The sequence below is a fragment of the Rosa chinensis genome, chromosome 5, assembly GCF_002994745.2.
Source record: "Rosa chinensis cultivar Old Blush chromosome 5, RchiOBHm-V2, whole genome shotgun sequence".
NCBI lineage: Eukaryota > Viridiplantae > Streptophyta > Magnoliopsida > Rosales > Rosaceae > Rosa > Rosa chinensis.
Genome location: NC_037092.1, coordinates 32,629,880 through 32,700,861, shown reverse-complemented (window position 1 = coordinate 32,700,861; position 70,982 = coordinate 32,629,880). Strand labels below are relative to the sequence as shown.

At 39.7% G+C, this 70,982-nt stretch overlaps 6 protein-coding genes and 1 non-coding gene across 10 annotated transcripts; 3 read left to right on the top strand and 4 right to left on the bottom strand.

The window, feature by feature from the left end:
* Positions 1–5,967: 5,967 nt before the first annotated feature.
* Positions 5,968–9,242, top strand: LOC112164470 ((-)-germacrene D synthase). Of its 2 annotated transcripts, none has more exons than XM_040505674.1 (7): positions 5,968–6,206; positions 6,302–6,572; positions 7,353–7,734; positions 7,862–8,032; positions 8,201–8,339; positions 8,436–8,684; positions 8,780–9,242. In XM_040505674.1, exons 1-7 carry the CDS (start codon positions 6,063–6,065, stop codon positions 9,071–9,073), a joined length of 1,650 nt encoding a protein of 549 aa, XP_040361608.1. In that variant the 5' UTR covers positions 5,968–6,062; the 3' UTR covers positions 9,074–9,242. The 2 variants fall into 2 exon arrangements, with proteins under 2 accessions (XP_040361608.1, XP_024156440.1); XM_024300672.2 differs by having other exon boundaries at positions 7,862–8,080.
* Positions 9,243–28,533: 19,291 nt separating this feature from the next.
* LOC112168563 lies at positions 28,534–28,624 on the top strand. Its single transcript, XR_002924324.1, has one exon. It is a non-coding gene; the product is annotated as a small nucleolar RNA snoR26 (small nucleolar RNA).
* Positions 28,625–31,267: 2,643 nt separating this feature from the next.
* Positions 31,268–32,128, top strand: LOC112167948 (probable serine/threonine-protein kinase WNK11). Its single transcript, XM_024305054.2, has one exon. The coding sequence runs from the start codon at positions 31,268–31,270 to the stop codon at positions 32,126–32,128; it is 861 nt and encodes a 286-aa protein (XP_024160822.1).
* Positions 32,129–32,534: 406 nt separating this feature from the next.
* LOC112167949 (protein MOS2) lies at positions 32,535–35,402 on the bottom strand. The gene is made up of 2 exons (XM_024305055.2): positions 35,328–35,402; positions 32,535–33,358 (listed from the first exon to the last, which is right to left on the bottom strand). The coding sequence occupies exon 2, from the start codon at positions 33,348–33,350 to the stop codon at positions 32,799–32,801; it is 552 nt and encodes a 183-aa protein (XP_024160823.1). The 5' UTR covers positions 33,351–33,358; positions 35,328–35,402; the 3' UTR covers positions 32,535–32,798.
* A 658-nt stretch (positions 35,403–36,060) lies between these two features.
* LOC112165906 (chloroplastic lipocalin) lies at positions 36,061–39,399 on the bottom strand. 2 transcript variants are annotated; one of them, XM_040506564.1, is made up of 5 exons: positions 39,131–39,399; positions 38,329–38,464; positions 37,448–37,687; positions 36,886–37,176; positions 36,061–36,562 (listed from the first exon to the last, which is right to left on the bottom strand). In XM_040506564.1, the coding sequence occupies exons 1-5, from the start codon at positions 39,196–39,198 to the stop codon at positions 36,284–36,286; spliced, it is 1,014 nt and encodes a 337-aa protein (XP_040362498.1). In that variant the 5' UTR covers positions 39,199–39,399; the 3' UTR covers positions 36,061–36,283. The 2 variants fall into 2 exon arrangements, with proteins under 2 accessions (XP_040362498.1, XP_024158376.1); XM_024302608.2 differs by having other exon boundaries at positions 38,329–38,452; positions 39,131–39,395.
* A 744-nt stretch (positions 39,400–40,143) lies between these two features.
* LOC112165905 lies at positions 40,144–44,529 on the bottom strand. 2 transcript variants are annotated; one of them, XM_024302607.2, is made up of 9 exons: positions 44,387–44,529; positions 44,086–44,256; positions 43,885–43,997; positions 43,634–43,712; positions 42,803–42,831; positions 42,216–42,309; positions 41,937–42,026; positions 41,642–41,819; positions 40,144–40,616 (listed from the first exon to the last, which is right to left on the bottom strand). In XM_024302607.2, exons 2-9 carry the CDS (start codon positions 44,227–44,229, stop codon positions 40,222–40,224), a joined length of 1,122 nt encoding a protein of 373 aa, XP_024158375.1. In that variant the 5' UTR covers positions 44,230–44,256; positions 44,387–44,529; the 3' UTR covers positions 40,144–40,221. The 2 variants fall into 2 exon arrangements, with proteins under 2 accessions (XP_024158375.1, XP_024158374.1); XM_024302606.2 differs by lacking the exon at positions 44,387–44,529 and having other exon boundaries at positions 44,086–44,361.
* A 24,351-nt stretch (positions 44,530–68,880) lies between these two features.
* On the bottom strand, positions 68,881–70,217 carry LOC112203652. The gene is made up of 2 exons (XM_024344581.1): positions 69,623–70,217; positions 68,881–69,485 (listed from the first exon to the last, which is right to left on the bottom strand). Exons 1-2 carry the CDS (start codon positions 70,215–70,217, stop codon positions 68,881–68,883), a joined length of 1,200 nt encoding a protein of 399 aa, XP_024200349.1.
* Between the last annotated feature and the right edge of the window lie 765 nt (positions 70,218–70,982).

The window sequence follows — 70,982 nt, the reverse complement described above, 5'->3', positions numbered from 1 at the left end:
ATAACCTCTAGGCTGCCCATTAATCAAAAAAGAATAACGAACAGTCTTAACACACTGCATGATAACATGTATCCAAGTCTCAGCAAAACCCAAGCGAAGCAACACAGCCTCTAAGAAAACCCACTCCATTCGATCATAAGCCTTACTCATATCAAGTTTAAGAGACATAACTCCATCGTTACTCGACCGATTATTATGAATAAAGTGGGATACCTCATTAGCGATAAGAGTATTATCAGTAATCAAACGTCCAGGAATGAAAGCACTCTGAAAAGGAGATATAATCTGGGACAAGATACTCTTCAATCTATTGGCAATCACCTTAGAACAGATCTTATAAATGACATTACACAGCGGAATGGGACGTAATTCTGATATACAGGTAGGATTGTTCACCTTTGGAATCAAACAGACATGAGTGTAATTAATAGAAGTAAGCAACTGACCAGAATGGAGAAAACTCTGAATTGCAGCCACTACATCAGTACCAATGGTGTCCCAATACTGTTGAAAAAATATTGGAGGCATGCCATCAGGTCCAAGTAACTTGGTAGGGTACATTTGAAAAAGAGCAGCTCTAATTTCCATAGCTGTATAAAGAGCACACAACATAGAATTCATTTCAGATGTGACCTTTGGTTGAACCAGATCCACTATTGAATGCATATGAGAAAGATCCACTTCCCCTGCACTGAACATCGAACCAAAATAATCAGTGACCACAGCCTCCAAACCCTTCTCTGTGGACTGCCAAACCCCATGATTATCAAACAACCCAGTCAACCTATTTTTGGCTCGTCGATTAGAAGCTTTCCTGTGGAAAAATTTGGTATTACGATCACCTTCAGCAAGCCAAGAAATTTTCGACCTTTTCTTCCAGTACTCATGTTCCTCAGCTAACAAAACATCCAATTTTGAGGACAACTCCATGCTTTCCTGCTGATTACCAGTCGAAACAGGTAGTGCGAGAAGAGATTGTAGTCTACCTCGAAGGAATTCAATCTCCCTACTCCTACGTCCAAAAGTGGACCTTTCCCAATCATTAATAGCAAAACGTGTATGCATTATTTTTTGGGAAACCTGAAACATAGGTTGGTTCTGATTATCACTAACCCACCCCGACTTGATCACTTCTACGCAGGCCTCATGACGCACCCAAAAGCTTTCAAACCGGAAGCGACGCTTCCGGCGTTGACCAACAGGAAGAGGAGGAGAACGATACGCGCCAAGAAGAACTGGAACATGATCACCATGAACTGGTTTCAAATTTGAAACCCTAGCTGCTGGAAAAATATCCGTCCAGGAGGCTGAACCCACCGCTCTATCCAGCCCGACACCAGGTGAAGGGCGATCCAAAATAGCCAAAGTCGAACAAGTCACAAAACGTCAACGCATCCCTAAACTGTTGCATTTGACCCTCTCTACGTACACAACCTCCTTCCTTCTCAAAAGAATGGAGAATTTCATTGAAATCTCCAATGACAGTCCAAGGTAGGGCAGACTGCTCGCAAAGCTCCCGGAGGAGCGACCATGTCCGGTGACGTTCAGAAAGGGTAGGGTGCCCGTAAACACCAGTCAACCTCCAGGCAATCCCAGAACATTCATCCTCACGTACCTCCACGTCGATGTGATGGTTCGACTTCGACTGGAACCTGACGTCGATGCCATCGCTCCAGAATAATGCCAATCCACCTTATTGTCCCCGGCTGAACACCACTTCACAGTTGAGATACCCTATCTCCAGTCGCAAATCTCTCATATAAGCAGGATCTGAGACCTTCGTCTCACTCAAGAAGATGAAAGATGGATGATGTTGATGAATCAATTTCTTCAAACCTTGCACTGCAGCATCATTGCTGATTCCACGGCAATTCCAGGCCAGAATTTCCATAACTAATAGTAGCACCGATGAACAACACCAGATGAGAAACAGGCACGACGTAAAAACGACGACCCAAATTATATCACACTCGTGGAGTGGATAAAGTGTCTCGGACAGCGAATGCCGCCAGAATAGAGACGCTGAACCAGAGTCGAAGTGACAGCCGGAGCCGCGACGTGCAAAGGGCGGAAGCCCGATCTAGGTTTCTGGAAAGAACTTTCGTGCGCGTGAGGCAGGGAATAGTTATTCATATGGAAAAAGAAAAGGAAAAGTTTATATGGAATAGGAAAAGGAAAAAAAAAAATAATAAGCTAGGCCACGGGGTCCAAGAAAAATAAGTAACTAAAAAAAAGCTGAAAGGACGAAGCTAGTTCCATTTGGCCTTTGGGCCCTCCTTAAATAACTTGATTGATTGAAGGAACTAAAAAGAGAAATGAAATTGGAACTCGATTCGATCTTTGGTGGGAAGGACGCGAACTCTCCTCATTTTCGCTACAACAACACGTCGTTTCTGGTTTATTAAAGCAAACAATATTTATATATACTATCTATATCATATAGGTAGAAACTCCAGAGGTTCCCGGGAGCCGATGGCCTGAGGTGGCTGCCTCAGGTGGCAGCCCTCAGGGCCGGCCCTGCTTAGCTGAAGATTGAGGCTTACGGGATCTCGGAATTTGAGTCGTCGATAGAGAGAGAGAGACTCAGCCATGAATTTGAGGTTGTTCATGGTGTTCTTCCCCGGCTACCATTCGTTTGGGATGGGCAGGATCACGCGGGGTTTGGCTGAGGGTTCTTCCGCAGCAGTGAATTCATGGATGTATTGTTTCGATGCATCGTCATTTAGGTTGGGGTTGGTAGTGTCTCGTCGTCTTCGAAGGAAGTGGAGGGTTTGATAGTGTTTGGCTTCGAGGAGGAGTTTAAAGGCACAGAGAGAGATTCTCATGGTGCTTTACTCTATTTGTGACTTCTACAGCTTCGACTTTCTTTCTGTTAAAAGAGTTATGTTCCAATATGGGCTTTTTCTTTGTGCTAGTAAAATACAGGCTTTGCTATACTTGCTATTTATACGTATCGATCTTGTTTAGGTGGTTAGTTGATTTCGTTTTTAGTCGTGCTCAACTGTCATTAGATTTAGAGTCAAGGGTGAAAAATAATAAGGTGTTATAATATTATTATCTATGTGGATGTCCACATAAATACTCATTACTTATGTACTTTGATGTACACTCTACCTCTATATAAAAGAGGCTAATGAGACTGAATGAGAACACTTCTACTTCCTCTCAACTATTCTTTTTTTATCTTCTCTCTACTTTATAACACGTTATCAGCACGTTTTGCTCTTCTTCTTCTTCTTTTTTTCTTAAAGACTTAATGATCTAAGACGTCTTAGTGCAACATTTGTTGATTTTGACCATGATTCATGATCTAATGAGTTTAATTTTCATAATTATAGCAGTTGATTTTGTTTAACCTATATATGTTTTGATTCACAGGTTATGTAATTATGCAAACAAATTGGTTCAATTTGCATATATTACAATGTTTTCAAATCTTGATTAAGGCACGGCTAGCTACTAACTTGCCTATCAAAATCATTTGCTTCGATTGGCTTTAGCAAGCAAATAAAAGGGGCGTTTATATATTATCAGTACATCATGATATATTTGCTTCTCCATGATTATCCATGGACCCTTTATCAGTACTTTCACTTGTCATTGTTTGGTTTATCAATTTGCTATGAAAATCGCCTTCTAAATATAGAATAATACATACACTCAGGAATACCAAATTTGGTAAGTACAATTGTGATATTGTGGGAACGCGCCAAGAGCAGTGGGTTGAAGTGATCTCGTGGGAGCCAAGAACCTTTGTATAGATATCACAATTTATTGGTAAGTTGAATTTGCTCTAATTTCTCGGTCTGATTAAAGGAATCCCTCTAATCAATATCATATTAGTTGTGTGTCATTTTGTTTCATATACATAATACGTTATTAGTTAATTTTTGAGTTATCCAAATTGATCTCTATGATTTAGACACTAGTCCATATGGTCATTGCTTCATGGGTTATACTAATTGATTTACACTCCATATTTCTAATATCAATTGGTTGTATATTGCCTTGTTTCTGTTTTCTGATCTGCAGATTTATCAAGTTGTATTAGATATAATTTTTTTCCAGTCCCTCTATTATATCATATGAACTATCAATATGCTCAATATTGTTTATTCTTTGTTCATGATATGATTAAATGTGAATATATTCACAATTGATCAAAACTTCGTGTTTCTAGATTCGATTACATGAGGACCTGAAGTTCCTCCAGAATTATACAATGAGAAATTATGACAAGGAGTTCCTCACAACTTATGCAATTAAAGAGGGCCAGAAGATCCTCAACGTTATACAAAAGTATATCAAATCACATATTTCTTGATCCCCTATTATATGAGGGCCTGCAGCCCCTCAACTTCTTCATTATGTGAATATTTGGCATGGCCAATTAGGTTTCTTCCTCCGTGTCACTACGTGAATTTGAAATTCAAACCACCCTTAGAGTCTGCAGTTCGAAGTTGGAAATTTAATCGAAGCTAGAAGCTTGTGACTACATCTCTATAGAAAGGGAATTTGAGGTTCACCACAAGATATACTTTTGTTCTTCTTGTACAATTAGAGGAGAGAAACAAGATTATGATATGAAGAACTAGACCAGAAGTTCTGTGTATATTTTTCATTCATGGAACCAGATGTTTTCATTGTTAATATATATATATATTTTTTTTTTTTCTTCCTCGCAATTTTACTATTGTGTTTTGTATTTTCATTACACTACTTTTTATTTATTTTATACGGATCAGCAGTCCGATATCACGAACCTCCAAATTTCGAGTGTAAATTTTTTTGAACTAGAAGTTCAAAGTATCATATAGTAGAACCCAAAGTTTTAACAGTAAAAACTTGAACCCGAAGCTTCGAGTACAAAATAAAAATTAGTTAAAAAGTGAAATCAAAACTTCACTTTAATTACTTCGAGCCTGAAGTTTCGAGCACCAAATTTATTTGAACTTGAAGCTGAACATATGAAATCTTAGAACCTGCAGTTCTAACACACACACACACATATATGTATTCATGTATTGGGTAATGTATTATATATTACCCAGCTCGAAAAAGCCCGTAAGGCCGGGTTTATATTAACGGCGTTCAGGGCTGGTCCTGACATTTTGGAGGCCTGAGGCGAATAATTGTAGTCTCATTTTGTTTAATCAAAATATATTTTTCATGTAGTAGTTTCTTACCTTTATATTGTTTACTCAAATTATAACGGGAATAATAAATTAAACCAATAGACAATCATAACAATGAAAAAAAAAAAAACTAAAGGTGTTACATCAAAAGAAAACAGGAAAAAAAGAAGAAGAAGAAGAAGAGGGGCAAACTGAACTAGTAAAAAATAATAATAAAAAAGGCAAAAAACATTGAACAAAAAATGACTCGAACTTGGGTGGGTGCTTCATAAAGAAGCCTACATGGATCCCCTACCACTGAACTAGGACCGTAAGTTATGCAAGTGTAACACAAAAATATATAATTGATTTAGAAATCTATATTTATATGTAAAAAGAAAATTGTCGGAGGCCCGCCGGAGATCGGTGGCCTGAGACGGCCGCCTCAGATGGCAGCCCTCAGAGCCGGCCCTGACGGCGTTGAATCTTAAAATTTATAATAAAATCCAGTCTGACCCAACCCGATATTGTGTAAAAATATTGTAAGGTCCAACTTTAAACTAAAGTAATAATAATTAATAAAACAAAACAAAACAGCAACGCTACATAAACAAAAATAAAACTAAAAAGGCAGCCACTAGTTTCGAGCATGACTGCCGATAAGGTAATCAATGATAAGTGAGTTGAAGCGGCACGTGAAAGTCATTTGGGTGGATTCCAAAATATCAAGCATGGAAGAATTTTCCACACAGGGCAGGAGTTTTCCAGAAATAAAGGAATCATCACTTATTGGGTGGATTCATTGACTTAGCTAGTGGACGAATCGGATAATGCGTGCAATGGGGAACAGAAGCATTTTTCTATAAATACCAAAGCAACAAGAGCATTTCAACTCATACTACCCAGCCACTCAATCAAACCTGCGATAAACTTAAGCCACATTGAAATATGTCTCTCAACGTGGTCAGTATAGCTTCTCAAGCCCCTCCAACCGGCCTGAATGCCTCTACTGATGCCAACAGTCGACGTTCGGCTAATTTCCATCCCAGCATTTGGGGAGATCAGTTTCTGTCGTATAACAACAGTACTATGGTATGTACATCGTCGGCAACACTACATCTGTTACATTTTATTGTCTGTCTGATCGAGCTGATCAATAGCTTTGTTTATTCTATCGGCCTGTATAGGAAACTAACATGAAAGGTGAGAAACGTGTCCAACAACTGAAGGAAGAAGTGAAGAGAATGCTACTGGATCCGCCAGTGGAAACTTGTTTGGAAAAACTGGAGTTGGTTGATGACATTCAACGCTTGGGCGCGTCTTACCATTTTGAATACGAGATTGACCAAACTATGCAGCAAATTCACGACAATTTTAATGGTTACTGTGATGATGACCTGCACACTTGTGCTCTTCGTTTTCGCTTGCTAAGGCAGCATGGTTACAATGTTTCGTGCGGTAAAGTTGCTACATATATATATATATATATATATAAGATTTTTGTTGGAAATGAAAGATCCCACATTGGAAAAGTGATAAATAAAATATAACTTATAAGTGGGTGGATCTCACCCAATTGTACCGAGGCCTTTTGTGATTAAAACCCAACACTTATCGGGTGGTTAAGTGGGGGCAATATCGGTACAATGGTGGGCCACAAGCCACGCTTGTCGCTGTTTAACATGGTATCAGAGCGGGTCGCTCTTCAATATGTCGCCATCGTGGACCCGGATATGGGTTCATTCATTAATTGATTCACCAATCTCCTCTCCAATCATGGACCTAGTTTGGGTTCCAATGCATCGGAAGTTTCCGATTGGATTATTGCCAAGTGTCCGATGTGGGCCTTGGATTGTTATGTGATTGGTCAAGTCTCTAATGTGGGACTTGTGACCCGATTTCCAATATGGAATTGAGTTTGTCAATTAATTCCATGTGCATACCTAGAGCTAGGTTGTACATGAGGAGGCGTGTTGGAGAGGAAAGATCCCACATTGGAAAAGTGATAAATAAAATATAACTTATAAGTGAGTGGATCTCACCCAATTGTACCGAGGCCTTTTGTGATTAAAACCCAACACATATCGGGTGGTTAAGTTGGGACAATATCAGTACAATGGTGGGCCACGGGCCACGCTTGTCGCTGTTTAACAATTTTCCCTACATTAATCCTATTAACTCTTTCTATTTAAAAATAGGCTAATTACCGTTTACATTGACATGTGAACAATTGAGCAGATATGTTCAACAAGTTCAAGGACGGTGATGGAAAATTGAACAAATCACTTCACTATGATGTAGTGGGACTACAAAGCTTGTATGAAGCCACACATCTTAGAGTACGAGGAGAGGATTTTCTAGAAGAAGCACTAACCTGCACCACTACACTTCTAGAGTCGGCAGCGCTAGCAAACCGTCTAAGCCCGCCGCTTTTCAAACAAGTAAGGCATGCCTTGAATCAACCACTGCGGAAGGGCTTACCGAGGCTAGAAGCGAGGCACTACATGTCTCTACACCAGGAACTACACGGATCACGCAACCAAATTTTGCTGAGTTTTGCAAAGCTGGATTTCAACCTGCTCCAACAAGTGCATCAGACAGAATTAAGTGATATTGCAAGGTGGATATTTATTAATGCTCCTTAAGTAGACACATGCAAGAAAGTAAAAAAAAAAAAAAAAAACACGTGAAAATTGTTCTAATTAATTAGATGAATGTGTGTGATAACTAATTATGTGATTCATTAGGTGGTGGAAAGAGTTGGACTTTGCTAGCAAGCTACCTTTTGCAAGAGACAGAGTAATTGAGTGCTACTTCTGGATTTTGGGAGTCTACTTTGAGCCTAAGTATTACTTTGCCAGGAGGACACTTACCAAAGTTGCTGCCATGACATCCATTATCGATGACATTTATGATGTGTATGGCACGCTTGAAGAACTAGACCTCTTTACTAGAGCAATTGAGAGGTCTGAAATTGATATATATATATATATATATATATATATATATATATATATTACCTCAATTAATTTATTCTTAGCAAAAGTTTCTCCGCATATAATGGTGGTTGTCTTGCTTATTTGCAGGTGGGATATCTCCGCCATAGATGAACTACTGGAGTATATGAAAGTCTGTTACAAGGCACTGTTAGATGTCTATGCTGAAACAGAACAAGAGCTTGCAAAATCTTCCCTCGCATATCGTATCGATTACGCAAAAGAAGCGGTAATTAATTAAGCATCAATTTACTTCAGTGTTGTAAATTCAGAAAGTTATTGAAGGTTAATTATTAATAGATGACTTGCTGCATATATGTCTTAGATGAAGAGACAAGTTAGGGCATACCATGCTGAAGCAAAATGGTTCCACAAGAACTACACGCCAACAATGGATGAATACATGGAAGTAGCCCTTGTCACTTCAGGCTACCCAATGCTAGCAACCACATCGTTTGTTCTAATGGGAGATATCGTTACAAAAGACTCCTTTGAGTGGATCTTCAGTGAAACTAAGATTGTCAAGGCTTCATCAGTAGTTTGCAGACTCATGGATGACATTGTATCCCGCAAGGTAATTGAATTTGCCGCAGTAATAACAGAAATTATATGTACTTTCTTAGAACTCTTCCTTAGACAATTTTTACCTCAATCTTCTTGGCTATATAGTTTGAGCAAAAGAGAGGACATGTTGCCTCGGCTGTGGAATGTTACATGAAACAATACGGTGCGACAGAAGAACAAACCATAATTGAATTTCGTAAACAAGTGAGTGATGCATGGAAGGACATCAATGAAGAGTGCCTCCACCCTACACCTCTTGACATGCCCCTCTTAATGCGAGTTCTGAATCTCACACGCGTGATAGATGTATTATACAAGCATGAAGATTGCTACACTCATGCTGGAACCATTCTCAAAGATTTTGTAACTTCTCTACTTATCGAACCTGTGCCTGTATAAGTAGAAATTGGGAACTTGTTTTATTTATTATAAGATGTTGGAACTTGGTTACTTTAGTTCCAGGAGTGTAATGTCAAACGCAATCCTTTAAAGTTGATTGTGGGAATCTAATAAATTTGCCTGTGACTAACAAAAGCTTAACTTTTGTTTAGTTGCAAATGAAAATAAATTCACGAGTCATCTTGTATCTCAACCTTATATTTTGTCACATGATATTTTACATGTTGTCTCAAACTCTGCTAAATTTAAAGGCATTAGAGCATTTTTAGCATACTCTCTATTTTAGCTCCCTAGCTATTTTGGAGAGCATATTTAGTTTTCTGTTTATCTTAGCAGCTGCACCGGCCAGATACCTAAATGGCTTTCAATTATAACTTTTAGCTATCTTGCTCTTAAATATAGAGAGCGAGATGAGGCTTTTTATAATTTAAAACATGCATTTTAAGTTAGTTTATGTAATTTTAATTACATTTAAACTATTTAATCTTCATCTAAAAAATAATATAAATTCAAAACTAGCTAAAATATAGAGCACTGATGTAGACGTATTTCTAAAGTGGTTAGCCAAAATGACTTTTTAGCTACTTTGGCTAAAATTTGACTCAAAAATGGCTAGCATTGCTAAAGATACTATTAGCTTATAAATGCATTTTGCCTATTAATACAGTTATATAGTCATTAAGCAGTGTAGTTTACATTGTTGTAAGATGTTTGAAATTGATGGAGAGAATTAGCGAGAAAGCAAGGAGGAAGAAACTAGACAAAATAGAGAAGTCCTTTATTACTAGTCATCATGTCTGGAGGAGCTTCTATCCTCGACGATCCATTAACTTGATATTCTATGGTTTACAGCATCTTTGTTAGGGTTGACATATTTTAATTCGGACAAATTTTTGAACTGAATGAAAGGAAACCTAAATTAAATTATGAATAGTTATGATTTTAAGTTTACAAATCTGAATAAGGGAGTTCTCACTGACAAACTCTTGGTATTATAAAATCAATTCAAGAAATTATCACAAAAAACCCTAAGGTCGTGCTCTATGCGCAGCCACCGAACCCAAAAGCTGAACGACGTCCGTCGTTCCTCCTCTTCCTACCCAATTTCTTTTACCATGTCAACCATTGATGATGTTACCTCATCCTTTGCCACCTCTCTTACACTGACTAGCAATGATGTTATTGATCTCTTAAGGACATCCGGAGGAGCCTAGAGCCGTGCAACGCAATCTTACCTGCTTGCACGTCCTTTAGTCAAGCAACCTGCAATGCTCAACGATCTGAGACGTTTTTTCCTACCAGTTTGGGTCCTTGACAAGGGTTTCAAATTCAGGAGAGAGCACTATATAGATTTGTCCTTGCTTTTGATGTGCGCAGGGATTGAAAAAAGGTTTCGAAAAGTGGACCATGGAGATTCAATCAGGCTCCGGTGGTTCTTCAAGAACATGATGGTGTCACACCTATTCATGAGATCGATCTTACCTCTCTATTTTTCTGGGTTAGTATTAGCAACATACCACCATTGTTCGAATAGCGCGCGTGACATGATCAGCAACATAGCTTTGGTGACTGGTAAGTTTCTTGAAATGGATGACAACCTTTTTGAGAATTTGGACAAAGTTAGGTTTCGGGTTTCACATAAAATTTCAAAACCCTGTTTTTCTCAACAAAACCCTAAAGCTAGCACCTAGGGTTGAAGCTGAAATCTCTTACTTCTTTGAGAATCTTGTTGGCAAATGTGATCATTGCAATCTGATATATCATGAGGGTCACCATTGTCTTTTGCTCGGCAGCCATGATGCACTGAGTTTAGCACGTGGTCTTGTTGAACAGGGAATGGAAATTGCAAGTCCTCCCCTAGGGTTTGTTACTAACAGATTTGTGGATGGTGCTTTTACATTTCAGGGTGTGCAATCGCCTATATTACCCTCTATATGCAGGTCTCTATTTCAACTGAAAGAAAGCAGTAAGGGCTGCAAACCTATTGTACAAAATTTTGGGATTAGTATGATGTCACATCTGATAAATCTTTGGTTTTAGCATTGATTGATGCACCAGCAATAGAGGCACCAGTGACTGTAGGTCTTGCTCCAAATACTAGCATGGAGCTTAAGAAAGAACAATTGGTTGAACCAGATTGCAACAACAATAGAAAAAAAGCTTATAGGGAGCAAACTGGCATGGTAAGATTGAATGGATTGTAAAAAAAAGAAAACAACAAGCGTAGTAAGCCTCCCTCTCCTGCCAAATCCCCACAGAAGCTCAAAATACTATTGCCTGAATTATTCAAGCCTTTCCTCACTGATATACCTGCAAAGAAGCAAAGGTGTCATAATTCACAAGCAGATTCTCTGCCTGGTCCTTGGGCATGATTGAGGCTCCTGGGAAACTCCTAGTTCCAAAAGAAGTATTACAGCAAAGCCCTGAACCAAAGAAGAAGAGGGGAAGACCTTTGGGATCCAAAAATAAAAATCCCCCAAAATCGAAGAAGATTGCTAAAGCACAAGAACTTCATTTAGCTTTTCTCTCTAACCTCCTAGCCCAACTGTTAAGGGTAAAGAGAAAATTTAAGTTTCTTTTATTTTTCTGAACTTGCGTAATTACTATGCTTTGTTTTCATAGTTCTTAGGCTCGCTTTTAAATAAGTGCGCACTGGTTGTCTAATTAGTAGTGCTAGCATATCACGTCGTAAACTTGCCCTAAAGTTAACAAGGGAATGTATGTATTCGAGCCATTCTAGCTTGAGATGAATGAAATTGAATACTTTGATTCAAAAAAAGGAGTTCTCACTTAAAATATATATAGAAAGAGAGATGATCAGAGGCGGACGTTTGCACTGCCCCAAAAGTGCGGACGTCAATGCTTTGCTCCGTTCAGGCAGCGACGGAGAGACGGGACATGCCGGATGGAGGTCAGGGGTCGATCTTGACCTTCTTCTTGCTAGTGGACTCGTCGGCTACCAATTTGCATTCGCTGCCCAGAACCTTGAAGTTTTAGGTGAGGTCGCTGCCCAGAACCTTGAAGTTTTAGGTGAGGTCGCTGCCCAGAACCTTCGACCTCGATCTCCTTCGACCTTGATCACTGCCCAGAAGCGTGTGGGATGCCTCTGGCCTTCGTCTTGCAAGATTCGTGTAGCCATCGGTGCTTGATTACTGCAGAAGCATCAAAGTCTGCACTTTTGGGGCAGTACGTTCGCCCAAAAAGGGGCATATATATATAATTAAAATAAAAATTCTCAAATAATGTTTTACTATTTTCCACTATTATGAAACTTAATATTACAATTTCAACTGTAGTCTTTATATTCAATGCAAGACTTGTGTGTACACAAAAATAGCTAAATACATAATTATTTGATCATTGAAAATGTGTAAATAAGTGTAACTCATCAGATAAAATTGAAACAAACATGGTCTAATCAAATTGTTAAGCGTTTTTCGATTTGACTAATATTTTGTAGAATTCATGTGTGTATATAACTAGAGAATGAGTAGCTCAAATTATTAAATTGCATGCTAAAAATATGATCGAGGATCCTCAAATTTCAAGTTTGAGGAGATCCTATTTAGAATATCCCGTGTATATATATTCCTTTGTATTTTTTATTTTTTTGAAATGTGGCTGGTGCGGTTGCCCTCAAGCCTTGATTAATGAAATTGCAAAATACAAGGGAGGACATAGAGCATGAACTACCCCAAATTACAATAAGCATCAAGAGAACAACCCGAAATAATAACAGGAGTCTCTACTAAATCTATGTATTCTACCATACACCAATTAGCAAAGAGTGTTTGACTGGCTACTCCATTTGCTTTGACATAACGGTGACATACCAGAAAGATAACTATATCCTAAAGAAGCATCATTACAAATAGAACAGCTTTCCCACTATGTTGCCATATGGAAACAAATCCGGCGATACTTCGTTTCGTCCTGCCACTAGGAGGTTACGTCAATTTGATCCAGTAAACAGCTCGCCGCCTCGTTAGGCTAGACAAGGCACATTGAGTGTGCATATGGGGACAAAGCCCACTTCACCCAACCAAAAAGAGGTAGGAACTTATTATTGGCACAAAGCCACGTCTAAATAAAACTAAAACATATATAATAAAACAAACAATAAAAATAAAATAGGTCTAGAGCCCAGCAGGCCCAAGCCCAGACCTAAAACATAGCAGGCCCAGGCCCAAGTAACAGGTTGCAGAAGCCACCGCGCCACCATCTCGCATGCGCCTCCAATGCCATCTCGCCTCCTACAGCACCATCTCCACCACCTACCTCCCGCCGGCTAGCAACACCCCTCTCCAGATTGGAACCCACGCTCACAAACAAGATCAGATCCAAAACCCCCAAGATCTGATCCAATCTTGCTAAACTAGATCGGGTCACAACCTTCCAAGCCACAATCCAAACTGCCAAATCCAGTTCGGATTCAAGTCTCCCCAGATCAGAATCAAACCTCCCAACCCAGATCGAATTCATCCACCCACCATGTCACCAATGCTCCTCTCTAAAGTAAGGCAACCCCGACCCCTTCCTATCCTCTAACCCCCACCGCCCACCACCATCAACTCTACCACGTGCCTTGGACAACAACGCCATCACCCTGCAACCTCTGCCCTGACCGGACCATCCATCACCGGACACTAGTCCCTTTTGGTCAGTCTGATGACAACACTGCGAGGGCGCGCTGTCAGACAAGGCATGGCTCTGACTTTGCATTTTCTCTCTCAGGCAGTTTAGGGTAGAAATACATGCATCATTGTATTCCCTTTTTTTTTTTTTTTTAGAGAAAGATTTTCATTCACTATTAGTTTGGGTATGCATCTTTGACTAATAACAGTTATATATGATGTAATGACTTCATCCGTAGTTTGCAAACTTGTGGATGCATGACTTGTGGCTTCACCCTCGGGTACATAATTTACCACAGTAGTAACAGCTAGTCATTGTATGGCTCATACTCTAGTTCTTTATAATACATTAATCTTCTTGGTTAAACAGTTTGAGCAAAGAGAGGACATGTTGCCTCAGGCCAGTCAGGAGTGAAATGTTAAATGCCCGAATATATGGTGCAGCAGGAGAAGAAACAATATTCATATTTTGTAAGTGAGTAATGCATTGGAAGGAAATAACCAAATAAGAGTGCATGCCTCCACCCTACTACCACAGTGCCACTCTCGTCATGCCCCTCTTATTGTGAGTACTGAATCTCACAGAAGATCTTCTGAGCCAATCACTCTATGAAATTCTAGATCTATTGAGAGAGAAACATCAACGTAGAATTTTCTCATCTTCAATGTAAATGCTAAGCTCTTGGCAAATGATTATTCTTGTACTTTTCTAGGCGACCTCCATCTATATTCTTGCGTTGTTCATCCTTGCATTCGGTGTGCCTCGAATTGAAAAATTCATGGGGATAGTGCTAATATCAAGATAAGAAGGTTGCATATACTTGAAGATTGAAAAACTTACACAAATTTAAAGTTTCCGTTTTAGACTAGGGTCTTAGGGATTGAGTTTTGGATTCTAGCTTGTCCCATTTCTATGAGCGTTTTGCTTTCATAGTAGAACCATATTTTCTGGACTTGGTCTTGCAGTATTCCGGGTTGAATATGTGGTTTGTTGATTCTTTTCTTTTCCACTTACTCATTGAATGCATTGAATATTTTGAATGTTCTTGGATATATTGAATTGCATGTTTTGGATATGAGAAAAATTCAGCAACAGTCCCCAAACTCTTGTGTTAAGGCCAATTTGATACCCATTAAACATACCAATGTGATACCCAAAATCTTATATTGACATCGACGTGATATCTCGGTCCAAAATCTGTGACGGCTCCGTCTGTTTGCTGACGTGGCAAGCATGTATCAGCCATGTGATATTTTTATCAAGAGCAGAATAGTCTTTCACTTTTAACTAACTAGACTTCAAACACACCCTATGGTGTGGATAATTACGTGGGTGTTGTAGAGAAACTGAAATTGAGAGGAAATCGCTGTGTATTCTCATTGATAATAGGGGCCTCTTTATATAGAGGATTACAATGTATAGAATCTCAATCATACAAGGAAAGTAATCGTATATTGGATAGGAATCTAGATCCTTTTAATTTAACCATATTACCATTAGGTCAAGTAACCTAGAGTTTGGGCCAAACACAAATTAGGTTTTACTTGAACACTCCCCCTTGTGTTGCCCAAATGGAGTGCTTCTCTCGTTGCCTCGTTAAAAACCTTGCTGAGTAACAAAAACCCAGTGGGACAAAAAAAACTTAGGTCGAAGGGGAAAAAGAGCACAACACATCCTTCACGTTTCGAGGTGAACATGTAGACATCTCCCCCTGATGTCTGCGTCTCCCCCTGATGACTACGATCATGGGAGTTCAGATAATTTTCGCAGGCCAATTCTTGCCACATGTTTCTCGAACGTGGATTTGGGCAATGACTTAGTAAACAAGTCTGCCACATTATCCTCAGATCAAACCTAGTTCACTTTGGTATTTGAGGAGAGTCTGTTGTTGCTGATTATGCTTGGTGTTGTCGCTTTTAATGTATCCTTGCTTCATTTGTTCAAAACGAACAACATTATCTTAAATGCTCATAGGCTCATCTTGTGGTAGACTTCAAACCACAGTTGTTCGAACATGCGTGATTATGGATCCAATCCATAAACATTCACGAACCACTTCGTGAAGAGCAATAATCTCTGCATGGTTCGAAGATATAACGACTACGGTCTGTTCTGTAGACCTCTAAGATATCATGGTCTTTTCCCATGGTGAACACTTAACCAGTTTGGGAGCGACCTTTGTGTGGGTCAAAGAGGTACCCAGCATCAGCAAAACCTTCCAAAACACTTATATCGTTTTGGGATGAGGATAGAGAACGCAGGCCAGCATTGGCGGTGTTTCTGGTGTGTGATGGGTCCGAATCCATCTTCTCTCTGTAGGGATAGAACAAGCCCATATCAATCGTACATCTCAAGTACTGAAAGATATCTTTTACACCAATCAAAATGGCGTCGTGTTGGCGCAAAGCTATACCTTAGCTAACAAATTCACTACAAACGAGATGTCCGGTCCTGTGCATTGAGCTAAGTACAATAATGCGCCTATTGTACTCAAGTAAGGCACTTCTGCCTCTAGCACATCTTCGTCATCATCCTTCAGACGAAGATGATCCTTTTCAGGATCAAGACTACGGACGATCATGGGGGTGCTTGAAGGTTTGACCTTGTCAAAATGCCTAAGCATCTATCGACACGATGCTCAAGTTCCAAACTGAGACATAATCGTGTTCTCCCATAATCCTTCATCTCAAAATCGGATTTCAAGTGTTCAGCGGTTTCCCTTAACTCTTTAAGGGCTTCTAATGAAGATAATGTCCAACATGAACAATGATCGAATCCGAAACTTGTTATGGAAACGCGTGGGCATATCTCTTCCCAATCAAGTAGTCACTTTAGTGAGCGTTTCAACCTCTTTGTAAACGCGCTCCGTGGTCTAGAGCCACTTGACTTGGGTAAATGAAGTTTACCATGAACCTTCATGTATATTCCGTATCTAGATCCCTATAGAGATACGTAGTGACCACATTTGTAAGCTGCATGTTCAGTTATTCGAAAACTACCAAACTGACAGGGTAGTGGAGTGCAATGACATCCATTACAAGAGAATATGTCTCATCGTAGTCGATTCCAGGGCGTTTTATGAGAAGCCTTGCGCCATAAGGCGAGATTACCATCTCTTTTTCTCACTACGCTTTCTAACGAAGACGCATTAGTCAACAAGTTTTATGTTAGGAGGTGTTGGCATCACTAGCTCGAAAACCTTCCTCTTCGTTAGAGAATCCATCTTAACCTGGATCGCATCTTTCCATTTAGGCCAAATTTCTCTACGTTGCCATTCATTCATCAACGGAGCGTGGTTTGATATCATCTGACTCGACAAACTCATGCGCAACGAAATGAGCAACTACATCATCAATTATGATGGAGTTTCTATCCCACGTCTTTTGTACACTAGTGTAAGTTTCATAGAGCTCTATATTCTCGAGAATAGGTTCTGACGTTAAGGCGTCCCCCAACGATAACTCTAACCTGGAAGATTCTCATGAGCCAGATTTTGAGTCTTGATGATCAAAGGATTGGAATGTGCCAAAGTGTCCTTCAAACCTACGGGCCTCCCACTCATCCTGGCTGGGGCCATGGACTGTAACGCCAGAGTGCCACTCTCTTTGGCGTTGGCGCCATGCCTACGTCCATGTAGGGTGGCGCTACGTCCTTTCGTAGGGACGTCCTTCCTTGCAGGCTTGTTTGCAGCATATTTGTGTGATCTCGTCACTTTAACAAGGATCGAGATGAGACATAGTGGGGACAGGCCATGACAATTCTTGTCGTTCCTGCTAAACATCCGTGTTCTTATCTCCCCCTAACGACTGGAAGACTGTCTCATCAAAGTGATAACCCGCAAATCTAGCTATAATGAGATCGCCTTGCAAGGGCATTAAGTGGCGGACGATTGTTGGAGTCTCAAATCCAACGTAGTTGCCCATTCGTCTGTAAGGACCCATCATAGAGCGCTGTGGTAGCGAAATTGGCACATAAATGGCTCACTCAAATATGTGTAAGTACGATACTTGTACCCAATCACTAGCTGTAACGCAGAGGTACATTGAGTGGAGGTGGGTCGTAAACGAATTAGCATAGCTGCATGCGATATTGCATCACCCCAAGCGGATATAAGGAGATTGGTGCACATTACCAATGTCCGGACTATCATCGTAGTCATTTCCGCAAGACCATTTGGGTATGTACATGGGAATATGATGTCCAACATCAATCCTATTGAAATATCCATCGAAAGTCTTTCGATGTAAACTCTCTAGCATAGTCAAATCCAATTTACTGAATAGGATAATCTGGGGAGTGAGCCCGTTGTCATATGATATGTGCTAGGAGTATAGCATAAGCAGTATTTATAGGTGGACAATGGCACAACATGTGACCAACGTGTTTACGTGTCAACCAACATCATGAAATATTTAAGCATCCGCAAGTTGGTTGAATCAATCCACAGAATCCCCATTGATTCTATGTAAGAACAGAATGAGTATGTTCATTTCCTTTGCATAGGACGTCTTAGTCCTAATTTCCCTAAGGAACGGGCTTTGTAAAACGAGCGAGAGGCTTTAGAAGCAACCAATGAGTATTTTGGTTAGGCCTGAGCGTCTGAAACGCTATTTGAAGCAAGTTGGTGATTGCAGCATCACCTGGGGCGCCATCACCATGATGGATGCTATCCATGGCATTATGGATAGGGACTGCGCCAGCCCTAGGCTGGTGGGGGACGGAGGCGGTGCCCTAGGCAGCTACGTTGGTCACACTTAGTCCAGAAATCAACTTTTGATTCATGCTTCGTTTCGCTCGAAAAAAAAATGATGTCCATGTGAAGTCTTTAGTAGACGGATCATCATATCATGACCAGGATGACCTATCATGTCGTGACAAAGCCAATATGTGTCTAAATCCAAGAGATATTCTCTCGTAACTTTATTGGATTTAATAGCTCGAATAGTGACATAAAGTCCACTAGGGAGACACATAAACTTCTCTAAGATGCGCCTTTGTTCGCAATCATTAGAGGTATTGCAAAGGAACTCATTTTCATTCTCTACATGCGTTTTCGCATGGAATCCGTTGGCTATTCATAGGTGCGATTTTCCCTAGAAGCGTAGAGAGTTTTTGTGACAGTAATCAAGGTGCCATTTGGCAATGAGAACTTGGGCTATTCCACGTCCTTGAATTAATACTTTGAATTAATACTGATGGCCTAGCCATCACAAAAGTCATATGCTCAGAATCAAAATGGAGTCATAAAGAACTCGAAATTTTATTCATAAGCCAATGGAGTTACATCATTGTCTCTTTGACTAAACAAAATCTAATCTAAAATGATAGCTAATGCAAAACAATGGTAGTCGTCTAACTTCTTTCGGTAATTCCAAAATAAATGTGACCAGGTGAGTAGAGAGATGTTGATGGAGCAAGGCTCGCTTAAGTACCACTAATCTCAGAACCTTCCTAGACATCACACTTACTTTGAGTGAGCCTACTTTGAAGAAAAACTAAACCATTGGTATTTACTACAAAAATATATGGCAATTCCCTATTACATCTCTTGGAAAAATAAAGACTTAAACAGAATTGGCGATCTATTGATCCCAGCCAGATTTGTAGTCTTCAAACCCTTAACTCCAGATCTTCTTCTTGATCTTCTTGTTCCACATAGTGAGCTTCTCTTTCTTCACAATATGCTTTGTAGGCGGTGACAAGTTCTTCACGAGCTCTACAAATGTGTGCCCAATGATCAAACACTCCACATCGAGAACATACATCTCTTTGCTCAAACTCCATTGATTGAGGTGCTTTGAAAGCGTCATTTAGATGGCTCTTAGTGTTGGTGGATCCACCAACATGGCCAGAGGCGTTGCCTCCCTCTCTCTTTCCACGTTGACCTCTTCGGTTCCGTATTCGACTATTTTGGCGATTACCTTCCCAAGTAGAGAGATTATATGGACCAGAACGTCCAAATGTATCCCTAAGATTAGGGTTTCGCTCTTGACGCCCTCTCTTTGGGGCGCGACAATAATTGGATTCTGGAATATGCTTTGTTCCCACGGATCTCAAATTATAGTTCTTCACAAGGATGTTGTTATGCTTTTCAGCGACATTCATAGCTCCAATGAGCTCATGAAACCTTGTGATTCGTCGTGCAGTAACATCGATTCGATAGTTCTTAGCAACCATCAATGCAGAGACTGGGAAAGTAGAGAGAGTCTTCTCAATCAACATCGCATTTGTGATCTCTTTACCACAGAATTCCATTAAGGATTTAATGCGAAGTGCTTCCGAGTTGTAGTCAAGAACTGACTTGAAATAACAGAAGCGGAGGCTATGCCATCTCACTTCTAGGTCAGGAAGCAGGGAGTCACGAATGTTGCCAAATCTATCTTCAAGTGATACCCACAGCCTTCTGTGGTCTTCTTCATTCATACACTCGTACTGGGGCGAATCATCCATATGACGAGTCATTAGGATGATGGCTTTCGCCTTATTTGCCTCTAAGGCTGCTCTATTTGCTTCCAAAGCTTGAGCTTGCTCAATAGTTAGCACGACCTGCCTAGGCTCGAGAATCGTATCCAAGATTTCATCGGCCTTGAGATGCTGGCGGATATCACGAACCCACCTGTGATATTCAGAGCCAGTTGTTCCTAATGGAGCAAAGTCCAATTTGTTCAGGTTACTTATCCTGAAAGAGAACAAGAAATTAGGGTTAGTTTTGGAGCGAAAAAGGCTACCACGAAAACAAATAAAATTTCTGAGCGTAGTCGCTTCCAAGAAATTAGGAATTTCCGAGCGTAGTCACTTCCAAGAAATTCGATTCCAAGAGGGGTTGGATTGGATCGAAACAATGATGTTTACGGTCGATCATTTTATCTTAACAAACTCTAAGTTTGGAGAACTCTACAAGCTCCAAGCTTGGAGTGAGCACGAACCCCCACAGTTCGGCTTAATTTGGTCTCTCCTATGATAAAAAAAAATGAATGATGACCCCCACAAGCTTGGAGTGAGCACGAACCCCCACAAGACTTAACTTACACTTCTGGAAAAAAAATGAATGATGACCCAGCGTGGACGATATCGATAGAAGAAAGGAGGTTGAAAGTCCCCGAGAAAAAGAAGAGTAAAGTAATAAAAACTTTAAAAGCGGGAACTTTTAGAAAAGTTTACCTTGAAAAATGTCAGAAATCTTGACCGGAAAAGTCGCCGGAAAAGGTTGATCGGAGTGTTGACAGCAGGTGCTGACGTGGCGGCCGGTTGCTGACGTGGCAGGCTGACGTCAGTGGGCTTCAGGATGCTAGGCTTCTGGGCTTGGTGGATATGTTTCTGCTTCTGGGCCTAGGGCTGCTTCTGGGCTTGGTTGACTGAAGCAGAGCAAGAAGGTACAGGTCGTCGGCGGTTCAGTGATGCTGATCTTCTGAAGGCCGGTTCTGGTGTCAATCGGCCGGTTCCGGGGTTCTGAGTCGAAGGATCTTCCGGTGGTGTAGTATGGCCGCAGTGGGCGGGGAGAAAAGCTTCGAACCGGCCAGAAAGTTTTCTGGGATTTCGGGGGCCTGTTCAGGTGTTTGCCGGCCGTTTCTGGGCTCCTGGAGGTGAAGACTTCAAGGTGGGCGGCGGTGGTTCCTGGGATTTGAAGGCTACGAATATATGGTTTCAGGGTTAGGGCTTCGTGCTGATAACGTGTTGTAGAGAAACTAAAATTGAGAGGAAATCGCTGTGTATTCTCATTGATAATAGGGGCCTCTTTATATAGAGTATTACAATGTATAGAATCTCAATTATACAAGGAAAGTAATCGTACATTGAATAGGAATCTAGATCCTTATAATTTAACCCTATTACCACTAGGTCAAGTTACCTAGAGTTTGGGCCAAACACAAATTAGGGTTTACTTGAACAGTGGGAAGTTATTCCACAGAATGTGAAGAAAACTGCTGCACATATTTTGTTTTTGATTTTTGATTTTTTTTTGTTAAATTTCTTTTGTTTTTCTTTTATTTGTGAATTGACCATTTTGTCTTTCTCAAATATTTCAGTTCAAATGTTTTTTAATATTTGAGGGATATTTTGGTAAAATTTTTCTGTTTTGGCTGACAAACTCTCTTCTCTTAATAATAGTATATATTAAAAAAAAATGAATAGCTCTGTCTCTCTCTCCCAACTCCCATTCTTCTTCTTCTTCCCAAACACTGCCTCCCACTGAAATAGGGTTAAAAAAAATTAATAATATGAAGAACAGAACAAAAACTATTCCACCCCATTGTTTTCCACTACCACCACCAATACCAACGTCTTGCAAATCAAACCCCATCAATCAACCCAACACCACATGAACTAATAATCCTAATTCCTAACCAACCTTTTGTGTCATCTTCAGTACATTGGGTTTTGGTGTTTTTTTGTCTAAATTCGATTGACTTTGATTTATGGTACCCTAGTTTTGTAGATTTGCTTATGGGTTTGTTTATACGGATTATATTGAAGCTAGAATTCATGATATTGGAGACGAAATGGAAGAGGAAATCAGAGGAAGAAGAAGGAAGATGAAGAAAAGGAAGAAGACGACAGGAATGAGGTCTGGATTGATGGCGGGTTGCGAGGTTGGCCAAATCACATTGGGATCGGAGCCGGAATTCATATCTTGATTTCCAGTGGTGGAATTGAATTCTGGAAATTTGAGGAAGGAAATTTGCTTATGAAGAACGTCCAATAGTGAAGTTTTTGTTCGATGCCCAGGTCATATAATTAACACCTTTATCTGTCCACCCGTTAGAGTCAACCATTTGGTAAATGGCACCAAAGCAGGTCCAAGAGCCCCTGATCCCTGCATCATCTAAGAGAATGTGCAAGAAGTTGAGGAAACATCCACGTTCGATATAGAGTTCGCAATTGATCGGATTGGCCTCATCGAGATCGATTACTAGGAACGAAGGCCACAGGGCCTCCCACTGCTTCGTGACGGTGTTCACCTGGGCCGCTAGATTGATTGGAAGGAATGAGAGGATTTTTTCGGTGACATTGTCAAGTAAGTAAGGATATTGGTGGCGGAGAAAAAGAAGAAAAAGAAATGAGAGAGAGAGAGAGAGAGAGAGAATTTATATACACATCCCTAACTACTTAATACACATCTTTATTTTTAACATTTCAAATCAAATTTCATGAGTAGATGAAATGACTAAAAGAGACATCTATATTAGAAGGTTAGGAAAAAAAATTTCAATTGAATTACGCTATCTCTTCTCTATGTATATCTTTGCATTTGTCTTCCCAACATTAACTTTGCAACACATTAACGTCACCGTCATAAACCTCCTGCTATATTTGTATATGCCTAAAGAAAATATCAACATGAAATGATTATTTTTATTCAATTCATAAAGCCACAATCATGAATTAGAGAAGTTAAATAATTTATATATTCAAAATGTGAAGATGAAAAAATTATTCAATTCTTAAATTATTATTCACCTCTGCCAAACAATCTATCTCCTTCAATCTAATCCTACCTTTCCATTAATTTCCAACCAGCAAAGTCAACAAACCATATAATTATAAACCTTTTACCCAAATTCCAAAATGCATCTAAATCAAAGAGTTAATTTGGGTTACGTGTTGCTATTTTAAGTCTTTGATCATGGTGTGTAACACAACATTTATCTTTGACACGAGGTCAATTGACTATGGTACTAAATTGATTGATAATGGATGTTGGTTTATGAGAATTGAGGGTGCTTTGGATATTTTTGGGTTGTATATTTAATAAAATGCTAGATGAAAATATTAAATATGTGGTGTATTGAGTAAGGGATGTCATTAAGTAATTAGGGGGTGTGTATAACTACCCAAAAAAAAAAAAATTAACAAAAAAAAGGGTAAATTGGTCATTTAAATTTTTTTTTTTTTTGACTCCATGTGCTTACCACATTATCAATTTGATGGAGCCATTACATGAATTGGACAGAGATATCACGTCGATATCAATATAAGACTTCAGATATCACATCAGTTTAGGTATCAAATTGGCCTTGATACAAGAGTTTGAGGACTGTTGCTGAATTTTACTCTTTGTATATTGTTCAGGGTTCTAAAAGTCGGGCTAGTCGGCCGCCTAGGCGGCGCTTAGGCGCTAGGCGTGGAGGAGACGTTCCGATTTCGACCGAATCGTTTGCCTTAGGCGCTGGGCGTCCGCCTAGGCGCTCTAGGCGGAGGGTAATCGGGCTAGGCGTTTCCCGACTGTGGCTGGGCGCTAACCGCTGAAGTCTTTTTTTTGTTTTTTTCCTTCATTGTTGTTGAATATCAAGACGACCTTCTGGGCTCCTCATCGACGGCAGCGTTCCAACGGTACGGTGGCAATCCTCCTCAATACAGATGGGCGACGGAAGTGGTATGGTCTCTCTGTCTCCCTCTCTCAAAGTCTCACTCTCTCGCTCCCTCGGTCCTCCCAATCTCTGCTCAACATCTCCATGTACTTTCAAACTTGGTAAGTGTCCCAATCTGAAATTTGATTTGTTTCAAAACTTCGATCTGTTTCACACTTTCACTGTTTGAGATCTGAAATTCGGGTTCTTTTTGCAGCAAAGCCTCTTTCTGCTTCAATTTGCTACACATCTATTCCACAACAAACAACAGGAACCAATAAGATTAAAAACAATTCAAGATCCTAAACGATTTGAGCATAATATCGAGATAAGGGATCAAGTAAAGATCTGATATCAAACTATCTTTTTCTTAGATTGGGGATCGGACTTGGGTTCGAAGATAATAGAGAGAGAGAGAGAGAGAGAGAGAGAGAGAGAGAGAGAGAGAGAGAGAGAGAGAGAGAGAGAGAGAGAGAGAGAGAGAGAGAAAGCCGATCCACTATGCTCAACAACAAACTAGGTATGAAAATGTTGCAGATCTGGAGAAGAAGAAAAAGAAGATGGAAAAACAAGGAAAAGAAAGAAGAAAGAGAAGAAATTCGGGTTCAAAGTTCCTTTGAGCCTCTTTCTGCTTCAATTTGCTGAGTTGCAGCAAAGTCTCTGCTTTTCAATTTGGTTTTGACAGGTGTTGCAGCAATTGCCTCAATTTGGTTTTGACACGAACTACATCTATTAATTGAATAATTGTATTGAACTATTTATCTATTTGACTTTGCTTACTTAGTTAATTGGTTCTCAGTAATTAGTTTTTAACTTCTTACTGATGTTAATTACTTAATTGTTAAAATGTGATTGTTCATTGTTCTACATAGAAGCATTTTGTAGTTATATTTATATATAGAAATAGTTGTCAATGATATTATATGTTATAAAAATAAAATTAAAATTAAAAATTAAAAAACCGCCTAGTCCCCGCCTAGGCGGGGCGCTAGGCTTCAGAGCTCCGCCCGACTAGCGCCTAGCGTTTTTTAGAACCTTGATATTGTTTAAATCTCTTAAGTGAATATTAACCTTCAGAAGTTCAGATATTTGAAATTGCTAGTGTCCTAACTTGTTACATATGGTCATTACGAGTTTGACAAAATGTATCAGTCATGCCTTTCAAATCGACTTTTCTAGAACACCAAGTTTTCTTCACAAATTGACACTCTCATTGTGTTTCAAGTTTTCTGGTTCTTATCTTTAGACTCAATTATTATTAGTAAGATGGAAAGTTAAAATTGACAACTAAATTTTTATGACTATAGGCTATCATAGGGAGCAATTTTCTAATCATGGTATTCACTCATATCTAAGTAATTGGACAAATTAGTAATAGAATTTGATTACCTCTAGTAACTCATTAATATCCTCCATTATTTCAGTTCATGATGTCCTTCTCAGTATAAAGATTGACAAAACCGGAAGCAAATTTGCTCACGGGATGAAATCAGCTGTCCCTAACACATTATCCATATTTTGTCCCCATGCATCCATTGGTCCATAAAGATTAAGAAAATATTTTCTTAATCTTTTGTTCTGTTTTTTATTCTTTGTGAACCAATGAATGCATGGGAACAGAATGAAGATAGTGTAATTGGGGACAGCTGATTTCATCCCATTTGCTCACATCAACAATTAAGTGGTGATACCACCACTATATATGAAGCTTCCACGTATATCAAAATATAACTATAGTTAACTATGTCTAGTTTAATTAATCAAGAATGAGAAAATAACATTTAACAATATTAAAAATCTTTCTATTTAATTATTTTAATATTTTACCATTCATCACCATCTCTCTCTCTCTCTCTCTCTCTCTCTCTCTCTCTCTCTCTCTCTCTCTCTCTCTCTCTCTCTCTCTCTCTCTCTCTCTCTCTCTCTCTCTCTCTCTCTCTCTCTCTCTCTCTCGCGTCATGCATCCTTTTATTATCATCTTTTCTAGGTTTTGGGCATCACTGGTCTCACGACTCCAGCACAAAAGAGGCACACACATACACTCAGACCACAAACCCTAATTTACGGACCCTCCTCTTGGCTCGCATTCAGACCCAACTCCTTCACAATTAGCTTGACCCAAAATCAGGTCTCCAATTCCTGACCTTTTGAACGCGGTTTTTGAGGGTCTCTATGGCTCAATCTATAACATCCTAACCCAAAAAAAAAATTCAAAATTTGAGGTGAATTGGAATTATGCTTACCACAATCCATCTCTTATAAACACCAATTGAAAAACAATAACTACACTATCATCTAGATCTCAGCATCCTTTCTTTTTCAACCTATGAACTTCAAAACTAGCTCCTCCTTTGAAGAAGATTAGAGATGATGTTAAAGAACCCTGGCAGTGAGGTGTGATCGAAGGAGAGAGACAAGACTGATGATAGAGAGATGGGTTTTTTGGCGACACATCAATGAGAGGAGAGAGATGTTCTTGAGTTTTCCCGAAGCGAGAGGAAGCTTCTCCTCTTCCATTTGATAGGGTGGTGGTATCACCACCTATCCAAAGATGGTGAGCAAATTCAATTCCGACAAAACCACGATTGCAACCGAAAACTTAAGCTTTATCAAACATTTAGACATCAGTAATTGGACAAACACTTACTCATTTCTAAGTAATTGGACAAATCAGTATAGAATTTGACTACCACTAGTAACTCATTAATTTCCTCCAATATTTCATTTCATGATGTCCTTCTCAGCATAGAGATTGACAAACCACAATCACAACGGAAAACTTAGGCTTTATCAAACACTTAGACGTATGTCATTCGGGGCCCAGGACACCTTTAAGTTTGTAGTTCCTCATTATGGGACTGAGCGAGGTTGGCGGTTTTCCTTTGAACAGCGTGTTGAAACTTTGTGATTAAAGACTGGGCCTTGGGTCTTGGGCTTCAAGCATTTGAGCATCTTTCTTTTGTTTTGAAAGAACAGACGTCTTTCTTTGTTTCAGATAAATATAACAGCAGTTACAAAGAACACATCTGTACGTTTGAAATTCAAATCAAATAGTTGTAAGTTCTCATATAGAACGGTTCAATCTGAACTCTATAAAAGACACAAACGCCAATTTCTAGATACATTAGTTATTAGATTTACATATCTTCCATAAAATCTTTTGAGACAAAACACAGATTGACGTTCGCAATAGAATCCAAGGCAAAACTGCTAACATTGGATTGAGTGTTGTATCCTGCAAGGCAGAAGTCAACGAAGATCTACAGCAAGTGTGAAGGGGCGTATTTCTGTCTTAGGACATTACACCGAAGCAAGCCTCTCTCAAAGATTAAAGTTAGTGAATTTGATTTCTCCTTTCTTGATCTTCTTTCATTTGTTCTTTACGTATTGTTATTTTTCTTTTTTAGGATTGCAACATCACTACAGTCCTTTGTCGTACTTCAATCTGCTTTTATTTTATTTATTTTTTTAGGATTATTCAACTACTTGCAATCCTAGTCGTAATCATATATATATATATATATATATATATATATATATATGGATGCAAACAACGTTCTATTTCTTGAGAATTGATCCCTTACTTACAGTACGTACCTATTTCTAACACAGCGAACATTGCTACACGGTCTGCACCACGTCTGTACAAATGGTCTTTTTTGCCAAGTAAAATGTCGAACAGTGTGTCTTTAGTATCCATGGTTCTTTATTTTCGAAACAAGGGTAAGTTTACTAAATGTTGTGAGATATTGTGAAAGTTTAGTAATGTTTCCAAACAAAACTTGATCTTAATCGATAGAATCCCATTACAAATATGTTGCAAAATTTTACAATAAATTTTTAAGTGATGGCCAACATACATTTTACATGGCAAAAAGACCTCGTTTGTTGATGTTATGAAAATATGCTACTTTTATGCAACTATGTCCATGGTGAATAATAAGCCATTAAGTCCTATCTGGACCCGGATCCTCTCCTAAGCACATTACTATCCTAACCTACCTAAGCTTTCACTAAGATTAAGACACGTGTTAATTTTCATATCCAATGGTTTACAACAAACAACAAAGCTAGCTTGTGTTTTTCTGTTCTCTATCAGTCTATCTTATTCTTCTCCTAATCTCTTCCTTTCACGCCGAAGTGCAGATCTCTCTCTCTCCCCTCTCTGCTCTCCCTCTTTTACTCTCACTCAGCACCAATACATAACAACAACCGCTAATCAAGTGGGTTTAGTTAAATTAGATTTACTAAATATGAAAATACCAGATTGGTAGGCATGGTTGATCCCGTAGTACTTGAAGGGAGACAATTCAAGTATCAATGAATGAAATTATATAGGGAAGAGCCCATCAACGGAGCATCCAACCCCAAATTATACATATATGATTCTCTTCGATCTGTTTAAGAGTTTTCCCTCTACTACTTGCTAGTTGAATTTTTGATTGTTTGGTTTTCTGAGTTATAGAAAGATTTCAGCAAGCATCGGTGATGATTTTGTTTAATTCGTTATCCTTTCACTGTGATTGCCGTTGAAGAAAACTATGGGGAATTTGAATCTGAGATGCTATTTCTTCTTTTCATTCTAGTTTTGATTTGATTGATAAGTTGGGTATTAAATGTTTGTTTTACTACTTGTTCTTTCCGGATCGATGATGTAAATAAATCTGCATTTACCTATCTGCAACTTCGTGTTATCTATCTGCAACTTCCCAAAATCCATTTTGGAAATTTGAGATACTATCAAATTACAAAATTTATTTGATATTTGGCATGTCTCAATTCGATAAACTGGAGAATAAGATGATGAAGTTGTGTTTGATATGGAAAGAGGGAGGAAGAAGATGAGAAAGAAATCAAAGAATAGAGGAGAGAGTGTGGGCGAGAATAGAAACAACAAGAATGAAGGGTCTTTTTCGTAAAATCACTAATTTTTTAAGCTAGGGGAGAAAAATAGACAATTGGATATGAATATTGACACATGTCTTAATCTCACTGAAAGTTTAGGTAGGTTAGGATAGCAATGTGCTTAGGAGAGGATCCGAGTCCTATCTATATACTCTATTAGATCTTTTTTCAATGGGTTTTTGTCCATTTACCCCATTTTTAGGGATTTTTTTCCCACTTACCACATTAAGTTTTTTTAATTCCTCCTTACCCAAAACACTCTAAGGAAGTCTTCTTTAATACCCCATAAAGTTTTTGTTTTTGTTTTTTTGTTAATACAATTTTACCCTCACCTCTTTGTTATTTAGAGAAAGAGAGAATGGAAGAGAGAGAAACCATAAGAGACTTCGCCGAAGCTCCGTCACCGGTCGTCGGATTCTGGTGTGACTGGAATCCGATCGCTGAAATCCGGCTAACTTTCAACGGAATCCGGTCACTGGTCTCCCAAATCCACCCAACTTTCGCCAAAATCCGGTCACCGGCCGCCGCCCACCGGACTTTTCTGCAAACCTTCCCGGAGGTCCCTAAAGAGGTTGCCGGAAAAGTTTATTGCTCCCAATAGTTGTCTACTGTCCCCAATAGAAGGGCAATAGAGGTCTATTGTCCCTCAATAGATGTCTATTGCGCCCCTATTACGCCCTAATAGACATCTATTACCCCCCAATATAGGGGCAATAAACCTGTATTGTCCCCCCAATAGACCTCTATTGCCCCCGAATAGAACTTTCGGTCAGTGGAATGGAAACTAATTTTCCTAAAATTAGACAAATAAAACTTTGATTAAAAAAAACAAACGAGGAGATTACATCAATTCAAAACGTCTATTGCCCCCCAAAAGATCTTTAACAAGCCTCTATTGCCCCAATAGAACCTTTTTTATTTTATTTTTCATTTTGGGTTTCTGAACCAATTTACAAAAAAAAGAAAAAAAAGAATTTGATTTGGGCACCCAAAGAAAAGCTCTGGGCACCAAATCGTCGTTCTCCTCCGCCACTGGCATACTAGATCAATGTTCTCCTTTGCCACCGGCCTGTGTCGAGCGCCAGAGAGCCTAGGTCGAGCACCGAAGGTCGAGCTCGAGCACCAAATCCCCCTAGAAATGAGCTATGATTTAGATTTCGTGACCGGCGAAGCCAAGCAACCGCAACTTCCGTCTTCAGCACGAACTAGCCGCCAGAGATGGATGGCATGAACTCTGACCTAGCTGCACGGAGGTGACGTAAAGGAACTCCGAGCTCGCTGCACGAACTCGCCACTAGCTGTACGATCAATGGAGCAAGCTGCATGAATCACCGCTGTCTTCTGGGCTTCACGACTATCGCCGGCTAAGAGAGAGAGAAGAGTCAGATCGAAGGGGAGAGAGGAGAGAGAGCTCGATGGCATATGGTGTAATTTATTAATTTAACTGAGGGTAAAATTGTCCTTTTAAGTTAAATTGGGTGGTGGGGAATAAAAATCTGTTGTTGGAATAAGTGGGATAACTTTGGCTGGTTTTGATGCTTTTGGTCAAGGACCCTTTTTCAATTTTTCTATAGGTGAAAACATTCCCATAAAACTTACTCTCTAAAAACTTCTTATTTTCTCTATATTCAAACTTCTTCACACGTCAAAGAATTCTGTTGTTATATTCAAGGATTTGTGATGCCAAATAAACTATGGAGCTGTAGCGCTTACTAACATTTCAATTTAAAATGGCAGAGGATATAATGGGTAATATGTAAGCCTATTAATCACCCCTTCAATTTTCGCGGCTAGGTGTAGGGAACAATTCCTCTCAAAACCTGAATATGCACCGATTCTTGAAGAGACTTCATATGAAATTATTTAATCATATGAAATTATTTAACGTATTATTACGCACCATTTGTCACACTAAAATGGTCGAGTTTGATGATCTATTTTCAAAAATAAAAATAAAAACACCAACTTTTTAACATCCTCCAATATCTACACAATCCTAACATCAGATATTCTTTTCAGAAGCAATCAATTTGCAATTTCACTCGAGAAATCTCAGATACCTAGATTTTCTCCCCCACCCACTTATATAGGTATTAGGAGTATATAATCCTATTGGGTATGGGAAACCAATCCCTCTCGACCCTAGAGCACAAAACAAATCCAATTAGGACATTTCACCAAACCCACCATACTACATTTGCATATAAAAAATTTAAATAAATATTCTCTTGGCAAAAATAGAAACCAAAAAATTTGCTGCGCTTCGCGTTTACTAGGAATCTTCATATCAGATTGACCTTTGAAGATGGCAGTCAAGGATCCTAATACTTTTGATCCAGATTCCGAACCATTTGTGGAGGTTGATCCAACCGGGCGTTTTGGAAGGTATGATGTTCTCCTTGGTAAGGGTGCTGTGAAGAAGGTGTATAGGGCATTTGATCAGCAGCAAGGTAACGAGGTGGCATGGAATAAGGTGTGGTTAAAGAAATTGAGCGACGATCCAGTGCTATCGAATCATTTGGACGCAGAGATTAAGCTATTGAGAGAGTTGGAGAACAAGTATATCATTGAATGTTACAGTGTTTGGAAGGATGTCAAGCGTAATGCTTTGAATTTCGTCACTGAGGTGTGCAATTCTGGGAACCTGAGGGATTATAGGAAAAAGCATCACCGTGTGAATACCAAGGCTTTGAAGAAGTGGTCAAAGCAGGTGCTTGAGGGATTGGAGTACCTCCATACACATGAGCCATGTATCATTCACAGAGATCTCAATTGCGTCAATGGGAATAATGGCCAGGTGAAGATCGGTGATCTGGGACTTGCAGCAACAGTGGGTGGGAGCCACAAAGCTCACACAGTTATGGGGACACCTGAGTTTATGGCACCTGAACTATACGAGGAGGATTACAATGAGATGGTGGACATATATTCGTTTGGGATGTGCTTGCTGGAGATGGCAACAAGGGAGATACCATACAGTGAATGTGAAACTGTTGTCAAGATTTACAGGAAGGTCTCAACTGGTATAAGGCCTGAATCCTTGTCCAAGGTGACCGATCCAGAGGTGAAGGCATTTATTGAGAAATCCCTAGGTCAGCCGAGGGCAAGACCTTCAGCCTCTGAGCTACTCAGAGACCCCTTCTTTTCTCAAGTCATTGCCGAATAGCCTCATCCAAGCTCTTGATGGCTTTTCGATTGTAATTTATCACATCACATTTATACTTTCTGATTGAGAATAAAGCAGCAATCCCTTGACAGATTAAAAACAAATATGTATTTCTGCATTACCTATAAAACGCCTGCTCCAACTCAAGCATACTTCTTCGGTAAAGAGGTTTGAAATCTGGGCAAAGGCTGTAACTGATCGACCAAGGCTCTTGCTTTTCAATCACAACCCTGTTGTTAAACTACTTCACAACACATCAAGCCCCTTTCTTTTAAACTTTCACTTCCCATTTTTCCCATCAATCACCACACCATTCAAACTCATTTTTCCTCTAGCCAAAATAAGTTTATGGTTTACAACAGATTAAATACTTTTTCCATGGAAAATTAGCAATAGCTTCAGACAATGAAATTAGCAATAGCTTCAGACAATGTATTAGAATTAATCCAGCAAGCTACTGTAAACCGTAGAAACATTCTCCCATATACACTAGGAGAAGCCAAGAACAATGTGATCAAGACCATCCTCGTTTCATTACACTAGCAGCAGCTGAGCAAAAAGCGCACTATAATTTAACAAGCCTCAATTACCCCGCAAAACATATCCAATACACAAAAACTATTTCAACTTATTGGCAGTTCCACCTTTCAAATTCTTTACCTGATGTGCCCTATTCCGGTCGAAACCCTAACCCTTGCCTTCCCACATTGGCCCGGACCTCCACAACACCAACATCTTCCTTTGCGTTCTTGCCGATTCCTCGCCCCGGTTGCCACCCGTACCCGGCGAGCAGAGCTGCACCGAACCCCTCCACCGGATTCTCATCAAACTCCTCCATCCCCCTAATCTCCGGCAACGCCTTCAATTCCTCTTTCAATTTCTGAACCACCGCCTCCTCGGATTCGGGTCTCTGCCGGAGATTGAGGCAGTACGGGATCTCGGAATATGAGCCATCGATTGAGAGAGACTCGGCCACGAATTCGAGGCTGTTCATGGTGTTCTTCCCCGGCTGCCATTCGTTTGGGATGGGCGGGATCACGCGGGGTTTGGCTGAGGGCTCTTCCGCGGCGGTGAATTCGTGGATGTATTGTTTCGATGCGTCGTCGTTTAGGTTGGGGGTAGTGGTGTCGTCGTCGTCGTCGTCGTCTTCGAAGGAAGTGGAGGGTTCGATAGGGTTTGGCTTCGAGGAGGAGTTTGAAGGCAGAGAGAAAGAGATTCTCATGGTGCTTCTGATAAGATCATTTACTGTTCATTCCTGACTTTCCTTGCTTTTGGTCCATTATCTTATTAGCTTTAACTCTTGAGCTGGACACGTTTTGGTTCTAGTTGACAGTTGGTTCAGATTATAACATTTTTGTAAAGACTATATATGTTATTGTGGGAACCCTGTCCTGATTATGAAATGAAAATGCAGTTTCTTTAGTTTTCCTTCGTTCTTTCTTGCTTTTGGTAAACTGACTCTACCAACTGGTATCAGAGCATGGCTCGGACCGTGCAAGCTCCTGCTCCCTCCTCCACCCCAGTCACCTCCGCTTTGGTTCCACCACCACCCCCTCCTCCAATTACCCACCTAGCTTCTTCCTCTTATCAACCAACTGATGCAGCAGAACCTTTACAAAGGGCAGAATTTCACAACTCCTTAGCCATTCTTCAAGAGGAATTCCACCAGGCAATTGACGCAGTCAACAATAACCATACATCCTTTCAAAATCACATCACTGCACGACTTGCAGCTTTGCAAAGCACTATGATGCAAGTTCTTACTGGACAACACCAACCCCTTAGCTCGGCATCTCCCTCCACCCCCACTTCAACTCCATCATTTTCACCACTTCCACCACCGCGTACACCGGCCCACATCCCACCTATAACATTTGGGTCCATCTCAACCCCAATCACTTCTTACCAAGGTTTGAATTCTCCTACTCCTTTCCCAGCTCTCACATCACCAATACCTACACGTCCCGAGTCCTATCCACACACACATCAACCATTGCCATCTGCACCACCGCAATATTCCACCATTTCATCAATTCCACAACCACAATTTACCACCACAAATAACGCTTACCACACCCAAGCTCACCACACACTTCAGTATGAACCCCAATTCTTCAGACCCCCAAAAGTCGACTTACCTCGATTTACGGGTGATGATGCTGCCGGTTGGATCACCATGGTCGAAAGGTATTTGCGCACCCAGCGCATACCACAATCAGAAAAGGTGGCCATTGCAGCTTCCCATTTTGGACCCGATGCTTGTTTTTGGATGACCTCGTTTGAACAACGACATCCATTGATTACTTGGGAGCAGTTTGTACCGGCTTTCTTGGCCCATTTCGGCGCAGGTGCGAATCATGATTTCAAGATTGCACTATCACACCTGCAGCAGACGTCAACAGTGGAGCTCTTCATCACCGCCTTCACCAAACTGTCCTGCAGAGCCCCGGATTGGAACGATGATCATCTTCTTCCCATGTTTTTGGGCGGCCTGAAACCGGCAATCCGCAACGATGTCAAAACCTTCAATCCTCTCACTTTGACAGAGGCACAAAGGCTGGCACGATGCTGTGAGGCTAAGCTTTCCGAATTCCAGTCGACCTCCGACCTTCCCCCCAATCCTCCATACTCAACCACTTCCCCATTACCTTACCGTGCCAACCATACCTTGTCCTCACCTGCTACCACCCAACCACCTAACCCACCACAAGTACAACTTACCAAAACCCCGACCCATCGCAATCCCAGAATCCTTTCCACATCAGAACAACGTGAGAGAAGAGCAAAAGGTTTATGCTTTAATTGTGATGAGCAGTACACCCCCACCCACTCATGTAAACAACCATTCCTAGCCATACTGGAAGCACCTACTGCCACACCAAGTGACGAATCCTCTGACACTCTAGATTTTCCTGCATTTGGTGCCTGAGGTCAGGCCCTACTCAAGGGGGGAGGAGTTGATAAGATCATTTACTGTTCATTCCTGACTTTCCTTGCTTTTGGTCCATTATCTTATTAGCTTTAACTCTTGAGCTGGACACGTTTTGGTTCTAGTTGACAGTTGGTTCAGATTATAACATTTTTGTAAAGACTATATATGTTATTGTGGGAACCCTGTCCTGATTATGAAATGAAAATGCAGTTTCTTTAGTTTTCCTTCGTTCTTTCTTGCTTTTGGTAAACTGACTCTACCAGCTTCCCTCTCTTTGTGACTCCCTACAACTTCGACTTTCTTTCTGTTAAAAGAGTTATGTTCCAATAAGGGCTTTTTCTTTGTTCTTGTAAAATACGGGCTTTGCTATACTTGCTATTTATACGTATCTTTCATGTTCAGGTGGTCGGTTGGTTTTGCTCTTAGTCGTACTCAACTGTCATTTGATTCAGATTCAAGGGTAAAAAATAATAAGGAAGTTTTTTTTTTTTTTTTTGTGATAGAAGGAAATATTACAACACAAAAGAAAAACCACGAACTACCCACATGGTCCAGTTCAGTTGGCAAGTTGACTGTGCTCCTTAAGCAAGTTGAGGGACTTGAGGCAGAGGTCTCAAGTTCGAGCCTTGTGTATGGAAAAGACTATGCGGGGAGGGCAAGCCCACCTATTTGGTGTACTCGATGCCCGGAGGGGGGGTGTTGCTGCGTCTTTGGCGCGGCACTGTGCTGGACTTCGGGTAAAAAAGGCCATTGCGTGCCTCCTTGTGGTCCTTCCCAGTACCTCCTTTTTCAAAAAAAAAAAAAAAAAAAAAAAAAAAAAAAAAAAAAAAAAACCACGAACTACTCTCATTCCTGACTAATCGAAATAGAATGCTGGGCACACAGAAAGAGAGACAAAAAAACCAAACCTTAAGATTCTGATGATTATAAGTTAAAGATGCCAAATAATCGGCTACGAAACGACAATTCTATACTCGGATTAATTGACTGCTAAAGCACAACTCTCAAAGTAAGAGGACTATATTTGTTAAAACTATGTTTACTACTCCGAATAGGACTAGGAAATTTAACCAGAATACAAGTGCTTTCCACTACTCACTCCACAAGGCAGAAGCCTGTTTTGATGTAGCAACGCTGTACATTAAAGTAAGAACAGTTGCATAATCTCCCATGAATTAACAGAAAACAAGTAACAAGAGTAACACTAACAAGAGGCGAGACAACTACTTGAAATAAAGCTGAACAAGCTTCTTCAGGGTGTCAAATACACTAGTGAAGGGGTCGAATTGAACAGGGCGCTTCAATTCTAGATCAGGAAACTCATTTGTTAAAATTTTTTGCATTCCGGACATTGACATCATTGCAGCTAGCCGACTGTCCGACATCACTTCACAGTCTTGTGGGGTGTCCTTGATTTTGGTTGGGTCATATCCAAAGTTGGCCAAGTATGATTTGTACTTCTCTATGAATTCAGGACCAGGAGTTGGTGTCCTGGAGTAGATCTGAAATATTAATGCCAAGAATAATTTAGCAATTCACAAATAAAGAAAGACAAATTGCAATATTCAGAGATGAATGCTGCATCCTAATTATGCATCGTGAAGCTTTTCAAAGCATTTAGAGGTTTAGAGGTACACCATGTTCAAAATATTTGCACCCAACTTCCATATGAAACCTCAGCACAGATGTAGAGGCCTTTTGAGATTGAAAGTATAGGTCCAAATAAGTTTTCAAAGCAGTAAGAAAAGTACACAATGTTCTAAAAAATAAACATGAATACTTTTACGTTATAGCACCATAAATTGAAAGTCATTTTGATAAGTACCTGTATGAAACCTGTATCTTTTGCTCCTGAAACAAGAGCAAAATTGTCATAATCAGTTGCGATCACATCATACGGCAACTTAGGGATAAATGGCAATGTTGGAAAACGGAGGAAACACTTCTCTTTGATCATCTCCTGCATTTCTAGATCTGACTCATTCTTTTCCAAATCTTTCTCTGAAAGGCATTGAACGTTTCCCCTTATGCCAGTTATATAACCGTCAGGAGACCCATGAACACAGAAGGTATCAACCTGGATGGCCCTCTTCTCACTATCAAAGGTATATACACCCTGAAATGAGTAAGTTGAAATGTTTTTACAGTTAGAAGTAAGAGGTTAAGGTGACTGAAAGAACATCTATTTAAACAATAAGAATAAGATGAGGAGATTTCTCGCAACTGAAGGTCTACTCATAGGTGAGTTGAACTAATTGGAACTGCAGTCATGTCCGGTACAAAAAACAGGAGAATGTAAATTCCTCTGCATATCAAAATTATTTCCAAAAACAAGATTTCAACATCACATTTATCAGTTCACAACTAGACATACCATTTCCATTTACCTGGGTGCAATGACAGTCTTCCTGACCTTGCCCAGCAAATCCACGTTTAAGTGAAGCAACTTCATACCACCTACCAGAATATCTAATGGGGTCAAAATTGTTTGCTGTCATGCCTCTCATCATCATTAGCCTCTCAGCTCCTTCATCAGAACCCTTATCAAGAGGAAGAGTTACCGTCTTCTCAGCAGCATTTGCAAGCTCATAAGTATTCCTTTGAAAGTAAACTTCTGATGCAACAGCCTGCTCAAAAGCAGTAAAAGGCATCAGGTACCCTCTAGCTCCTGCAATGGAACAAGTATCTAATCTTTTTTTATCACTACCGTACAGGAATCTAATGTGGACTAATTTCAAAAACTCCATCCATCAATCCACAGCTAAATCTACTGCATTTCCTGATCTAATTCAACCAAAGTTGTTACATATTGTACTGAAGGAAAGGAATAACCACTATTCTACAAAGTTTCAAAGATAAAATCAAGTACACAAAGCTAAAACAGCTCTACTAGCAAGCTTTTAACTATATGCATATACCAATGTTGACTGAAGGGGGTGAGAGAACTGAATGATATCCACGATTCTATGTACTTCTGGCTGGGAGCTTATTATATGGAACCCAAGGAAATGAACATCCAACTCATATTAAGCTTTCTACATAAAGGAATGCAGTCAAATTTAGTAATTTACCAACTTCCAAAAAGAATACTTCTGTCTGGGAGCTTATAATATGCAACCAATATAAATCTTCTTCCACTTCCAGAACAGATTACTGGTTTTTTTTTTTTTTTTGGGGTTAATTGCTAAAGGAGAATCCTGTGTGTCAGAATATTTACATCCAAATCTAGCACCCTTCAATAACACTAGGAGAGATTGATTCTACTTACCTGGTTTATTTGAGAGAGAAGTACTAAAGATGCCGCAAACCCAGATAATACATGTTTGGTCACTGGCTTGTTGCTCATAGATTGCTCTGCACAGCACTTCATCACTATTTTCCCAGGCTTTCCCCTGTAAAGCAGGCTAACAAAATATGATCACGTTTGAAGAAATCAAAAGAAAATGAACAACACTATTTTGCAAACTGCACTTAAACCAGACCATATGTAATTGGTACTTTCTTATGAATCTGACAGCACAGAGATCCATTATTTTCGAATTACATAGAAGCACAATGTCATCTGCAATGGTAAGTTTGCACCAAGTATCATATGCAAATTGTATTTTAGCTATCGTGTGCATCTAACTCTAAAGTCAGCGTCTTAAACATTTCAAAGTTGGTAATCAACTGTAGTTTGCTACTCCACCATTTGCATTTTACAATGTTCAATTAGATAAAAGCAGAAACAGTATATCCATTACAGTCCTTATCATTTCTAACAAACCCCATATGTATCTAATAATACCCAAAACCCAGAAAATCACTTCTTATTTCCCACTTCCATTGAATTACCTTCAAGCACCAGGAAGTGGAGCATAACGAAATTCCATGAAAACCCAAGTCATTTATGAGCAATTGCAATAAGATCATAATTCATAAGTGAAAAACATACCCAGAAAAGCAAATGAGAATAGTTTAGCAAAAACTATCAGTTTCTTTTCAGGAAATTTAAAAGAAAATGTGAAACGAATTGAAGCAACAATTGAAGAAATCATAGACTGGAATATCAAAGGCAGTGAGATATGTACCTAGAGGAAGAGACATGAGGAGAACACTGGAGGAGAAGTGGTGCTGTTTGTAAAAGAGCATGAACCATTGTCTAGGCTTTGCTTTCAATGCTTTGAGAGGTTTCCAGTATTAAGAATCAGTTACTAGAAAAATCTACTGTCCTGGTCTTCTTCAATGCGTCCCTTTCAGTGACCCCGTTTGACGCACATCACACCATATCTTTGAGACCTTGATCTTCAGTTAAACCAATCAGAGGTGCATTACCTCCCAAGTAATCCAACACCCCAAACAAACCTCAACCACTTCGTTTTCTCTTGTCGTATATCATTACTTTTAGGCCAACTGCTTGGCCTACTTTGGGCTATTTCTATTTTGGTAGTTTCCATTTCGGTAACTCGGATTCTCATTACAATTACAGCCTCTCCCTATTTCAATATATATGAAGCAATTCAAAAAAATAAATAAATTTACTTCAGGGCTGTCTATGGGAACAAGTACTATATACACAGACATGTAATGCACACAGAAAATCTGACGGGATACAAGCAATAAGCAGTGTTCCTCTCACATTAATAACCGTCAGATTTTTATGTGTATGGCATACATGTGTATAACAGAATTTTCACTCGTTAAAACCATGCTTTAGTATCTCGGTGAAGAGAAAAATGAACACCTCACACCAATCAATCTAAAGTTTGATATATTGCTTTAATTCTTCAATTTCACCATTCTAGTGAACAGTTTGATGGGATGATTTTTTTCCTTTTTTTTTTCCAAGTCTCTGGTTATGGCAAGTAGTTTGATAGGCTGCTTATATAATCGTGTCACCGGCACCAATCTGGCATAAAACACACGAAAAATTTCTATTTTCGCATGGCTCTGTTAGGCCGGCCTAATATGTAGTTTGGCCGCAATACAGCAGATGACCTTCATAATAGAAATAACAGAGCAAAACGTTAGTGGAAACCTGGAAATATTTTGAGTCAGGGTCTCTAATTTGCCTTACTGACTCCTTTGTGGCCAAAGAAAAAGAGAGAGCAAAACCCCACACAACTATTAAAGATGGATGCTCATGCTCCTTGGGCATTCACGTCAAGGACTACAATGCTACTCATAAGAGACTATTCTTTACATTGGCACTAGAAAGCAAGCTGAACAATGGATCTTCCTTATTATGGTTAATGATGTCAGTTTCTCTAGAATGGAGTCCAGATGTATTTGCGGATGATGTTATGGGTTTTTTAATTTGTATGAATGCCACTTTAACTGGTCCAGACTTCAGTTTTGATGCCTCTGAACTTGAAGAGACTTGTGGCAAGCAACCTTCTTGGGAAAGCTTTTTGCTAGGAGTGTCTTCCATGTTTGAACCCTCCCCACAAGGTTCAACCAGCTTTACATCATCACCATCGGATGGACCAGACAATAGATTAATGTTGTTCTCCATGACCTGAACTTGATCGAGCTCAACAGTATGGTTTTCATCTGGCCTCTCAGACATTTCATCATCTAACACAAACAAAAAGTTTTAAAAAGAATCAAGATTACGCTAGTTATCACATTAAACTACAGGAAACAATTAATTAACGCGAGAACTTGGTATACAATCCTAAAGTAAGCCAGTGATACTTTATCTTGGGTTCTATATGGTGTGGTAAGTAAACAAAACGTTCTAGGAATGAGGAGGAAAAGTATCTCCTCATACAACTAAAATTACAGCAGAAGATCTATTCCTGCCACTCAAAGACAGGTGCAAAGAACAACTCATTATGTCTCTATGCAGGTGTTTAGATACCTAAAAGGAGTCTTGTTTTTATGAGAAACACAGATTTGTTAATTATATATACCTTAAGGGGGTGTTACACCCATGTCAATCTACACACCCTTTTTTCATTTTTCATTTTCAATTTGTCAATCACACACTTCTATTGTTTTGCAAACTTCGTCATTGGATTGAGGATATTATGGTCAATTAAATAATTTAACAAACTGAAGAGTGAAAGGAGTGTAGATTGACATTTTCGGGTGTGTAAACCATCCCATAAAGCCATGTGAACCCCTAAACTAGCAGTTTCCAGAAACATCATAAAAAGGTCAAAGAATAACTGAAGACTCACAATGTAACACATAAAACTACATAGTAGAGAACTAGAGATTGTTGCCTTTCAAACCATTTGAAACAAAGAAGAGTTGTAACATGGTATATCACAAGAATCAGAGGAAATTGATGACCACAATATATCCCAGTAACAAATTATATCGAACAAACCCTCATCTTTCTCCCCCCTCTAAAACAGTAACAATAGGGGAAAAAAAGGTAAATTTATCAGCCTACTGAATATCAATACCCACATGGAAGAGACAGTCACACATCGACTGATAGCCAAGACTATACATCAATCATGTCACAGATATTAAACAGTGAAAATGGTGGAAATGAAAAAGAAATTGAGACGTGCAAACAAGAATAATTTTGAAGGATGATATGCTTATATATAGAAAGATAAAATAAGAATGACGGTAAACACACTGACCTCCAAGGGAAGACTCAATACTTCGATAAAGCACAGATGATGTCCCTAAAGAAATATCCACACCAGGACTTGCAATCTGGCTCTTATGTGTCCTCTCAAGCAAGTCAAATTTATCAGATTTCCACACGCACTCCAGAGTGATAAAATCCTCTTGTGTAGGGTAAAACTCCCTGAAGACCTGTAATAATTGTGCAGAAAAGAAAACATTTAAAATAATAATAATAAATAAAAAGCTAAAAGGTATCTAGGACCAAATTGCAATGAGTATAATTTCCAAAACTAAAAAAGGCCTGACCTCAACTCCTTCTTGATTTATTTTAACTGATTGCTTCTTTTGGGAAAGAGAAGAAACCATGTTGAATACTGAAACAACATCAAGCAGAATCTGTAGAATTTAAGACATAAAAGAGAAGTCAGTAGATCAGTCCCAGGAATCTGGAATCATAAATGGAGTGCAGCACTTCACAGTAAGAAATGATCAGACAAGCTTATATATCACAAATTACCCACTAGGCTTGATGTATACTCCATACATATTATCTTTATACATATTGGAAAAGGGTCATGGAAATACCTGTTGAACCAAAACTCGAAGTCGTGCAAGCAAAGCTAAGATAGTCAAAGAGAATCCCATGAAAAAAGATCGAGCCAGCAATGTAGATATCTGACTGTAGAAAAGTCAAGGGTAAGAAACCCACATAATGCATGTTTCAATATATGCTAGAAGACCCAAGTATTAATGTATTATAGAAACGACACAGGCCTGTTTCTGAATGTTTCCCAATCAGTGGAAGATAGCATAGTAAGCCTTTGGCAAAGCTAAAAACAATCATGATGCAACAAAAAAGCAAACAAATTTGGTGAAAGTAAAAAATACTACATCACAAACTAAATATCATCTAAAATTCTTAAAGGCTTCTGGAAAGCTGTGGTCTTCAGATGTAAGATTTTTATTCCAAGACTACTAGGTAAATAAAATAGACAAGACTGCGGTATTATGAAACTTATGTCATAGATGAGATTTGGATGCCTTGGAAATATGGAAATCTTTATAGTCTGCTGGATAACCACATTAATCAACCCAGTTCATCAACTTTCAAATCTTCTCTTCTATTTATAATACCATACATTTACTATATGTAACCAATAAGAAAAGGATACATAGCAGCCTTCAACATTGGTTCAACCATCTGCAACAAAAACAAAACACATTTTAACACTTCAAAATAATTAAAATATTTCCATGCTGAACCAGTCTAGTATGTGCACACTACAACTATAGAATGATTGCAGGATTAAGTTCCACGGAGGCCTAATTCATGACAAAACTATGTTTTGGATTCAGAGCTGAAGAAAGATTAGAATTAGTGGACTAGTTACAGTATAAAGACTTCTCCTATGGCTCCTATCATCCACCACATATGGTTATGAAAGAAAACACATATTTATTCGAGTTAGCCATGTTACAGATCTCAATTTACAGTATTCTCCAACTAAAACTTAAACACATGATTTGTAGGACACATTCCACAACATAAGGAGTTAAGGACCATGCACTTGAATTCACTCATGTCAGACACATCTTTATATACTCAGGAAGGATGGAGTTCATTGGATCAGAAAGAGTGTCAATAAATTTACACATGGTCCCTTGTTCTAAGGTATCTTTGGCTTTTCACTTTATGCATATTTCTTCAGGTCAAAGGGATATTAGAGTAAACATGAAAGATGCCCCTAGTTCACATTATCAGATCATAGTTAACTGTTAATGAACACCAAATTACCATTCAGGTCAGTTATAATGGTGAAAGAACGTTAATTTATTCTGCAAGTGCAGATTAGAAACCCGAAAGGTTTCAGCAGTTGTATCAAAAAGACAGCAATTAACATTACTTACGTGAATATGATCGTCAGCAATACAATGGTAACCATAATACTAGAAGTGCAATTGAAGAGGACAAAATGGAATTCATATGATAAAACAAGAAGCACCTGCGATAGAAGACGTGCAGCTCCCAGAAGTCGTTCCATGAAATTATATTTTCCACTTTCACATTTTCTTCTCTTCAAACTGTGACAAAAGGGTTTTGACAAGTGATTAAATATTAACTATGTGATCAAGCCAGTGAAACTTCCAACCCTATCATACACACAGCTTTCCCCACTGGGAAAAAAAAAAAAAAAAAGGCTTTATCTATACAGGACCCATGTGATGACAATTCCAATTTCGTTTTTTTTTTTACCTTTCTAATAGATGCATCTTTTGCTTGGGTCTCTTTCCAGTGATACTTTGGAAACAGCAGCCCAAAATCTCCTCCAACTTAGTTGATTGTAAAAGCCTCAAATCCCTCCTTACCTGATTTACATACATACAATACATAAAAAGAAAAATTAAGAATCTAAGAAATTCACAAAACCATAAACAGGGTGTAGAAGTTGTAGACCTTCATTAGGTACTGGAAGTAAGAGGAACGTCTATGCTGATTCTTGTTCTTGTAGACCACTCTTTCAAGAATGGCACGCTCAGCTCGGAGCTGACCGAGCAAAGACATCAACTTCTCCTCAAGATTCTCTGCTTCGGAATCCATAGGGAACCCAAGATAACTAGATTGGTCCTGAGACAGACGAATAGGGTAAATTTGCAGAGAGAGAGAGAGAGAGAGCTTGTATGAAATTTGATGCAATACAAAAACAAGAGTTTGAACAAGAATGAAAACTAGGAAATATTAGTGCAACTGAGCTTACCTGTTAAAAGAACTGAGACGGGAAGCCAAAGCTACAAGCTAGGCAGCAGAGCTTTCAGAGCTTTTTTTTCACTGTCTAGGTTGCGCCGTTTGGGCTCCAACACTGGCCCAAAATATTGGGCTGCCTCTTTTATTTTTAGGTGGTTTTTACCTGGTTGACTTTATCTCTCTCTCGCCGTTTGTCTAGAATGGTTTCTATGGGCGTCTGAGAGTCACGAATATTGAGTCAACCTGCAATTTCGAATCTGTTTTGTATCAACCAAAATGGGAGGTAACGGTTTCAGGAGTGTCAAGCTGTTCCTCATGACATGATGCCCAAGAAGTTTTTTTTTTTTTTTTTTTTTTTCGCTTTTATTTTTCTTTGCTGGATAGGGAGTTTCTATTCATATATCTCAAATTAGTACGTTGACCTCCTATTTTTTGGTAATTTTTTAAATCCTATTTTGCCCTTAAGGAAAAAAAAGACCAATGAAGACAAGAATGAAAGATAGAAGCAATGGAGTAGATAAATGAAAATGGTTGAAAGTTTTTAGGAAGTTAAGAAGGACGAGGGAGTCGGCAAGAATGGAGGAACAACGTGGTAATGAGTTGAGGAGGTAGAGATATGTTGACATTAGGGCTGGGCACGGGCCGGGCTGACTTTATATTTCACTGGGCCCGGCCCGGGCCCGGCCCGTTTTTTACGGTTCGGGCCTAAAGCCCGTTTTGGCACATTCAGGGACCGGCCAGTTTACCTTCGGGCCGGGTTTCCGGGCTTTCGGGCCCAAAAACCAGCTTTTTTCTTTACTTTCTGCCCACATATACTTGATCCACATTCCATTAATTTCATGATTTCAACAAGTTGAAGTTCAACACACTATTCATATCCAACATTCAACCTGCACATTCAAATATCCAAATATGTAGAGTTCATTATCCAAATTCAAATACAAAAGCCAGAATATTGATTGAAATCAAATACAAAGTCCCAATTCATTGAATTCAACACAGTCCCAATTCAAATACAAAGCACTCACAGTCCCAATTCAAATACAATGTCCCAATTCAAATACAGACTTACAAAGTCCCAATTCAAATATAAAGCTGCAATTCAAGTACAAAGTCCCAATTCAGATACAAAGTTGCAGTTGAAATAGAAAGTCCAAATTGGAAGAAGCAATTTAGCAGTTTTTCTTTTCTCCAGTCTTCTAAGCATTCAGCTTGCTTTCAGCAAAACCTTCTATCAATTGGCAATCACGATACCTACACCAACCAATATACAAAAAGTCAAAAACTATCAACCAGTGACTCAATAGAGTGAAGACAAATCAAAACTGGGGCATCCCAGAACTAGAGCAGAAGTTTAAAATAAAGTGAAGACAAATCAAACTTGACATCAGTTTATGATAATATCGCAGAGAACATAATAATCAGTTTATAAGAATATTGATTTGATTATCTTGCAAGCTTATTGTAGATTTGATTATTGATAGGCTGATAGCATGAACAGCTTATTGTAGATCAAAACCAATACACAGCAGCTCACCTGACTTCTCAGCCAGCTTTGATTTTTTTGCCTTACAAGCAGCAGCCTTTTTTGCTTATTGTTCACTGGATTTCTCCTTTGCATAATCTGCCATTTCATTAAAACACATTAAATTAACATTGATTCACATCAAAAAGTGAAAAACAATAGCATAGAAGAGTGATTAAACATGTAAAGAGGAAACATACCCTCTTCACACAACTCATAGAACTCCATCTCCTCGATTCTTTCCATCCACCACTTCCATTATTGGCCTATCAAACTTCTCAAAGTGTGCCCAGACGTCCGACCTGGTTGTGACCTTCAGTGTCTTGACTGCCTTCTTCTCAGCCCTCTTCCTCTTGCTTTGTGGTGCTATTGGAGGAGGAGCAGATGTCGGAGCTGTAGGCTCAATCGGAGCATCAAGCGCTCTCGCTGGAGCTGTCGGTGATGGTACAATAGCATTCCCGTCAGTAGCCATGCTACAATCAAAACAGGAAGAATATATGAACAACTTCAAGCAAAGAAAACCACAAAGATCATCACAGCTACACCAACTATAGAGACTATCAATGCCCAAACACTTTCTTATGGAGTTAACTAAAGTTGAATCAACATTCATCACAGAAACTTCAATCATTTCAAATCGAATCACATAAACAAAGAGCGACTAAAGAAGGGACAAAAGGAGTACCTGCCTACTTGGTGCTTGGTGAGCTTTTCGCGACTGGCCCTGGACCCTGGTCTTATTCTTCTACACTTCCTTGAGTTCCTTCAACGCAGCTCCAGAGTAAGATCACCGAGAGAGAGAGAAAGAGACCTTGAATCCTTGATACGGAGCAGACTACGGCGGATGAGACTCAAAGGAAGTGAAGACCGAGTGAAATCGTGAATGATTGAGGAAAGAAGAGGAAGAAAGGAGATTGAGTTCCAGTGGTTTAAGAAGATCGAGTGAAATCTTAAATGAGTCAGGAAAGAAGAGGAAGAAAGGAGATCGATTTCTGGACTTCTGGTGGTTTAAGGAGATCGAGTGAAATCGTGATTCAAGGCGGAGTGAGTGACTGAGTGAGGAAAGAAGAGGAACTAAGGAAGAAAGGAGATCCGAGATCGAGTCCAGAACTCGTGCTGGTTTCAAGGAGATCGAGTGAAAATGTGAAAGAAGGAAGAAAGGAGGCGGAGTGAGCAAGGACTGAAGACTAGATCGAACGGAAATTAGGTTTGGCCGTTTGGGACTTTGGGTCTTTGGAGCTGAAGACGAAAATCTTGTGTGTCGATCCTAGAATAACAATTTTGAGCATTGCATTATAACCACTCATATACAGACACATGTATCCTTTTTATGTATACGGGCTTTCCGGGCTTTTGCATTTCTAAAACTCAAGGCCCGGGCCCGGACCGTTCTTTGACTTTCAAGGCCCGGCCCGGCCCGTTTATAGGAAAATAAAAATTGGGCCCGGACCGTACGGGTCGGGCTTTGACAGGCCGGTTCGGGTTTTCGGGTTTTCGGGCTTAAACGCCCAGCCCTAGTTGACATGGTGGTCTTCATTTCACACACCAGCTACCCAATTTCATTTTTGTGTAAGTTGTCAAAGACCAATTAATTAAATGCACCAATCATCTCTAGAGGACTAATTGACTTACTATCATCATCTTTAATTCTCTAGTTATAATTCTCTAGTTAAATTTTCAGTTGGTCCCATCAAGTTTCAATCAAGGCTCTAAACTAAACAAAACCAAAATAAGTACAAAAAAATACATTTTGTAGAAGTGACTTTGTTGAACGCGCTCCACACGCTTCTCCCACCCTCCTCACGAAACCTTGCTGCTATCAAAGTCTGACTTTGCTTCTCCGTCGTTGACTCCATCTATTCCGACACCGCAGTGCTACTTCAATTACCGATGGTGGTGCCGATATTTACTTTCTCCGCCCTCCCACCGAGGAGTGGTGGAGAAGATGAATCCTACACCCTAAAACGATTGTGTTCTTCACGATTGAGTGATGATCTTAGTAAGGAACTCAATGATTGTTCCATCGCCGAATCCATGGAGGGAATTCCTCAGGTAACCCCTACTGTTGCTAATACGATGCTACCCAAAAGCTACGCCAGTTCTCTATTGAGCCCAGTCGGTCAATTTACTAAAACCATGACAGAGGATTTCACTCTCACTGAGGAAGACTACACGATTACTGAAGGTACTCTTGGCCCTAACATATGCTTTTCTAAACGTGTTGAAGATAAGCTTGATTTTGATTGGCAGTGCGCTGTGATTGTTAAACTTATGGGAAAGCCTAATACTGCTAATGCTTTCAAGTTTATGTTTGATGGTTTAAAAAGAAAATGGAACTTGAAGGGACCATGGCAACTAATCGACCTGCCAAATGATTTCTACATTGTGAAGTTTGTTCTTCAGGAAGACATGGACTATGCATTATGCAGTAGCCCTTGGATAATTGTTGGCCAAACCTTGGTTGTGCAAAAATGGAGAGCTAATTTCAACCCTGTTAAGGAAAGAATTAGCAGAATGGCTGTCTGGGCTAGAATCAATGGTATCCCAGTAAAATACTACAAGGAATTCACCATGTCTAAAATTGCTTCTATGATTGGACCTGTTATCAAAGTTGATAAACTCACTTTAGCTCAGGCTAGAGGAAAATTTTGCAGGGTTTATGTAGAGATTGACCTCGATGCTCCTCTAAAACCTTTTGTTGAGATATATGGTGAGGCATTTGGGGTGGTTTATGAGGGAATCAGCACAATTTGCTTTAATTGTGGCTGTTATGGCCATGTAAGGGAGAAATGCCAAGTTGTGGAGCACACTGTTGAGCAGGTAGATGGGACAATCAGTGCTAGACATATGAACAATGAGGCCAATCCTACTTCATCTGAAGTTGACACTATCACTCCTCCTACCGGTGAGAACAACACTCCAACCTATATCAAAAAGAGCAATGCAGGCCCATGGATGCTGATGTCTTACAAAAATAATCGAAGACAGAACTCTCTTCCTAATTCTAAGCCCCAGCAGACCAGTGGTTCAAGATTTGCTCCATTGCAAGAGGCCGTTGATGACCATGTGGAGGCTAATATTGAGAAAAATGTCACTCTTGAGGAGAATCCTAATTCCACTCCGACTGTGGAGCCTAAAATTGTGACGTTCTGGAAAAAAGTTGAGGAAAAGGCTAGCAAGACTTTGAGTGTGCCTAAAAATGGGAATGGATTGAAGAACACCAGCAATCCCTCTATGACAAAAAATGTCAATTCTGGCAAGAAACTTCTTCAAGATGTGTCTATTGTGGAAACTGCTACTAAGCACACTTTTTCTGCATCCACATCTGCCCTAACTACTGCAAGACAAAAAACACAGAAAGCTAAGTCTACCATCACGTATCAAGCCAAAAGGTCAAAAGGTTTCTCCTTGAAGGGTAGTACTAACTTAATTCCCAAGTTTCCCACTTTGAGCTCACCCACTACTATGGCCTCTGTCCCACATCACACCACCAACGAGGCTGCTATCTTTGGTCACACCCCCCTGTGATATCTGAGATAGTGTCCTCTGCTGATAATTCTATGGAGACTTCAGGGGACATAAGTGGCATTTCTCATAATGTTTCTGAGCCTCCTTACGATAATATGCAGAAATCTACTCCTATGATTGCTGATGCCAAGATTACCAATCATTCCTCCGGTGTGGAGGAAATGTCTGCAATTAAGTGGATTTCCCACTCCTTTACCCCATGTTTTTAATGTTTAATACAGTTTTCTGGAATGCTCGAGGGGCAGGAAGTGAAAAATTTAGGTCTTCTATCTCTGACCTTGTTAAACTTTACTCTGTTGATGTTCTTGCTATTTGTGAACCTAAGGTTCCTTTTAAAAAGGCTTCTGCTTGTTTGGAACAATTACGCTTTTCCGACTTCAAAATAATTGAGGCTGAAGGATTTGCTGGAGGCCTTTGGCTGCTTTGGAATTCTGCTAATGTTCACCTTAGTGTTATTGACAGTGCCTCTCAGTTCATCTTTGTCAAAGTTTACTCTCCTACCTCCCCTCCTTGGATTTTGTCTGTCCTTTATGCAAGGCCTTGTAACTCCCTTCGAAGTCAACTTTGGAGTTAGCTTGATGCAATTATTTCTAATAATCCTCTCCTTGTTGTGTTCATGGGTGACTTTAATGAATTAGTTTCCAATGATGATAAAAATTTTGGCACTCTTTCTGGCAGGTTTGGAGGTCTGGCTTCTTGGATTAACAGAAATGCTCTTGTGGATATGGGGTACATTGGTTCTAAATATACCTGGACAAATAATACTGTCAAAGAAAGGCTCGACAGGGGTTTATGCAATGGAGACTGGAGAATCCTCTTTCCTGATGCAACTATCCATCACCTTCCAAGGATGAAGTCTGATCATTGCCCAATCATGCTCAAACTCTATTCTAGTAACCAGCAATCCAGAAGAAACTCTTTGTTCAGATTTGAAGCTATGTGGTTGTCTCACTCTAACTTCCCAGAGTTTATTTCCTCTACTTGGCAGACTACCTCAGGTGACTTCTGTTCTAAACTTTATCAATTATCGACTGCCTTGAACTCTTGGAATTTTAATGTTTTTGGTAATATTTTCAAAAGGAAGAAAAAACTTCTTGCTAGAATTGGAGGCATACAGAAAAGTAGAGATAGATTTGATAATCCTTTTCTTATAAATCTTGAAGCCTCTTTGATTAAAGAGTATGAAAGGATTCGTGACCAAGAGGCAATTTTTTGGAGGCAAAAATCTCGTGACAAGTCGTTAAAAGATGGTGATAGAAATACCAAGTTCTTTCACTTAACTACTATTGTCAGAAGGAGGAGAAATAAAATTGAGAGACTTCAAGACTCTGATGGAAATTGGTTCTCTGATCCTATTTCTTTAAAGACTATTGCTGTTCAGTTCTTTGAATCTCTCTTCTCTATTGACAATTAAGATGATCTTAGATTCATTATTCTTCCTCTATTTCTTACCATTGATCATGACAGCCTGTCTTCTGTTGCTAATGATGTGTCTCTCATTGAAGTTAGAAATGCTCTTTTTGCCATTGGAGGTCTCAAAGCCCCAGGTTATGATGGCTTCCCTGCCATCTTCTATCAAAAGCATTGGCCTCTTTATTGTGATGACATATTCTCCATTGTCCAGCAGGCTTTTCAAACTGGTATAATTCCCAATGGCCTCAATCATACCATCATCACTCTTGTTCCCAAGGTCCAATGCCCTAAGAATATGACTGAATTCAGACCCATCAGCCTATGCACCACAATATATAAAGTGATTTCTAAAGTTCTTGTTGCTAGTATCAGACCCCTGATGCAAAGCCTCATCTGTCCAAATCAAGTTAGCTATGTTCCTAGCAGGCACATATCGGACAATGTAATGATTGCGCAAGAGATCTTTCACAAATTCAAAAATTCAAAAGGTGCTCAAGGTTTCCTCGCCTGGAAGATTGACTTGTCTAAGGCTTATGATAGACTGAATTGGTCTTTCATTGAAATGGTCCTTTATGAAGCTCAACTGTCTTCTATGATTGTGAAACTTATCATGAATTGCATCTCATCTACAAGTTTCCAAGTTAACATGAATGGTGAGTTATCTCAATCCTTTCGTGCTTCTAGAGGAATAAGATAGGGAGACCCTCTATCTCCCTATATCTTTGTTTTGTGTATGGAAAAGTTATCTCACCTCATATATTCTACTATTGAGGTAGGCCAATGGAACCCAGTTAGAGCCTCTCAATCTGGACCCAAGATCTCGCATCTCTTTTTTGTTGATGATTTACTTCTTTTTGCTGAGGCATCTTGTCAACAAGCTATTGTTTTAAGGAAATGTCTTGACATTTTTTGCTCTTTATCGGGCCAATCTGTTAGCTTCGAAAAGTCTCTTGTTTTCTGTTCTCCTAACATCGATAAGAATCTTGCTAATGATATCAGCTCCATCTGTGGTTCTCCCCTTACTGATGACTTGGGAAAGTATTTGGGAATGCCTCTTTTGCATTCTAGAGTAAATAAGCATACTTACAATGGCATTCTTGATAAGGTTCAAGGAAGGCTAGCCACCTGGAAGAGTAAGACCCTCAATGTGGCCGGAAGATTGGCTCTAATTCAATCTGTGTCTTCTTCTATCCCAATCTATGCTATGCAAACAGCCAAATTACCAATGGACCTTTGTCATAAATTGGATAAACTAAATCGGGATTTTCTCTGGGGTGATACTGTTGAGAAAAAGAGAGTTCATCTTGTCAACTGGGATACTGTTTGCTTACCCAAATATCTTGGTGGCTTGGGAATCAAAAGAACTGCTGACATGAACCAAGCCATGCTTGCCAAAGCTAGTTGGAGGATTTTTCAAGGTGATACTGGCCTTTGGAGCTCCATCTACAAAGCGAAATATCATGCCAATTGCTCTATTACTGACAGAAATTATAGAACCCCCTCTGGAAGCTCTAGCACTTAGAGAGGTGTGGTTCATGGATCATATTTGCTCCGTAATGGCCTTGTCTGGAGGGTTGGAGATGGAAGAACTATAAAATTCTGGACAGACATATGGATTGGTAAGCTTCCGCTTTTTAATGTAGCCCTCCCTAATGCTCATATTGATATGAATGCTCTTGTTTGCTCTTTTTGGGATAACAATGGTTGGAATTTAAATTTACTATCTCTATGCTTACCTCAAGATATTATTCATGAAATTCTTTGTGTTCCCCCTGGCTTTGACGGTTGTGGAGCTGATATGCAAATTTGGGGTTACACTACTAATGGATGTTTTACTGTGAAATCAGCCTATAGTAGTGTTTTTAACCCTATGGAACATAATCGATTCCAATGGAAATTCATTTGGGGAATGAACATTCCTCCCAAATTAAAAACCTTTTTATGGACAATTGTTCATGGTAGACTTCTTACAAATGTTCAGAGAGTTAGAAGAGGGTTTACTGAAAATGATAAGTGTCATGCTTGTACAAGGAGCCGAGAAACTCTTCTGCATCTATTTAGGGACTGCCCTAAAGCTACCACCATATGGGAGTCTCTCAATTGGCCTACCACTATTAGAAATGCTTTTCAATTGGATTGGCTTGGATGGCTTGCTGCAAATCTTCATTGCCTTATCTTCTACATTGAGAATTTAAGATGGTGCATTATCTTTTTTTTCACTTGTTGGTACTTATGGAAGTGGAGAAATAAGGTAGTTTTTTAGGATAATTTCTAGCTGCCTACCAATGCTACTCAACTCATCGTTAATGCAGCAAATGAATGGATGAATGCTCAAGCTCAATCTCCAGGTTAGATAGTTATTGTCTTAATATCCTTTCTTGGTTGAAACCTCCAATCAGATTTATGAAACTTAATGTGGATGGCACCAGATCCAACCAATCTGGGTTTATTGGAGCTGGTGGGGTAATTAGAGATCACAATGGAGATTGGTTGTTTGGCTTCAGCATAAACTTGGGGGTTGGCCAAATCATCAATGCTGAAGCTAGGGGGTTGCTTTCTGGGTTGAAACTTGCTTCTGACCTGAATATCAGAAAGCTTGAAGTAGAATCTGACTCAGCTATCTTTGTTAAGTTGTTGATTGATGGTTGCCCTATATCTCATCCTTTAGGCAACATTATCAACAGTTGTAGACATCTAATCAATGGTTTTGAAGACGTTAGGATCCAGCATATTTTTAGGGAATGCAACTATACTGCTGATGCTCTTGCTAAGGGAAGTCTCAGCCATGACTATGGTATTGTGATTTTTGACACCCCTCCCCCTCATGTTGCTAGTGCTTTCACTGATGATCTTTGCAATCTCCCAAGAGCTAGGAGAGTTAGAACAAGGCCTGAGGGTTAATTTTCTGTTTTTCCTTTTGTTTCAGGCCTTTTAGGCCTCCTTTGTAACCAAAAAAAAAAAATCAAGTTTCAATCAAACATTTTCATTTTGAACACCACAGTACAAAACTAGTTTCTTCTTTTCCTGCTTTTTTTTCTTTTTCTTTTTCTTTTTTCAATAGAAAGAAAGGGAACCCCAGTTTCTTCTTAGGCCACGTTTGGTTCGCCGAAAGTAAGTATCAAAACCTTTCCTGCGTTTGGGATGCAAAAGGAAAGGAAATCATTTCCTGAAGAAAGGGAAAATAAGAGAGAAAGTGGTTCATTCCAAACCCCAAAGGAAGCACTCTCCCTCCTTTCCTTGCATTTATTACTCGCAACATATTATTTTATTACATAATTTACATACTTTTTAACAACTTTCTTGATAACTTTTCTTACGTTACCAAACATCGGAATGAAAAGTTGTTGGGAAATTTCATTTCCCTTCCTATGGGAAAGACAAATGAATTATTTTCCTTTCCATGAACCAAACGAGGCCATGATAGAGGATTAAAAGTAATAAGGGCCATGTGATCTGGTCTTGACGGCAGCAGTTTCAAAGTGGTTGTTAAAGGTAGAAAGGGCTAGTGCAAATTGAAAAGAAAGGAGGTGTAGAAAGAAACACCAATGAGGGATAAAATTGGAAAATTTTGAGAAAAAAATTATAACAATTTGGGAGGTATGAATAGAAGCTCTCGCTAGGATATTTCCTTGTAGTAAAAATAAAAGGGTCTTTGACTCAAAACACCAAAATTAGCTAAAATTAACCCACTTACCCGAGCAACAGATTTTTATTCCCACTGACCCAATTTAAAGTTCAATGACAATTTTGCCCGCAACCTAATTAATAAACTACTATCATGCCACTCTATCTCATCCCTTCAACTGAAGCCTCTCTCTCTCTCTCTCTCTCTCTCTCTCTCTCTCTCTCTCTCTCTCTCTCTCTCTCTCTCTCTCTCTCTCTCTCTCTCTCATCCCTCCGATATATAGACCGGAGCCGGTTTCAATCACCTATCTCTCTCTCCCTCTCTCTCTCTCTAGTTGGAGCGCTGGAGTCCGAGTCGCGGCGGTGGAGACTTCACTACAGAAATCTATGTGGCTCGATGAGTGAATGAAGGTGAGGAGTGATCGCGGTGGTGTAGAGCGATGGATCAGGAGCTCTTCATAGTGATGGCCCGGTGCTGCTACTCGTGGAGGGAGTCCATGTAGCGGAGGCGGCCGATGAGCTTGAGGTGGATAATGTCGTGACAGAGCCGGAGATTAAGTGGTTGTAGAGCATTCTCAACCATTAATTCATGGACGGTGCTGGGTTGTGGAACTTGTGAGATAATAATCATGATCGATCCAATTCGTGTTTGATAGGATGAAGGATAAGGATGTGGTTTCATGGAATGCTATGGTTATTGGGTATTCTCATATTGTTAGATTTAAGAATGCTATTGGTTTATTTGAAAAGATAAGGGAGGAGAAGATTGAGTTAAATGTTGTCACTTGGAGTGCTGTGATTGCAGGGTATGCGCAGAGAGGACATGGTTACCAAGCATTGGATGTGTTTCAGCAAATGATGGCTTGTGGCTCTAGCCGAATGTTGTTAATAATGACATTTGTTTAGCCTGCACTAGCTCTGCACGTCAATTTTAAAATGAGGCTCTATATTCCAATATTCTATGTTTTCTGCAACCAATGCAATAACCTCTACTTCTTATTTGATTTTTCTTTAAAGAGCTCAAATGATCAACTGGTCTTGTTGGAAGTTGTTGAATTTTAGGGAGATTAGCCCTTCTTCTAAATGCCCAAATTTTATTTGTTTTATTGCCCTCAATAAATGATTATTGCCCTCCTATAAATGTTTTAAATTGATGTAATCTCCTTTTTTTTTTCCTTAATCAAAGTTTTATTTGTATAATATTATGGAGATTAGTTCTCATTCTCGCGACCTAAAGGTTTATTGGGGCCAATAAACCTCTCCGGCGACCTATGAGATCCAACGACCTCTTTGGGGACCTCCAGCGAGGTTTTATAAACTTTTATTTCTCCCCAATAAATGTCTATTGGAGGCAATAACCCTCTACCTATGAGATCTCTGACAACCTCTTTGGGGACCTCCAGCGAGGTTTCATAAACTTTTATTGCCCCCCAACAAATGTCTATTAAGGGGCAGTAAAAGGTTTATTGGAGGCTCCGGCGACCTATGAGATCTCCGAAAACCTCTTTGGGGACCTTCGGTTAGGCTTTCAGATAAGTCCAGTGGCCAGCAGTCGGTGACAGGATTCTGGCGATCGGCGCCCAGTGATAGACTCCAACGAAGTCTTCTATGGCTTCTCTCTCTTCCATTCTCTCTCTCTCTCTATGTAACAAAGGGGTGAGGGCAAAATAGTCTCAAAAATAAAAAATAAAAAAACTTAATTGGGTATTAGGGAAGACCTTAGTAGAATCTTTATGGGTAAGTGGAAAAAAAAATGAGTTGGTGGTGTAAGGGAGGAAAAAAGTCGCTAGAATTAGAGTAAATGGTCAAAATCCCAATAAAATAAATAGAAAAAAAAATTAATAGAAATTTCATGGTTGTAGGTAGCCAGAATTAATGATGGCTATTCTCTGCAGTCGTGTGTGGGTCACGATCATGACTTCAAGAACTTTGTGTGTTTGGGTTGGTAGTACCCGTTAGGCTGTCACTCGATCGGTTATAATCGGTTATAGGTATTACCAACTTCAAAACCAAAGCTTTTGGTTTCAAAATTGAGCTATCAATTACTAACCAAAATTTTTAATATTTAATTATACTACCAAATTCGGTATTTCGATTTTTTATAGTACCAACTTTAGAACAACTACTTCTTTATAATATAAATTAGAATGAATAATACTAGGTTTTTCAATTTTATATTCATAAACTTTGTATTCATCAACTTATTATAGCTTTTTTAGTACATATGACATCAAGTTTTAGCCATTTTCAATAAAACTAGGTTATTTAACCATCTTTGACCAGTTTACTTAAAATACATGTACTATTAATGTAGTAATATTCATTTGATTATGAAAATTTTTTATGTTGTTCAAGTAAATCCAGAATATGTGTCTGGCCCAAACTCGATGTTACTTGCTCTAGTTGAAATAGGGTTTATATTAGAGATATTCTCGGAAAATTTTAGGAGATATTCAATCAATGTACGATTATGTTTCCATATACAACTCTATCGCTATGTTTGTAATCCTCTATATAAAGAGGACCATATTATCAATGAAAGTACGATTCAATTATTTCCCAATTCAGTTCCTAAAACACGTTATCAGCACCACGTCCTAACTCTAAAACCTAATAGCCAAAACCCTAAATCTGAATACAAAACCTTGATACCTTTTCTGCCTCCGCCACACAACTTGAAGCCCTCGACCACAGGAATCCAGAACCGGCGGCAGAACTACCAGAACCGGCCGAAAACCTATAGAACCGGCCACCGGAAGCTGCATACAACCCGCAGAAAATATTCCACCGGTTCACCATCTTCCGGACATCCAATTGCTACCAAATTTTACCAACAATAGCGCCTCATTCCCAGAATCAAGGAACCGGAATCCTCTTTCCCGAACTGGCCGTTTATTTCCTGAACCAGCCAAAAGTACAGGCTGCATCTTAAACCGGCAGAGAGAAGAAAAAGAAAAAAAGGGAGAAGGAAGAAGCAGGCGGCCCAGCCCAAAAGAAGAAAGAAAGAAGCCCAGAAACAGGCCCACTGATACAGCCCACAAGCAAGCCCATCATCAGATTCTACCACGTCAGACCTGCCATGTCAGCAGCCACATAATCAGATTCTGCCATGTCAGCACAGGGACCCACTATCACGTCAGCAACGGGTCTTCCGGCGATTTTTCCGGCCACTTTTTCAAGTCAAATCTTCCGGCGACCTATTTTGAGGTATTTTTTTCTAAAAGTTCCCTTTTTTTTAGAGTAATTTCTCTTCTTTTCCTCAGGGACTTGCAAACTCTCTTCTTCTACCCCCCCTTTCTTCGTCATAGGGGAGACCTAATTAAACCGAACTGTGGGGGTTCGTGCTCACTCCAAGCTTGGAGCTATTTGAGATCACCAAACTTAGAGTTTGTAGAGAATTTATGAATCAACCACTTACGTCATTGTTTCGATCTAATTCAATACCTCTTTGAGTTGAATTTCTTGGAAGCGATTACTCTCAGAAATTCCTAATTTTTTGGAAGCGATTACGCTCAGGAATTTTATATGTTTTCGTGGTAGCTTTTTCCCCTCCGAAACTAACCCTTTTTCTTGTTCTCTTTCAGGATGAGTAACCTGAACAAATCGGACTCTGCTCCATTCGGAACAACTAGCTCTGGATATCACAGGTGGGTTCGTGATGTCTGCCAGCATCTCAAGGCCGATGGAATCCTGGATATGATTCTCGAGCCTAGCCAGGATGTGCTAACTATTGAGCAAGCTCAAGCTTTAGAAGCAAATAGAGCAACCTTAGAGGTAAATAAGGCGAATGTCATCATCCTAATGACTCGTCATATGGATAATTCGTTCCAGTACGAGTGTATGAATAAAGAAGACCCCAGAAGGTTGTGGGTCTCACTCGAAGTAAGATTTGGCAACGTCCGTGACTCCCTGCTTCCGGACCTAGAAGTGCGATGGCATAGCCTCTGCTTCTGTGATTTCAAGTCAGTTCTTGACTATAACTCTGAAGCACTTTGCATTAAATCCTAAATGGAATTCTGTGGTAAAAAAATCACAAATGCGATGTTGATTGAGAAGACTCTCTCTACCTTCCCCGTCTCTGCATTGATGGTTGCTAAGAACTATCAAATCAATGTTACTGCAGGATGGATCACAAGGTTTCATAAGCTCATTGGAGCTATGAATGTTGCTGAAAAGCATGACAACATCCTTGTGAAGAACTATAATTCGAGATCCGTGGAAACATGACATATTCCGGAATCCAATTATAGTCGCGCCCCTAAGAGAGAGCACCAAGAGCGAAACCCTAATCTTAGGGATACTTCTGGACGTTCTGGTTCATATAATCACTCTACTTGGGAAGGTGACCGCCAAAATAGGTGAACACGGAACCGAAGAGGTAAAAGTGGAAAGAGAGAGGGAGGCAACACCTCTAGCCATGTTGGTGGCGCCACCAACACTAAGAGCCATCTAAATGACGCTTTCAAAGCGCCTCAATCAATGGAGTCCGAGTAAAGAGATGTATGTTCTCGATGTGGAGTATCCAGTCATTGGGCACACATTTGTAGAGCTCGTGAAGAAATTGTCACTACCTACAAAACATATTGTGAAGCAAGAAAAGCTCACTATGTGGAACAAGAAGATCAAGAAGATGATCTAGAGTGAAGGGTTGAAAACTACAAATCTGGTTGGGATCAATAGATTGCCAATTCTGTTTAAGTCTTTATCTTTCCAAGAGATGTAATAGGCAATTGCCATATACTTTGTAGTAAATGCCATTAGTTTAGTTTTTCTTCACATAAGCTCATTCAAAATGAGTATGATGTCTAGGAAGGTTTTGAGATAAGTGGTACTTAAGAGAGCTTTGCTCCACCGACATCTCTCTACTCACCTGGTCATATTTATTTTGGAGTGACTGAAAGAAGTCAAATGACTACCTTTGTTTTGCATTAGCTAACATTTGGATTAGATTCTCCTAATGGTTAAGAGACAATGATGTACTCCGTTGGCTTATGAATAAAATTTCGAGTTCTTTTCATTATGACTTCATTTTGATTCTGAGCATATGACTTTGTGACTACGATGGCTGGGCCATCAGTATTGATTCAAGGATATGGAATAGCCCAAGTTCTCCCTTACCAAATGGCACCTTGATTACTGTCACAAAAACTCTCTACGCTCTTAGGGAAAATCGCACCTATGAATAGCCAACGGATTCCATGCAAAAATGCATGTAGAGAACGAAAATGAGTTCCTTTGCAATATCTCTAATGATTGCGAACAAAGGCGCATCTTAGAGAAGTTTATGTGTCTCTCTAGTGGACTCTATGTCACTATTCGAGCTATTAATCCAATAAAAGTTATGAGAGAAGATCTCTTGGATTTAGACACATATTAGCTTTGTCACAATAGGATAGGTCATCCTAGTCCTGATATGATGATCCGTCTACTAAAGACTTCACATGGACATCATTTCTTTCGAGCGAAACAAAGCATGAATCAAAAGTTGATTCTGGTACTAAGTGTGACCGCCGCCGCTGTCTCCGGAGCTGCTGCTGTCCACCACCAGCCTAGGCCTAGCATAGTCCTTATCCATGACGCCATGGATAGCGTACATCATGGTGATGACGCCCCAGGTGATGTTGCAATCACCAACTTTGCTTCAAATAGCGTTTCAGATGCTTAGCCCCAACTAAGGCCTCTCGCTCGTTTTACAAAGCCCGTTCCTTAGGGAAGTTAGGAATGAAACCGTCCTATGCAAAGTATATGAAAATACTCATTCTGTTCTTACATAGAATCTGTGGGGATTCTGTGGACTAGTTCAACCAACTTGCGGATGTTTAAATATCTCATGATGTTGGTTGATACGCAAACACGCTAGTCACTGTTGTGCCATTGTCCACTTGTAATGCTGCTTATGCTACACTCCTAGCAAATATCATATGACAACGGGCTCACTCCCCGAATCATCTTATTCAATCAATTGGATTTGACTATGCTAGAGAGTTTACATCGAAGACTTTCGATGGTTATTAAAATGGGACTGATGTTGGACATCATATTCCCATGAACACACCCAAATGGTCTCGCGGTAACGACTACTATGGTAGTCTGAATATTGGTAATGTGCATCAATCTCCTTATATCCGCTTGGGATGATGCAATATTGCATGCAGCTATGCTAATTCGTCTACGACCCACCGCCACTCAATCTACCTCTGGATTACAGCTAGTGACTGGGTACAAGTATAGTACTTACGCATTTTTGAGTGTGTCATTTTTGTGCCAATTGCGCCGCCACAACGCTCTATGATGGGTCCTTACAGATGCATGGGCAACTACGTTAGATTTGAGACTCCAACAATCGTTTGCTACTTAATGCCCTTGCAAGGCGATCTCCTTACCGCTAGATTTGTGGGTTGTCACTTTGATGAGACAGTCTTCTCGTTGTTAAGGGGAGATAAGAACACGGATGTTCCGTAGGAACGATAGGAATTGTCGTGGTCTGTCCCCACTATGTCTCATCTGATCCCCGTTAAAGTGACGAGATCACACAAATATGCTGCAAACATGCCTGCAAGGATAGACGTCCCTACGAGAGGACGTAGAGCCACCCTACACGGAGGTAGGCATGGCGCCAACGCCAAAGAGAGTGGCACTCTGGCGTTATAAGCCATGGCCCCTGCTCGAATGCGGGAAAGGCCCGTGGGTTCGAATGATACTTTGGCACATTCCAATCCTTTGATCATCAAGACTCAAAATCCGTCTCATGAGTATCTTCAGGGTTATGGTTATCGTTGGGGAACGCCTCAACTTCAGAACCTATTCTTGAGAATATAGAGCTCTTTGAAAATTACACTAGTGTACATGAGACGTGTGATAGAAACTCCATCATAATTGATGATGTAGTTGCGCATGAGTTGTCCATGAGTTTGTTGAGTCCGATGATATCGAACCACGCTCCGTTGATGAATGAATGCCAACGTAGAGAAATTTGGCCTAAATGGAAAGATGCGATCCAGGTTGAATTGGATTCTCTAACGAAGAGGAAGGTTTTTGAGCCAGTGATACCAACACCTCCTGACATAAAACCTGTTGACTAATAGGTCTTCGTTAGAAAGCGTGATGAGAAAAAGAGATGGCAATCTCGCCTTATGGCGCAAGGCTTCTCACAAAACGCCCTGGAATCGACTACGATGAGACATATTCTCTCGTAATGGATGTCTACTACCCTGTCGATCAGTTTGGTAGTTTCCAAATAACTGATCATGCAGCTTACGAATGTGGTCACTATGTATCTCTATGGGGATCTAGATACGGAATATACAAAAAGATTCATGGTGAACTTCATTTACCCAAGTCAAGTGGCTCTAGACCACGGAGCGCGTTTTACAAAGAGATTGAAACGCTCACTAAAGTAACTACTTGATTGGGAAGGGATATGCCAGCACGTTTCCATAACAAGTTTCGGATTCTATCACGGTTCATGTTAGACATGATCTTCATTAGAAGCCCTTAAAGAGTTAAGGGAAACCGCTGAACACTTGAAATCATAGTTTGAGATGGAGGATTTTGGGAGAACATGATTATGTCTCGGTTTGGAACTTGAGCATCGTGTCGATAGATGCTTACGCATTTTGACAGGGTCAAAGCCTTTAAGCATCCTCATGATTGTCCGTAGTCTTGATCCTAAAAATGATCCTCTTCGTCCAAAGGATGATAACGAAGATGAGCTAGAGGCAGAAGTGCCTTACTTAAATACAATAAGCGCATTATTGTACTTACCTCAATGTATAAGACCGGACATCTCATATGTTATGAACTTGTTAGCTAGATATAGCTTTGCGCCAACGCGACGCCATTGGATAGGTGTAAAAGATATCTTTCAGTACTTGAGATGTACGATTGATATGGGCTTGTTCTATCCCGACAGAGAGATGATGGATTCGGACCCATCACACACCAGGAACCCCGCCAACACTGGCCTGCGTCCGCTATCCTCATCCCAAAAACGACGTGTTTTGGAAGGTTTTGCTGATGTTGGGTATCTCTCTGACCCATACAAAGGTCATTCCCAAAATGGTTAAGTGTTCACCATTGGTAAAGACCGTGATATCTTAGAGGTCGAATAGACCCTAGTCGTTATATCTTCGAACAATGCAGAGATTATTGCTCTTCACGAAGTGGTTCGTGAATGTATATGGATTGGATCCATAATTACGCATGTTCGAAACAATTGTGGTTTGAAGTCTACTATAGATGAGCCTACGAGCATTTAGGATAATGCTGCTTGCTTTGAACAAATGAAGCAAAGGCTTCATCAAAAGCGACAACACCAAGCATAATCAGCAACAACAGACTCTCCTCAAGATCAAAGTGAAGGTTTGATCTGAGGACAGTGTGGCAGACTTGCTCACTAAGTCATTGCCTAAATTCCACTTTTGAGGAACATGTTGGTAGCATCGTTTGCGGAAGTTATCTGAACTCCCATGACCGTAGTCATCAGGGGGAGATGTAGACATCAGGGAGAGATGTCTACATGTATGGTCTCGAAACGTGAAGGGTGTATTTTGCTCTTTTTCCCCTTTGACCGAGGTTATTTTTGTCCCACAGAGTTTTTGTTACTCGGCAAGGTTTTTTATGAGGCAACGAGAGGAGTACCACTTTTGGGCGACACAAGGGAGAGTGTTCAAGTAAATCCAGAATATGTGTCTGGCCTAAACTAGAGGTTACTTGCTCTAGTTGAAATAGGGTTTATATTAGAGATATTCTCGGAGAATCTTAGGAGATATCCAATCAATGTACGATTATGTTTCCATGTACAACTCTATCTCTATGTTTGTAATCCTCTATATAAAGAGGCCCCTATTATCAATGAAAGTACGATTCAATTCTCTCTCAATTCAATTTTCCTAAAACATATGTTTATTTCTTAATATATATGTATGTGTATTGAAAACTATAGTATATAAAGCTAATATTTAGATAATCGGTAGATTCGGTATTTACCGAAACTATAACTTTTTCAGTAATTTTTTATTTCAGTTTTATTTGTCTCGGTTACCAAAAAGTCGGCATACCAAACCTAAAACATCAGTTGGTATTCGGTCAGTTTGGTAATTACCAAACCAAGTAGCAGCCCTAGTACCAGTTGATCCAGTTTGTTTATATATCTTTTTATTTTCTTAAAAAAATACTAAAAACTTAAATGCTCGTAACTTCTTCATTACAATTTGAATTTATAAGTCGTTCATGTTCATGTGCACATTTTTATATTGTCATGCTTTATTTTTTATGCTAAAGAAATAATTTTAAAATTGTGTAAACTTAATCTTCCCTTAAAGAAAGCTATTTGCATTAGGGCATCTCCAACGGTTGTAGTCAAAAGCCAAAATGACTTTGGCTTTTCCGGAAGGCATCTCCAACCATTACCTAAGCTTAGCCATTTTGACTTATTAGTCAAAAGTGGAGCCATTTTGACGAAGGAAGTTGGAACGAAAGCCATTTTGGCTGAGGACGGAAGAGGGTGGGCCCCAGCTGCACATGGGATTGATTTTGCAGATAGACGCAACGCGCAAACTGGGGACTGAATCCCATAAACGCGCAAACTGAGCCTCTCATTTTACAAGAGGCTCACTATATGGAAGAAGGAGGTCATGAGCTAGACGTCAACCTTACAATTGCAGACTTCAATGGCAAAGAGGAACTTGCTAAGTCAATCGATGCTCTCAATCTTAACTGATCTGCTTTATTCATTTTATTTTCCACAGACAGTTGTGAAGGCATAATGCCTCATTTTTAATTAGACTATTATTTGGTCTTAAAGAATGGTTTGATGAATTAGATTTATGAACAAAGACCTTGATTTGCTTATCGTTGGCTTATTAATAAATTTCGAATTTTATTCTGAAGCACTGAATTTATTCAAATTTATTTATTACACATATTTACATGGTTCGACATAGCACTAAAAAGATGTAAAGCAATACATCTAGAGAAAAATTATTAGAATGAAAAGAATACCATTCTACGCAAATAGAAATACTCTAAAGAATATGAGCTATATTTTCTAAATACCTCCCATTTATTTATAGAAATGAATGGAGGAGAACTTGAGTGATTAATTGATAGTGGGACTACCCACACAATATTAAGAAATAGACAATTATTCATTGAATCAATAGCCTATAATTCCTCTGTGACTACGATGATTGTATCATCACAAGTAATAAAAGGGCGAGGAACTGCCAAATTTTTGCTGCCTAATGGCACAACATTTCAAGTCACAGATGCTCTATATGCACTAAGAGCTAATCGAACCTTATTAAGTTTCAAAGCTATTTGTGCCAACGGTTATCCAGTAGAAACACACTGTGAGAATGGAACTGAATACCTTGATATTAACTCTAATGAATGTGGAAGGAAACGCATTTTAGAGAAACTTATGAGTCAATCTAGTGGACTGTACCTCAGTACGATTTGGATAATTGAATCCTATACTGTCACAAACAATGAAATGTGGGACACTGACTCATACAGGTTTTGACATGACCGCCAAAAGCACCGAGGTCGTGACATGATGATCCATATTTTAAAGAACTCATATGGACATCTCTTATTTTCGAGTGAAAAATAAAGTGGGAGAAAAATCTGTCACATTGCAAGGTATCGGTCCTAGTACTGCTCAAATGCAGTCATTGCTTTATGAAGTACCAGAAGCACTACATCCCATTATGCCTCATTGACTATTTCAAAGGCACATCACTCGTTTTGCAAAGCCTGCTCTTTAGCAAAAACAGGATTGAGACCTTCCTATGCTAAAGATAAAAAACAAAACATTCCATTCTTACAAATGATACAAAGAGATATCTGTGGACCTATCCATCCAGAATGCGGACCATTCAAGTACTTTATGGTTCTGGTGGATGCTTCGACACACTGGTCACAAGTCGCTTTATTGTCCACAAGAAATGCTACAAAACTCCTAGCACAGATTATACTTTTAAGGGCTCACCACCCTGATCACCTTATCCAGTCTATAAGGCTTGATAACGCTAGAGTTTACGTCAAAAGCATTTGATGATTATTGCATGTGTATCGGGATCAATGTAGAGCATCCTATACCCCATCTACATACACAAAATGGTCTCTCAGAAGCCACCATCAAAAGGCTACAAATGGTGGCTAGAGCATTGGTTATGCGCACCAACCTGCCTATATCTGCATGGGGTTATGCAATATTGCACGCAGCTTTACTTATTTGTTTCAGACCCACAGCTAGCCAACCATTTTCTGCGTACCAGTTGGTAACTGGATATGAGCCTGACATTTCATACTTACGCATATTTGGTTGAGCAGTATATGTGCCTATTGCGCCCCCACAGCGCACCAAAATGGGTCCTCAGAGACGATTAAGTATTTATGTTGGATACGAATCCCCAACAATTATCCGCTATTTGGAACCCTTGACAGGCGATCTCTCTACCACTAGATTTTCGGATTGTCACTTTGATGAGACAGTCTTCCTGTCGTTAGGGGGAGATAGGAAAAAGGATTTTCCAAGGGAACGATAGGAATTGCCGTGGTTTGTCCCCACTCTGTCTCATTTTGATCCCTGTACTTCACAATGTGAAAGTGAAGTGAAAAGAATAATCGATCTTCAGAACGTAGCAGATTCGATGCCTGATGCGTTTACTGATATCGCAAAAGTGACGAGATCACATATACCAGCTGCAAATGTGCCTGCAAGGTTAGAAGTCCCCAACAAAGGGCACGCTGCTGCAGATAGAGGCACTACAACCACACTTAGTAGAGGTGTGGTTGAGGCCGTGGCTCCCCAAAGGACGAGGGGGAGGCCACTTGGTTCGATTGACACTCACCCAAGGAAGAAGAGGGCGAGTAAGGCACAAACCAATCATCAATGTATAGAATTCCTCTCATGAAATTGTCTCTGATTATAGTTATGTCCATGAATCAATACTGGAGGACACTCCGATGTTTAAAATGATTCCAGAGAATAAAGAAATCTCAAAGGATTATGAGAGTGCGTATGAGTTGATAGAAAGATCTTCCATACACATTGATGATATATACTGTTGCTCAAGGAATCATAAAGCACGATGATATCGAACCACGCTCTGTTGCAAAATATCAACAAAGAGCAGATTGGCCTAAATAGAAAGAATCAATCCAGGCAAAATTAGATTCTCTGACAAAGAGACAGGTATTTGGTCCGGTAGTGCTAACCCCACCAAGTGTAAAGCCTGTAGGACATAAATGGGTCTTTGTCAGAAAGCGTAATGAGACTAATGAACACCTGAAGTACAAGGCTCGCCTTGTGGCGCAAGGTTTCTCACAACGCCCTAGAATTGACTACGAGGAGACATACTCTCCCGTAATGGACGTTATAACGTTCCGCTACTTAGTTAGCTTAGTAATTTCCAAAGGGCTGGAAATGCAGCTCATGGATGTGGTTACTACATATCTCTATGAGGGTCTAGATTCAGAGATATATATATATATATATATATATATATATATATGAAAGTGCCTGATGGCCTTACATTATCTAAGTCAAGTGACTCTAAACCACGGAGTGCGTTTGCAATTAAGTTGAAACGCTCACTTTACGGAATGAAACAATCCGGGCGGATGTGGTATACCCATCTAAGTGACTACTTGATTGGGAAAGGATATAAGAATGATGAAGTATGCCCCTGCGTATTCATAAAGAAAACAAGTTTCGAATTTGCAATCGTACCTGTATATGTCGATGATATAAACATAATAGGTACTCTTGATGAAATAAAAGAAACCGCGAGCTACTTGAAATCCGAATTTGAGATGAAGGATCTTGGGAAAACTCGACTCTATCTAGGCCTTGAACTAGAACACCGAGTTTGTGGAATACTAATCCACCAGTCTACGTATTTCCAAAAGTCAGGTGATATAACACGGACAAAGTGCATCCTGCTAGCACTCCCATGATCGGTCGAAGCTTGGATGCAAGGAAAGATCCATTTCGTCTAAAGGAAGATGACGAAGAGGTGTAGGGAACTGAAATTCCCTATCTAAGTGCAATAGGCGCATTATTGTACTTAGCCTAATGTACTCGACCAGACATTGCATTCTCAATGAACTTGTTAGCTAGATTTAGCTCAGCGCCAATGCAGCGTCACTGGAATGGTATCAAGAACATTTTCGATACCTAAAAGGAACCATTGACTTGGGACTGTTCTTTCCCTACAGAGAGACAAGAGGGACCGCAGATGGAACTGCAATCCCTAAAGGATAGGTTGATGGCGAAAGCGCCACTCACTCTACCAAAACCCCAAATGATGTTTTGGTTGGTTTTGCTGATGCTGGGTACCTCTCTGACCGACATAAATGTCGTTCCCAAATTAGTTATGTATTTACCATTGGGAACACGACGATATCTTGGAGATCAACCATGCAAACCCTTGTGGCTACCTCCTCGAACCACTCAGAGATCATTACTCTACATGAGGCGGTTCGTGAGTGTGTATGGTTAAGAGCTATCATCACACATATTCGAGGAACTAGTGGTTTGAGTTCTACCACTGAAGAGCCTACTTGCATTAATAAAGATAATGCAGCTTACATCGAACAGATGAAGCTAGGGCATATCAAGGGTGATAATACAAAACACATATCACCAAGGTTTTTCTACAATCAGCAACAACAGGCCTTCCTCAAGATTCAAGTGAATCAAGTAAGGTCTGAGGAGAATGTGGCAGATTTGTTCACCAAATCATTGCCTAAGGCCATATTTGAGAAACATATGAAAAGCATAGGAATGCGAAGACTTTCCAAGCTCCCTTGATTAATGTAAGGATCAGGGGGAGGTGTAGACGTTAGGGAGAGTCTAACACACACATGTCATCCTCAAATGTAAACGGTGCGTTGTGCTCTTTTCCTTCGACCAAGGTGTATTTTTTGTCCCACAGGGTTTTTATTGTTACTTGGCAAGGTTTTTAGTGAGGCAACAACGCATGCACCATTTCATCTTTGACTTGGCACAAGGGGGAGTGTTAAAGGAAAAACACATTATGTGCCTTCGTCAAAGTGACTGACGGAGATGGAATCAAGGAATCAGTTATTACCATCAATCAATGCAATTACGGATCAATCAGCATTTAGTATCATTAATGTAATCGATATTTCTGTTGTAATTCTATCCCTATATAAAGGGACTATGAAATGAAATAAGTAGATCAATTACAATCTCATTTTACTTTAACAAAAACTTGTTTTTATCTCACTTTTATTCATAACAATAAAACACACTGCATTACAAAAGCATAAACACACTAACAATAAAATAAAACTACACAACATTACAAAGCATAAACACACAAACAATCAAACCACACAATGGCCACATTGCCAATTATTGAAAGCTTGAAAATACAATCTCTTCATCTGTGGTTCCGCTCTGCTTGCAGCTTCATGTTCCAGAGGTGATTAACCAAATCTCCTTGAAGGACTCTATGCACAATTGGGCATTTAACCCCCTGGTAACGGGTCATGAACACCTCAAGTTCGGGACGGTTGCACTCAACCTCACGATCATCCTCATACCTCTCATATATTTGTGCTTTCCTTGGTCTGGTGGGGATATCATCAGGGTCAATAGGTGACTCTTCATCTTCTTCACGCTCATCATCGATAATCATTTTGTGCAAAATAATGCAGGTCATCATGATGTATTGGAGATCCTCTCTATCCCATCCACGGGCGGGTCCTCTTACTATTGCAAAACAAGCTTGAAGAATTCCAAATGCCCTCTCCACGTCTTTTCTGTATGACTCCTGCATCTTTGTAAAATGAGCTTGCTCTGGCGTAATTGGATTTCTAATTGCTTTCACAAAAGATCCCCATTTAGGGTAGATTCCATCGACTAGGTAGTAGCATTGGCCATATTCTCTATCACCTACATAGTACGAAACTCGAGGAGCCTCACATGTGCATATTTCGTTGAATAATGGAGACATTCCAAGTACATTGATATCATTAAGGGAACCTGGAAGTCCGAAATAGCGTGCCAAATCCAAGCATCGTATGATGCGACCACCTCCAAAATGATTGTGGGGTTTCCCTTATAACCATTGAAGTGCTCTTGCCATGAGGTTGGGCAGTTTTTCCACTACCAGTGCATACAGTCGAGACTTCCCACCATTCCAGGGAACCCCCTTTTGTCGGCAACATCAAGCAACCGCTGCAAATCTGCTGAAGTTAGGCGACGAAGGTAATGATCGTGGTACACATTCCAGATTGCTCTAGTAAAGTGCGCCAAGATCTCCAAAGCTGTAGATTCAGCTACGTCTAGAAACTCATCACACAGGTCGGCCGGAGGCCCGTAAGCAAGTATCCTCATAGCACAAGTCAGCTTTTGTTCGGTAGACAAACCAACTCTGCCGGAGGCATCATCAGTTTGCACGAAGTACGAATCGTGGTTGGCGACATCATGCATCATTTGGTCAAATACATGAGGTCGCATTCTGTACCTTCTGCAAAATACATCGCCCTGGAACCTGCACGATGAAGTGAAGTATAAAGCCTTCAGTCGTCGATCCATAGCTTCTAGATCTCTTGCGATATACTGGCGCCCGGGCTGTGAACCACCCCACTGTGATTCTTCCTCTTGGATCCTCAAGATATGAGAGGAAGCTGCCTGCATCACCAGGGCTCTTTGACGATTTCTTGTAATGGCATCTTCTTCCTCTTGCATCAGCAATTTCCGAAACCTATTCATTGCAACAAGGAACCAAAAATATAAAATGAAAAGGAAGTTCAGAATTTCTAAGCTTCTGATATGAGAAGAGATGTGTTTGTGAATTGGTGAGCTATGATGGAGTGAATGACTCCGTATTTATGGAGGGTTGGAAAATGATATCTGAAGATAGGATACGACACGTGGCAGATAAAAATCAATAACGTAATATAACCAGCCTTTCAACGACTGACACGTGCATGGCACTAAAATCGGTAATAAAGTTGAGATAGAAAATCTTATCTTATCACGTGGTAAATAAAATCTCAACCGAGATAGAGATAAGATATTGGATCCGAATAACATTGACACGTGGCACGAATATATAGATTCCCAAAAATAAATAAATAAAAATTTAAAAATCAATTAATGACGATATATTATATAACATAATCATGTATGATATATAAATTCATATTGTAGTTAATTAATTCTCGAAAATGATTCATTTATTAAATGACTTTGGCAAAGATGGTTGGAGATGCAAAAATTGAATGAATAGTGATGACATTAGGGGAGTCATATTTTGCATATGGCTTTGGCTTTTGACTAAATGGTTGGAGATAGGGCTGTCAATGGGTCGTGTCGGGTTGGGTTCGTGTCGGGTCAAGGTATTTATCGTGTTGCAAGATACAAACCCAAACCCAACCCATTTAATAATTGTGTCAAAAATTTAAACCCAAACCCAACCCATTTATTAAACGGGTTACCCGTTTCCAACCCGCTTAACCCATTTAATAAATAGGT

Excerpts from the sequence above, each read along its gene's own strand:
- LOC112167949 (XM_024305055.2), bottom strand. The coding sequence starts at position 33,350 with ATGAGAATCTCTTTCTCTCTGCCTTCAAACTCCTCCTCGAAGCCAAAC.
- LOC112167948 (XM_024305054.2), top strand. The coding sequence starts at position 31,268 with ATGGCAGTCAAGGATCCTAATACTTTTGATCCAGATTCCGAACCATTT.
- LOC112164470 (XM_024300672.2), top strand. The coding sequence starts at position 6,063 with ATGTCTCTCAACGTGGTCAGTATAGCTTCTCAAGCCCCTCCAACCGGC. Across the intron at positions 7,735-7,861 it reads GAATTAAGTGATATTGCAAG|GTGGTGGAAAGAGTTGGACT; the intron begins GTGGATATTTAT and ends GTGATTCATTAG. Across the intron at positions 8,081-8,200 it reads TTTACTAGAGCAATTGAGAG|GTGGGATATCTCCGCCATAG; the intron begins GTCTGAAATTGA and ends GCTTATTTGCAG.
- LOC112165906 (XM_040506564.1), bottom strand. The coding sequence starts at position 39,198 with ATGGTTCATGCTCTTTTACAAACAGCACCACTTCTCCTCCAGTGTTCT. Across the intron at positions 38,465-39,130 it reads CCTCATGTCTCTTCCTCTAG|CCTGCTTTACAGGGGAAAGC; the intron begins GTACATATCTCA and ends ATATTTTGTTAG. Across the intron at positions 37,688-38,328 it reads TTCTCTCTCAAATAAACCAG|GCTGTTGCATCAGAAGTTTA; the intron begins GTAAGTAGAATC and ends GCTTTTGAGCAG.
- LOC112203652 (XM_024344581.1), bottom strand. The coding sequence starts at position 70,217 with ATGAATAGGTTTCGGAAATTGCTGATGCAAGAGGAAGAAGATGCCATT. Across the intron at positions 69,486-69,622 it reads AATGGTGGGAAGTCTCGACT|GTTCCCTTAATGATATCAAT; the intron begins GTATGCACTGGT and ends TCGGACTTCCAG.
- LOC112165905 (XM_024302607.2), bottom strand. The coding sequence starts at position 44,229 with ATGGATTCCGAAGCAGAGAATCTTGAGGAGAAGTTGATGTCTTTGCTC. Across the intron at positions 42,832-43,633 it reads CTGCACGTCTTCTATCGCAG|ATGGTTGAACCAATGTTGAA; the intron begins GTGCTTCTTGTT and ends TTTTTGTTGCAG. Across the intron at positions 41,820-41,936 it reads TAAATCAAGAAGGAGTTGAG|GTCTTCAGGGAGTTTTACCC; the intron begins GTCAGGCCTTTT and ends CAATTATTACAG.